We start from the raw sequence: 72,089 nt of genomic DNA on the forward strand, positions 1-72,089 counted from the left end.
TAAATTTAGCTGTTGCGTTTTTTATAAGCTGTAAAATTATAAAAGTTTTGAGCTTTAAAATACGTAACAATTAGGCTCAACACTCGCAGTTTTTAATTTGAATTAAACTTTTACCTGATTTTTATTATTGCAAACTGTTTTGGTTTTCAAAACGGACTTTCTGATTTTTATTAAAGTACGCAATCACATTTAAAGAATAATTTTATTAATTGAATGTTTTTATGTTATTTCATAATTTCTTTTTTTACATAAATACTTGGTTTTTAAAGTTTTATTTCATTTTAGAGTTGGTGACTAACAAATACAAACTTTCGTATAGACCATTTCTAAAGTATAGATTTTTTTTTCATAAAAGTTAGTGTTTGCACTATTAGTTTAACAATCTTTTGATAAAAACCTAGTATTTTCTTAATTAAGACTTTATAAACCAATTTAATATAACCAATGTAAACCAATGTAATTTTTTTTTAATTTGAGTATCAATAGTTATCAAAACTTACCACATTTAAGTAACAATAATGTTTTGAAGTATTAGAAAATAGTTTGAGTTTATTTAAATTTAAGCCTAATTAGCGTATCAAAGCAAGTTTTTTAAGAATATCAATAACAAATATAAAAAGTAACGAGTTTTAATTGGTACATGAGTAATTATTTTTAAAGTTAAGATAAATTTTACAACAGTCTTTACGAATCCAGGTTACTTATAATCAAAGTTTTACAAATTAAGTTATTATAAGTAAGTTTAATGTAGCAATATTTTTTATTCTTTATATCTTAAAGTGATTTTTTTTTATTTTCTTTATGCCAATAGCGTTTCCATCTGCTGAAAAACAACTTTATCGTATGTAAACTTTTAAATTAGCTTTTTCTAAAAAGTTTGGAGATATAAGAAACTAATCACCCATTAAATAGTTGACAAGCGAAGATATATAAACTTACTACGTACAAGTGATTGTTATCAAACTGATAAACTACTGTAATCACAGATTTAATAATGTTTAAAAACGAAAAATAGTCTTTTTTATAGTGTTTTCTTATACGCTTAATTTCAAACACACTAAAAATCGCATAAAAACGTATACACTAAACGGTTTTAAAGCTAATAACTTTATAAAGACTTAGAGTTGTTTATTTTTAGTTAATCTAAGATGTTTTAACAAATACAAATTTAAATTTTGTGAATTTAAGTTAATATTAGCGTTACAAAGAATATATATATATATTAATTGCTTAATATTTCTTTATGTTGAAGTTGCGAAGTATTACCAATAGTGCTTGTTATAAAGTATGAATTTAAATATAATTAAAACTTTAACCATGCAAATCAAATCTTAATATTTTTTACTATTATACTCAGCAATAAATATTTTACTACATATTTTTTTCAACTTGTTATAGCTGAAATAAATCACAAACTCATCGATTTTCGCTGAAAGTTTAACTTAAAACAAACAAGAAAACGACCAGCGTATTAGAAATTAAATTGGCTGCTTTCAACAACAAATATAAAATTTCGGTATAGTTCAATAAAACAATATGTAGCCCCAGTTTGAGTTCTGAGAAATCAGAAAATCCAAGTATTATTAGGTCGCGTGAATGTGCGATATTGCATAAATGCACAAATAGTGAAACAATAGTTTGAAAAAACTACTAACTTTTACAGAGTAAAATAATCGTTGTTGAGTACTTTTTAAGAGAGGTGCTATTCAAAAAGTTAAGAAGCAAATGATGAAACAGCAAATTCGATTTTGTTTTCAAACCTACAATTTCATCATGAATTTTAAGCTTTAAAAGATCAGTAATACCTTATTAATTGCAGCAGAATTAAAGCTGTTCTTATCTAGTGACAAGCTCAAGCTGTCGTAAAAACTGTTTTTAACAAGTTGAAGTCCTAAATTAATATAAATTTACGATAAGATATATTCTTTAAAAGTTATAAAAACAGTGCACAATAATTACCAGCAAGCTCTTGTAAATACACAGTTTCAACTTTATAACGACAAACTCTTAGCATACATGAGGGCTGTTACTGACTGATGTGCAGTGTATAATAAATGTTTTTTTTAGACGCTGATATTTTTTTATTTCAACATCTTGTTTCGGCTCATTCTAATTACATGTTTTGAACCACATCCGTTTGTTATGAAATCTTTAAAAAATAATAGAGAAATATACTTTAAGCTTCATACGTAATTGAATAATAAATCTACAAAACTTATATGCAAATTATGTATTGCTGATATAAAAATAACATTCGAATTAAAAAAGTAAGCTACTTCGTTTATTTAACTTTCTTAGAAGCATTAAGCTATAAATGAAGAATCTTTTTTAATGTAGTGTTTTTATAGTTTTTATTTATAAACTTCATTACTGCTTAAATTTGAAAATTTTAGGCCATTTGACATCTGTATTTAAAAAAACAAAAATTTGTTGTCTTGAAGGAATTGATTTTTTAATTAAAGTATGTTGTTGTTCAATGCTTAACAAACTCTACTAAATGGAACAAAAGACAAAATCAGTTTTACATAAGCTTTTGTTAATTAAACAAAAAATACAAAACTTTTATAGTACAAGGTTAATTGACCATATTATATTTAATATTATTTTGTTTTATGCGAATATCTTAACAACGTTTAATTACACTTTAATTTTTTTGTTTAATACATGTAAGCTTATTTTAATTTGAGTTTGTCTTTTAGTTCCATTACAAAAAAAAATTCGAGCTCTAAAGATACATTGAATGTTTGTTAAACCTAACTATGTTTAGAAATAGAGTTAGATTTTATAAATTTTTAAACTTGATCTTTTGTGCTGTTTTGCGTTTTTTTACTAAGCAAAAAAATGCCAAAAGTGAAAAATTTTATTCTATAAAGTTCAACAATCACAAAAGTTGTTGTTATTAATAGGTTTTACTATTAAAGCGCTGAAAAAGTTTTTAATATTTGGTTTTCGGCTAAATAGTATAATTTTTAAGTAAGAAAGTTTTTTGAGTAATGCTTTAAAGTACAACAAAAATTAAAACTACAGAAAATAATCGCTGTTGAAAAATTATTATTAAGTTTATATAAAGTTGAAAAAAAACCTAAACACTTCAAAAAAAGAAATAAGAAGCTTAAAATATATAGGTTATGATAAAGTTACTATTGTAACATCTTGAAAGCATGTGCGATAAACGATTAAATGATCAAAACAACTGCAATAAAAGGTTTTATCTAAAAACATTTAATTTAACAATCTTAAAACTTGTAAAAACGAAAACTTAAGTTAGAAAACAATTAAAAAATAAAAGTTCAAACAATTATTTTAGTCGTAGTAAAAGTTGAACTTTATCTTTAATAAGCCAAAACAAATAAACAACAAGCTTTCTGAAGAATATTCTGCTTTAACAAGTGTATATGAAGTTCATTTTATTCATTTTATTTCGTACAATTAAAAAGAAACTATTTTTAATGGTAAAATGAGTGGCTACAAAAGATTTAGTAGAAAATTGATTGTTATATTTATATTAAATGACAATTTTATTAAAGTTTCATAAACCTTTTAAGTTTACACTTGGAACAACATTAATTTTATTGTTTAACTTATTTTTTATGATTTAATGCCAACAAGTACTTAAAATAGGTCAAAACAGTTCGTTTTAACTTGTTTTAATCAATAAAATTTAAACTACAAGGCTTTTGTAATTCAACAGATGTTAAACTTTGTCTGTTGGCATCTTAGCTTCATGTGTTTCTAGATAAGAAGTATTATATACTACATTATCTAATTGAATAACATTTCTTACCTAGACACAGCGAAGCACTCTTAACTTGAAAACATTTTCAAATAAAACAAAAGTAATGGTAAAAAACTTGTTTGTTCATTAAAGAAATAGAAACGAAAATGTATTACAACTTTTTGCCTGTTTAAATCTGTAAAGCTTTTTTTTTGTCTCGATAGTTAAGACTCATTAATCCTTGATACAATAAAGTCAAATCAATTTTGTTTATGAAAAAAAATCATACTTATATAACATTTCGATGTTTGAATAAAACAAGGTGTTCAAAAAATGTTTATTTAAACTACTAAAACTTTATAAGAAATGAAAAAAAAATAATTCGTTCATAAGTTTTCAAAAAATGAATTTTTATATCTTAATTTTATTATTTTCTTTAACGCTTCCAAATGTTAATTAAATGTTTTTATTTTACTTTTAGGTCAAAAAAATCTGTTTATTAACAGCAGATATGTCGTTTTTATTAAAAATCTTCTTAAAAAATTTTCTTAAAGCTTTAAGTAAGGACGGGTAAATAGCATAAAAATATATGCTAAAATAACAACTAGAATGGCTTATGTGTGATAATATAGCTTTTTATGACTTACTTTTATCTCAAAACTTGTATTTCATATTACACTGTAGCACTTTATTGCCTTAAAACATCCTACATAGTGCCAATAAAAACAATTTTTAACGAATATGTTAGCTAAAACATCGTGCAAAAATTGCTTTTAGTAGTTTTAAAAATGTCAGATCATTTAAATTTAATCAAACTTACGAAACAATAACTAAAAGATTCGTATATCTTGTGATGTTGTTTTTTTTTCCAGTTAAACTGATTCAATTAATTCTGCAGACGACTTTAATGATTAATAGCAAAGATGATTCACTAATGCAACAAATACAAAGCAAAAATTGTTTATACTTTCACCTAGATACGATCTACGTATGTTGCTAAATTCAAATTGGTTTAGAAAAATGAACTTGTTCAGCTTTTTAAGCTGTTCTTATATTTATTAACTATTTTTAAAATTTTGTTATGATGTGCTTATTTTCTGTAGTTCTCTAGTTCTCTCCATTTATTTTAATTTACGTTAATTTGAAAAAGGTTCTTTTGAAAAATGCCTATAAGTAAAGCTACTTTTACAAAAACATTGACAAATGAATATCTTACATAAAAATTTAGTTTTTTTAAACTTTGTAACATTTTTTTCTAAACTAAAAAGTTATTGATGTGAAAGCTTTGTAAAAGTTCTTTAGCCTTAAATTTACTGGTAAAATTATGTACAAACACTTCAACATTAACATCTGTATTTCAGTCCTATGATAATTTTATTAGCAAGTTTTATTTACTTTGTTAATGAGAGTTTAAAGTAGTATGCATTGTATGTATATGTAAAGCATCAATGATTTTTCATATAAGAAACTAATAGTATATTTAAATACTAGAATTTATTTTGTTCAAATATACTTGTTAAGCAATTTAATTTTTTATATTTGTGAACTTAAACACATAACACAAGTTGTTAATTATCACGCAAATTCATTTATTATAGACTTATAAAATATTTGTACAAAAAAATTAACTAGATTTAAGAAAAACATTTAAAACAACCGTCTGTTTTTATGAGAAAATATCTTTAGTATACACATTTACTCATTAAGAAGTATCTTAAAAAAAGTTCACACTTGACAAAATCAAAAGTAGATATATTTTAAATGGTTATATATAAACAACATCACATTTTCCCACGACAGTAAAAGTTTTTTTTAACGTTTTTTACTTAATACATATTTTACGATTTTTATTAATTTATCATACTGTTTTGTTTGCTAAAGTAGCGGTAAAATAAATTTTTTAATATTATTTTAGTTTATTTTCAATGTTTTAATTAAGACGAGTTTTGTTTCAGATAATAAATTAAAAGTTAAATATAGCTCTACAATAATTAGTTTTTTGATTCTTAGTTGAATTATTTTTTTAAAGTCTGTTTTTTATATAAAAAGAACTTAAGAAAATTTAAGTCTCATTTATTTTGTGATTTGTTTGTTGTATTTTTATTGTACCTTGTATACTTATTTTTTCAACCTTTGTTATATAGTTTATTTTATTACGTTTTAGTTGTTTAAAATTTTAGAGTAATTTTGTATCGAAAAATATTTTCAAATCTTGTGATCGAACAAAAAGCAACGTATACAGATATAAACAATCTTTTATTACAAATCATATTTAAGAAAGTATTTTTGAGTTAATTGAAAAATTTATATGGAAATTTGTGTATTGAATTTATGTGAAATAACACTTAATTAAAATAAATTCACACAATTATGTGCGTAATACAAGAAGGAAGTGTAGTAATATATTTTTTTCATTTAAAGATTAGAAAACTTTTCTTCCTAATATCAAACAACAAAGAAAAAGTGTGAAAAAGTTCTCATTTCTATAAGCTTGAAAAATGATTACTTGCATCAGACTTTTCAGTGAATGTTTTAAAGACAAAAAAAGTTGTGAAAAAGTTCTTGTTTCACTGAGCTTAAAAAATGAATTATTGCATCAGATTTTTTAGTGTTTTTTTTTTACTTTTTGTCGAACAAACAGAAAATGTTTATGTATAAATACTTAAGCTTCAGTATTTTATAGTTAGTGTTTAAATTTTCAATTCAAATATTATTACTGAATAAATTAGTTATTTACTGTAGCTATTTTTTTATCATGGTTTTTTATTGTTTATCAGAGTACTGTTTTAAACAACATTATACTATGTTAAATTTTGCACAGATGTTCTTAATCAAGTTTAAGCAGATTTGTTGTACTTAATTACCCTTTTTTAATTTGTGTAGAAAAAGCTTGTTTAAATTATTCTTTAGTATGTTAATGTGGTTTTATAATACAACCAATGAAAATTGCTAACTAGAAGGAGTTGAACTTACTTTTTTAATAAAGTATTTATCTTTTTAAATTAAAGTAACGAAGTATTTTTTTAAGTAAAAGTAGTAATTTGTTTTCAGAGACCAACTTATTTTATTATTATGGTAGTTTAAGTTTTTGTTTGTATAAATTTGTTTTAAATTTAAACTGTTCAATAAATATAATTCATGACAAAACTGTTTTTTTCAATATATTCTCACTGTAAAATTAAGGTAGTTCTAAGGCTGAGAATATTTGATGACGGAAATACAATATCATTTAAATGTAAACTAGCTTAAGTGGGTCAAGAACTTAATAGTTGTTTTTTTAATTTTCAAACTTTGTAAGTTTCTTAAGTTTTAAACTACTTAAATTTTTTTAAGTTGATTATGTATTTTTTATTTATCATAAAGTGCTAACATTTAGATAAGAAGGTAATCATAAGATGGTGTTAATAGATATTTTGCTACGACCTGCGATCTTCTCAGTTTAGAAAAATTTCAGTTAAATAATTCAAGGCAAAATAGTCTTGGTGGCAGAGCTTACACTGAGGCAAAAGTTCTTTTGATTCCCATAAAAGGATTGTGGTGACGTAGAACGGTGTCAAACTAATTTTTAATGAATAAGTAATGCGAGAGACTTGCCCACTGTGACGCAACGAATCGAATCGCTCACAACAAACAAAATACGCGGCTGCTATTTTGTATGCAAACTTTGCACCGCTATTTATATCATTCACCTACTATCTGTGCTTGTGTGGTACAGCTTTGAAACAGTTTTTTAGATAAGTGACACTTTTTTTAAGTTTATTGTTAAGACTGTAATTACTATGCAAAAATTATTTTCTAGGTGTCTGTCCAATCACCCTTTTAATTTAAACACAAAAGTGGTTAGTTCAACAACTAACAGTTTGATTTTGTTTTACAATTGTAAAATCTAATTAAAAGTAGTGTGATACAAACTTTAAGCTTTTAAGTATTTAAAGTACTCTTCTAAGTATTTTTTACCACTTGTTAAAGACTTTGATTATGTGGATTATAAAAGTTACTAAAATAGTTTTAAAATATTAGTGGGTCATGTTTCTCATTATTTAATTTTAAAAATAAAGAATATTTTACAAGTTTTAAGAGTTATTAGTTAAAAATAAAGTATAGTTTAATCATTTAATCTAATTAAATTCGATTTAGAAAAACTATAAAACAACGTGATTTAGTTTACAACATTCAGTTATAGCAACTTAAGCAACACAATGTTTCTAATTTATATGAACTAAGTTGATTAAACAAGTTTTACAGCATTTTCTAAAGAACTTATATTCTTTCGAAAAAGCAACAATTTCTTCATACATACTAATATCAATATTCAAAGTCCTGTAAGCATTTTTTATAGAAAATATTAAAATAGCTTTTGTTTTTAGTGAAGTTTAGTATTTAACTTTTTTTTGTCAGTGCCTAACTGTACTCACTTTTTATAATAGTTCAAGCTAGTCATATTTTATCAACAAGTTTTTCTATCAAGTATCAAATGTATGAGCTTTTGTTTAAGAAATGTAAATATGAAAAATGTGTCGGTTTTATTTAATAAAAAAATTCAATTTATTTTTGTTTTATTAATCAGTTTTAAACGCAGTTAATAAAGTTTAGATACAACCCTTTTATTTATTTTATTGTTTTCAGCTCCAATTTTTCAAATTTGTTACAAAAAAGTAAAAACTATAGCCTTCCAATTTAGTTACAGATTAAAAACATATTTGAATAACTTTAAACTTGATTAAAGTTGGTATGCTTTTGGTAAGAAAAGTGTTAATGATTACGTATTTTTGTAAAAATAGGTTTACAAAAGGTTAAACCTTCTAAATGTACTTTATACAATTTTTTAATTCAAAAAAAAACCATACTACACTATGAGTAACTGATAATAAAAAATTTATGAGAATTTGAAAAAAAGCTTTGTTTAGATAATTCAATTTTACAATTATTAGTTTATTAAAATTTTATTTTTTACCAAAAAATAATTTAATTTAGTTTTAGTTTTTTTGTCAACAAAAATCAAATTATTTTAATGATATTTCAATTAGCATGAATGCTTTTTTTGTAATTAAAAGCTCCTCATATTAGCAATTAGTTTAAATTTCAGTTAAAATGTTAAGCAAGGTGTTAGCTAATGCATTTTAAGTTGTTAAAATCACTTGAGCTGGCGTAAGGCTTAACTGAAATTTTAACTAATTGCTAATATTAGTTTCATCAGTTTTAGGCAAGTTCTTAGCTAATGCGTTATTTGTTCAAAACAGTTAAGCTGTTTTAAGGTTTAAATATTAACAGCTCATTTAAAGTTATGCTATTGGACTAAAAATTTTTGTTAAGTTTTTAACAGTATTAGTAAAAAATGTATTAAGAAATTAATTTTAGTTTAAACTAAGCTGATCTTATATCTTTAAAATGTTTATTAAACTTATTAGCAAAATAGTTGATTCTTTTTAGATTTAGTTGGTACAAAGGTGTAAATTTTATTTATAACTTTATGTTTCAGAGTTGAGTTATTAAATGCAACTATAAACTTTTCTGTGTGATAACAATGCTTAAATTTATATTTAAAATGTTAAGATTTAACCTGCTATCTTCCTATAAAAAGAGTGTAGTTTACCTAATGCAGTTAAAACATTTCATTGTAATACTAACTATTATAACTAGTTTAAAAAGTTACTAAACAGCTTAAAGCAAAGCTATATTTCACTAAACTAATTAAGCAAGTCTTTACAACATAAACAGATTAAAAGTGCTTTTATTTTCTAATAGAAAGGTGTATAACATTTTGGTTTTAAAATGCCGCTTAAAATGCCTTCGTTCCTGACTGGTCTGACCCGCAAAAAGTTGCTGAACGAGGACAGTGGGGAAGGGACCAAACTGAAAAAGGGCAGCCTCAGTGTCCTCGACCTTACCGTCTTGGGCATTGGAAGCACTTTGGGTATGAGTTTTTTTATTGAACATTTTCATAAACTTGAAGTATAAATTTTATAGCTTACTTTAATTTGTTAAAACGTATATAGCTTTTTTTAATTTGTGAGAGTTTACTATGTACCTATATACTTTTACATCAAGCTACAAAATTAAAGTTTAAGATTGGTTAAACAAGACTTTTTAGCAGTTTTTTTATAAGGTTTTTTAGTTTAATTTTTTTTTTAGTATTTTGCAATTTAAAAAAAAATTTACTTTGTTTTGTAATGAAACACGAGCTATAAACAAAATAAAATGAACATATCAACAAATAAAAAATATTAGAACTTTTAAACCAAAGTATTGTAATAAGCAGTTGTTTTAAACAACATGTATTTCAATACACACTGTCAATAAACTTTTTTTTAGTGTTTAAGTTTAAAAACACAACCTTGGTTTCAATAAAAAGTAAATATAAATGGATTTTCAGGTGCTGGAGTCTACAACCTGGGAGGTCAACAGGCTCTCAATACCGGACCTTCTGTAGTTATATGCTACGTTATTTGCGCCTTCGTCACTCTTCTATCAGGTAGTTACAAATATTTTTGATTGTACTGTTCAGAAGAGAACAATATTATAGACAATAAGATAAAAAAGCTTTTTTTGTCTACTGATTTTTTGTAAAGAGACAAAAAACGCTTTGTAAAAACCAAGTTTAAATTTTTTATGTAGTTAACTTTTAGCTCTGAAGCAAAAATAATACTTATATACTTGTGTATATAAATTGAAGTAGAACGTTAACTGAACATAGCTTTTTTGTCAGTTTATAAAGAAATATGATGGTTGTACAACGTACATTGTTATTTATTACCATTCCAAAATTTCCTGCAGCTTTCTGTTTTGCCGAGTTCGGAGCCCGCGTGCCGAAATCGGGAAGTTCTTACATCTACGCTTACGTCACACTGGGAGAAATATGGGCGTTCACCATCGGGTGGAACCTCATCTGCGAGTACATGACCGGTTAGTTAAAACTTTAATCTATGTTTTTAGTTCTATTTATTTAAAAACTTACATTGTTTCATTTGAACTGTTATTGAGAAAACTTTATTAGTTTATACGCTTATTTTTTTTTGAAAAATAATTCCAACTTTTTTTTCCAATGCAGGATCAGCAGCGTTGGCGAGCAGTTGGAGCAACAACATCAACTCGCTGTCCGACGGAAAACTGCACGACTGGTACAACTCCACCGTCCCGCTGCTGCAAGACTCGGAAATACTGAACAGCCACTTCGACATCGTCGCCGTTGCCGTCATTCTCCTTCTCACTGGTTCGTTTGAAATTAACATGGAACAATCAAAATTTTAACTTTAAATTTCAATTTAAAAAAAAGCAAACTGTTAAGTCTTTCAGGTAGTGAATTAACGTTCTTTATACACTAAGCTTTTTACCCTCTCTTTTAAAAATCATAGCTTGAGCAAAAACTTAATTAATAAACCCAAATAATTTTTGTTATTCCACTTAAACTTTATCAGACAGCACTCAACAAACAACTCAAAAACTAATTATAATTTTTTTTCAGCTGTTACGATAGTGGGATCGAAACAGAGCAGCTTGGTCACTCAGGCGTGCACTTACGTCAACGGCGTCGTCATAATGTTCATGATCGTCTGCGGCTTCGTCTACGCCAACTTCGCCAACTGGTCGACCAAGTCCGATGACGTCATGGCGTACCTGAACGACGCGAACAACACGAAAACGACGTTCTGCCTGGATGAGGGAAAAAGCGATGGTGAGTTTTATTTTTGTGTTGAAATCACTGTTTGAACAGCGCTAAACACGAGGAATTTGCTTTGAAAAGATGTAAAATAAAGTTTAATTATGAAATCTTTGTGTTATATGCTTTGAGAGAACAAAGTAAAACTTATCAGTTTTTCTATAAGTTTTGGGCTGTTATCAGTTTATAATTTTTTGTTTAGTAAAAGTTTTGTTAATGTAAAACACGTTAGAAATTTTGCGTAAACGAACAAAACTGCTTATAATAGATGTGAGAGATAAGTTTTTTTTCTAGATTTTGTCTAGCGCGCTTGAACAACTAAAAATCAATGTGTGCTTTGAATAATTGTCGAAAAAATCAAACATTACTGTAAATAAAATGTAAATTTTTTAGTAACTACGTTTTTATAAAAATATGTCAATTAAAAGATTTAATTAATAGATTTCTAAGTCACATTTTCAATTAAGCTTAATTTGATTTAAAATAAATAAGCAAATGCTACATTTTAATTTTTCTTTTTTATAAATTTGAATTTACAAATTATTATTTCCAGATCATCAAAAACTAATGCATGTTTAAACACGAACAGTTCAAAGTATAATTATGTACAATTTGAATATATTTTTAGCAAAATTAAAAAAAAAACAAAATATTAAAAGTTTTCAACTAAAAAAAAATTAGACTACACGCTAAACAAAACGTAAAACTATTGCACATAATGCACTTATTTATGAAACAAATTAAACAATAACAAAATATTTTTATCAATCATACAAACAAAATAGAGCCGGAGTGTCCTGCAACTGAAGGAGGTTTCGCGCCAAGGGGAATCCTGGGAATCGTGAAGTCTTGCTCGCTCGTTTTCTACGGGTTCGTCGGCTTCGATGTCATTGGAACCACTGGTTAGATAAGTTTACTTACAGTACTATTTCAATTATTTTCTGAGAACAATTTAGTTATAAACTACGTTTTAATAATGTTTTGTTATTTCCTAAAATGATAGTCTATAAACTCAAAGTGTTCTTTAGAAAATCGTTAAAAAACAAGCTAGCTGTGATGCACTTAAATTTAAAAACTAATCACAAAACTCTTTTAAAGTGGCTCATTTTCAAAGATCATTTTTTCAAGCCAAAGACATTAAAAAATACTGTTCTGTTTAACTTTAAATAACATTATTTTAAGTAATTGTGTATTTCAAAGAATCTTTAATGTCTCCTCACATACTACAAACGTATATACTTATAAAATATATTACTAATATATTATCGATATTTTATCAAACTGATAATCAAAACAAAAAAACGTTTCACTCGAGGTGTTAATCTAGGTTGATCGACAGTTGATAATTTAATGTTATTCAAAAGAAAAAGAAAAAAAAAAACATTGTTTTGTTATAAACTCTTGCATTATAATTTATTGAATAGAGTCTTGATAGTTTATCTTCTTACGTGTGTATAAGTTAAGAACACTTTGTTTCTAAATTTAGAAAAAGGACACAATCTTATATTATTATCTTTAAACAAGCAAACAGGGGATGAAGCAAAGAAGCCTTACTGTTATAATATAATTAATTTTTTTTTCTAGTTACTGAACTTATTATTGTAATCTTCATACTCTAGGTACATGATATAAGCAAGTATTTTAACAAAAAGTACAATATGAGTATTACTTAAATAAAATACAAAACAGGGGACGAAGCGAAGAAGCCGCACAAGTCCATCCCCCGTTCCATCTTCCTCTCGTTGTCAGTGGTCACCGTCGCCTACATCCTCCTCAACACCTCCCTGACCCTCATGGTCCCATACTACTCCATCGACCACAGCGCGCCCGCCGTCAGCGCTTTCGGTAAGATAGGGCTCGATTGGGCGAAAATCGTTGTGGGGGTGGGGGCCACCGCCGCCATTACTTCCAGGTTTGTAGAACTTGTTATAGCTAGTGAATACGGTTCACGTAAAATACATTTTGAACGTTTAGTTTTATTTTGCTGACATTATCACTTATACGGTATGTTATTGTGAGTAGGAGTGAAGGTTTTTAGCTGAAGATTTTGAACAAACGTTTTGATTAGCTGAGAATTTGTGCATGGAAATTCACGCTTAACTTTTATGAATTGCAAGTTTTACCTAGTTAAACTTTATAGAACTAACATGAAGTTACAACTATAAGCATAGAGTATTTTTTAGTTGCAATTTTACCTTTCTCGCAAATGTAAATACTTTTTTTTGTACATTGAACAGCTTGATGGGTACCATCTTCCCTGTCCCGAGAGTGATCTACGCCATTGCAGAGGACGGTTTGATATTCAAAAAGCTTGGATTTGTGCTGAAGGCCACTCAAACCCCGGTATTCGCGCCATTAATCACTTCTTCAATTGCATGTTGGTTGAACTTTTAACAAGATAGCAAAGAAAGTTGCAACAAAATAAATAAAAGCTATAAATAAATTTTTAGGTGATTTTTAGACAATTAGTTAAATGCTTTTCTGGGCTATTTAAGTACATATAAGTATTTCTATAAAAGTTAAATTCAGAAGATGCAACAAATTTTTTTTTAGCTTAAATTATAAGAAAATTTTAAATGATTTTTTTAATCCAAGTTTACATAAAAAACAGCCATAGTGAGCTATTAACAAATAAAAATAAACAAAAGACAACAACTAGCAAATATTCAACAGGTTTGATAGCAAGCATGTTCAAGTTGGACGATTTGTTGGAAATGGGCACCATTGGTACCCTGGTGTGTTATGCCCTCACATCCGTATGCGTCCTCATTCTCAGGTTTGTTATATGAAAAAAATTTAGTTGCACGGTTATGAATAATGAATGACTTTTTTAGCATTTTATAAACTTTAGGTTGAAAAATATCAATTGATTTTTTAAAGTTTTTAAACAACTTTTTATATATATTTTTTTTAAACGCAAAGTTAGTTAGAGAATTGTTGTTAAAAAGGTACAAAAGCGAAGATGACGTTGCCGACGAGCGAAACATTTTCAAAAAAATGATCTTCCCCGACGACAAAGCCAGCAGGACATCGGGAAAAATCGTCCTCGTGGCCACACTATCTTTCTGTAAATTTATTCTTAAAATTACTTGCTTAGCTGAAAATTATTTTTGTAGTTTTTAGCTTTAGATTTTACGAACCATAAGCTGAGTTGACATGTTCTTTAACATTTTTCAGCTGTGCTGTCATTGGTATTCGGGGCAGTTATGAATGTTCAGGAGAAAGGAGCTCTCGTGTACTGCTTCATTGGGTTCGTTGCATTCTGTCTGCTGGCCCTGACCTTCGTCATCTACAGGCAGAAGCAGCAACCAACTGACCTTTACTTCAAGGTTGGTAAACTTTAAATCTGAAAATAACTAATTTTAAATACATTTTGCAAAACATGCATGTTTTTTACTTCCACCAGAGTAAACTGTAAATGTAAAATGCTTAAGATAAATGTACATTTTGCAAAAATTGTCCTTGACATAAGCAATATAACCCCAAACGGACAAACGTGTAATAAAGTGTTTAAGGGACGATATCTATTAACAAAGGTATTTTTTTTTTAATTGCTGCAAAGTAGGTGACTGTAAAAATGAGTTTGGGAAACCTAGCTTTAAATAAATGTACTTTACGCAAAATATTTAAACTGTAAGAAACACATGTACTTAACAGGTTCCGTTCTGCCCGTTCTTCCCCCTCTTGTCAATTTTCTTCAACTTGTTTCTGATGTGCCTATTGGGCGCCACTGTTTGGGCGTTCTGGATTGTCTGGATGGTGATTGGTTAGTTTTTAGTTTATATTTTTAAAATCTTGTGTTCAAACGAATACTTCCTATAAAAGTATTCAAATTTGTATTTATAGTTTTATTTTCTTATTCATTGAATTTAAGCTTTTAGATATAAAACTTGTTGGAAATTTTGCTAACAACTTATTTTTTTTTTACTCTTTATGCTGTTCATAGTCGTCAGACGATTAAATAAACAAATAAACTAACATCAACTTAAAAACAAAGGTTACGTGATCTACTTCACCTACGGACACAAAAACAGCGTGGTGGGCAAGAACAACAACTCGATAGAAGTGACGGAAAAGATGGAGATGAACAAAATCGACAGCAAAGGTGACGAAGTTGTCGACGTTTGAAGAACTCTTTATTTTTTTTTGTTACGGCTCAACACTGCTCACCATTCTGCCTTCTGCTGTCTTTTTCTTTTTTTTGTAAAGCTTTTTGAAGTTTTTCCAGTAAACTGCTGATTTACCGTTGTTTCGCGTACTTTTAATAAAGCAATATTGCAAATGTTATCTATTATTTTCGTATGTCTATGTTGAAAGTTATATTGAAAACAAACTTACAAGAAGAGCACGTCAGGAAATGTCTTTGTTTAGAAAAACTTTTACTTAAAGTTTACGTTAATAAAAAACTTATACAAACAAATACGAATCGGTTGCAGTAAAACTGTCTTTGTTATGCAGTTGAGAAAGGTAACAAAACAGAAGTTCAAAATAATGTTTAAACTATTATCCCTAATCCATTTTACTCTAACATACGACATATAAAACTAAAAGAAATATTTTGTTACGGCCGGGTCCTATTTAACTTACAAACTTTTCTCACAATGTCTAGTGCATGGGTAGGCAAAATTTTCAATCGGCGGGCGAGATGTACAAAAATGTAATCCTTTGCGTGCCGAGGTGGTTCAATTACACTTGAGTTACGAAAATTACTCAATTGTCGAATTCATTTTGATATAACACTACTTGTATGTGAACCTGTTTTTTATTATATATTTCTAAGCTTCCAATCTCCCATAAATTGTACCTGAGACCATTTTTATTCAATTTCAGGTTCTAGAATATCTAGTGTAAGTTTTGAAATTTGGTTTATTGGTCCAGGTTTACAGGCTTGCGGGCCGAAACTTAGTCTCTCGTGGGCGGACTCAACTTATATTTGCTCTTATATTCCACTTATATTGGCATGACGGTTCGGGTCCGCGGGTCGTACGTTGCCCACCTTTAGTCTTGTGTAAGTTTTAAAACTTCGAATACGCCTAAGACCCTTTTTCTCTTTATCATAGACTGTATAGTGTAATTTCAAATTTTCTTTTTTTTTTAACTTGTCTAGTGTAATTTTCAAAATTTCTCCTTAGTACCTGGCAAAAGTTTAAAGACTAACCTTAAATCCGCCAAAGACTTTTTTTGCTCTTTATCAAAAATTTTAGAATGCCTAAAGTTATTTCAAATTTTCTAATGATATACAATGCAATTTTCAACGATTTCACTTAATATCTATTGTAAGTTTCAAAACTACTCTTAAAAACGACAAACATCTTTTTTTTTTGTTGTTCATCATATATTTCAGAATGTCTAGTAAAAGTTCGAAACTTATTTAAAATACCTAATGTAATATACAAACCTTTCTCGTAATATCTAGTATAAGTTTTAAGACTCACCTCAAATATCCCTAAAGCCTTTTTTTTTCGAGTACACCGTCAAGTCCAATGCCCAATAAATTTCTAAGCTAAAAAATAATTACTGGAAACAGCTGAAAACACTAAAACTAGTTCAGTGTATTTACCGTAATCATAATATTAGGGTCCGGCAGGATTCAAACATTACTTTTAAGTTAGCATCCAGATCTAAAAAGGTTTTTTCCAACAAGATCCGGTTAATCACTAGTTTTAATTTTACAAAGTATCTACATTTTGTTTATAGTAGATCAGTAAATGCATAACGTTTTTAAGGTAAGCTCCCTACTTTATTGTTTTAAATAAATAATAATTTAAAACTTTTTGTTTCGAACACATATAACAAAGCATAATTTAGACAACTTTTATTGTACTATACTTAGTACAAAATTTGAATCAAATAAAACATTTATAAACAATCAACTACTAAGGGTTTTTTTTTTTTGTTTTTTATTTTACTGAAAAATAGAAAAATAACTTTTTGCACTCTTTATTGTTTAAACTTTAATGGATTTCTTACTTGTTTAAAAATCTTTTTTCAATTCTTTATTCATTTAATGGACATAAAACTCAAACGGTTAAATCAAGTTGTATTCTAATTTGCTTTATACTAGGTTTAGTTAAAAATAGAATTAGAAACCTTAAGAATAGTTTAAGTACAAGAATGCTAAATTAAGAACATTACAAATTAACAGCAGAGTATTGTAGTTATTGTTTTATTTCATCACATACAAATAAATAGCATAGTATTTTCATCGGCTTCTAATTATATTATCGAGGTCATCACGGTATTCGTTTGTGACTTAAATACATAATTTACTTTACATAGAAATCTTTTTTTTTTTTTGTAAAGCTAATTACGCATACATTAGCAGTTTATTAAAGTTTATTCAAACATTAAGGCACTCAAAAAAAAAAACAAGTATACTCTTTATTTTAAATAAAACAAGTTATTTAACTTTTACTATTAAATAGAATTGAACATAAATATATAAACTCTAAAGGAACACTATAGTATTCTTTCTGCATACAAATGGTAGTTTTCTATTTAAAATTCTATTATTCATTTTTATTCTATTATAGCTCCCTTTTTGATCGAGTCAAAAACGTTGAACTTACTTAAAACAAATTGCAACAGTTGTATAGCTTCTCTTTCAATTAAAATTAGTACTTAACTTGTTTGGTATTTATATCTTAGCTTTCACTTATTAATTGAATGTTTTTCTAAACTATTTGAAAGTTGTTTTTATTTTTATTTGCCGGTTTAGTGCAGTTTCTGACTTTGCAACCTAAAATGTCTGACTTTACAACAAATTTACAACAGTTTCTGACTTTACAACCTAAAATTTTTCAACTCTCTATGTCGATCGGACCGACATCAGTTCGTTTTTTACTTTTCACTTTTTGAGTAGCATTTAGCTTTTTCAATTCTTGTGTATAATTAAAATGTTTAAATTTTTTAAATAACACCCTAAGTTTATTAAGTTAATAATTAAAATTTTTATTAAGTGTGTTTTTAGAGTTGCAATATGTAAACATTATGTATTGTACCATAATAAACTTAAAACATTAGGCGAAAACAAGGTTTATCAAAAACAACTATGTACACATAGTATTTTGAATTATACATTAGTAAAATTTTAATAGTTTTATTATTTTAGTTTCTCAAATCTTCTTGGAACTGCCAATTTTCTTTCCAATTTTTTCTTTATTGTTTTGGAAGGTGTTTGATATACAATCAAGTCGGTAAAGGTGGAACGGTCAAAAACCAATTTTATAGAACAAGAAATGAACAGAAAAACGATAAAGTTTAAAAAGACTTAAAATTAAAAAACTTTGGAGTTTATGCAGCAAAGTATAGCTACTATTGAGTGAGTATTGGTGAGTTCTATTGGGAACGGGTCTAAATTGCACGAAGACAAAATTGCACGAGGTTACTAAATTGCACGAGGGGACTAAATTTCACGAGAACAAAATTGCACGAGTGCACAAAATTGCACAAAATCAAATTTATACAAAGCCAAATTTGCACGAGAGCACACATTTGCACGAGGGAACAAAATTGTACGAAGACGATTTTGCACCAAGGGTTAATTTTGCACGAATTACATTTTTGCACAAAAGTAAAAATTACAGAATAAAAATAAAATTAAAAAAACAAAAAAATAATCAAAAAATAATTCAATTAAAAAAAAATTACTGGCCGAGGGTAAGGGTTAGAGGTATCAGTGATAGTAAAACAAAAATATTAAAAATAACTAATAAAAATACTATTATGGGAAGGTTTTTAAACGTATTTATATACCATTTGCAAATTAATATCAATAGATTATTCATTCTGTTTTTTATATTTTTTTGAAATGTATTTAAAATTTATCACTTGAGAATAAAACTTGTATGGTTTTGATAAGCTTTGTAAAATAAAATAAACAAAACAAAATGAATAATCTATTGATATTAAGTTGCAAATGGTATATAAAATACTAATAAAAACTATAATAAAAAAAAATTCAATAAAAATTAAAAAGCTACCGACCGAGGGTAAGAGTTAGAGGTAACAGTAATAGTAAAAATATAATATAAAATAATTAAAAAAATTATGTTAAAAAAAATAACAAATAAAGCAAAAGAAAAAAAGTTACCGACTAGGGTCTAGGGGTAACAGTGATAGTAAAAGAAAAAAAAAACTACTAAATTTAAATATGAAAAACATAACAATAATAAAAAAATTGTCTCCGAGCAAAATTGTCTGCTCATGCAAAAGTATCTTAGTGCAATTTTGTATGCTCGTGCAATTTTGTATGCTCGTGCAAATTAGACAGCTATCCAGTTCTATTGTATCCAGACATGACGTCTTTTTTACAAATAATTAGCGTAAACTTGTATTATATTTTTTAATGACTTTTTCTGAAGTTTTTCTTATAAAATTTAAATAAAAATAATTACGGCTATTAATCAAAATCTTAAAATTTAATTTTTATCTGATTTTTTGTTTTAATTTTAAATTTTTAGACCATTGTCAAAAGTTTTTTTTTCATTGTAAATTTTTAAAGTTTTTAGTTATACATTACAAAATTATTCCATCCATTAAATTTATGAGTTTAAAACTTTATTTTTTGAAGTCTCTTTGAGTTTTTTTAGACTTTCTTGCATCGAAAAGGTTTGTTTGATTACTTATTATTTTACTTGCTTGCTAAGGGCGATTAAAAAGTAATAATTCAAGCAAAATAATGAGTTAAAACACTATTTTTGTACGTTTTTTTAACAAATTTTTTCTAAAGATTAATAATTTTGTATTATTGGACTACTGTGGTTGAATTATATGTTGTGTTTTTGAGCTCTAAAATTCACTGCGTTAATGCTCTATGCTCAAGCTGAATTCAACTTACAACAAAAAATATTCTATAGTTTCAACTTTGGGTTAATTTGTTGTTTATCAAAAAAAAAAATTGAAACTGAGATGACATGTTCAACTTTTGGAAGTGCAAAACAAAAAGTTCAAAACAAAAAGTGCAATATTTCATCATTTTACTCAAAGTGCAGAACAAAAAGTGCAGAATTACATTAGTCCACTCAAAGTGCAGAAGAAAAAGTGCAATATTTTATATGTTGCTAAAATCAAAGGTTAAAGTTAAAAAAATAAAAGAATTTAAAAGACTAATTTTAAAAAATGCTGAATCAGCAAATATCAGAGGAACTACGTTTCACTTAAAATCAGACCCGTTTAATCACAAAGAAAAACAAATTATGCAAAAAATAAAAATTCCTTGACAAGACGTTAAAAGGTATCCGTGATGAGCAACTCGATAACCTAAAAGTTTTTCGTGCACCAGGTCCTAGAATCAAAATTTTTTGTCGTTCAATAAACTATAACTTCAACATTATAGTTTTCAATACTATATAAAATTATTAAAGTACTTAATTATCAAGTTAAAATTTTAAACATATATGAGTATGACGTGAGGATTCTAGTAAATTTAAAACGAATATAATGTATTCATTTATGACGTCTAAATAAAAAAAAACTGTGCTTTCCGTAATGTTAACGCCAAAGTTACTCATTTAATCGAACTCATATTTCGTATACGTAATAAGTATGACGTAACGATTCTAGCAAATTTAAAATAAAAAAAAAATTGTTTATGACGTCACAATAAAAAAAACTGTGCTTTCCGTAATGTTTACGTCAAAGTTACTCGTTCAATCAAACCCAAATTTCGTATACGTAATCAGTATGACAAAACGATTCTAGCAAACTTAAAATTAAAAAAAAAATTCATTTATGACGTCACAATAAAAAAAAACTGTGCTTTCCGTAATGTTTACGTCAAAGTTACTTGTTCAATCGAACCCAAATTTCGTATATGTAATAAGTATGACGTAACGATTCTAGCAAATTTAAAATTAAAAAATTTTTTTGTTTATGACGTCACAATAAAAAAAAACTGTGCTTACCGTAATGTTTACGTCAAAGTTACTCGTTCAATCGAACCCAAATTTCGTATACGTAATCAGTATGACAAAACGATTCTAGCAAATTTAAAATTTAAAAAAAATATTCATTTATGACGTCACAATAAAAAAAAACTGTGCTTTATGTAATGTTTACGTCAAAGTTACTAGTTCAATCGAACCCAAATTTTGTATACGTAATCAGTATGACGTAACGATTCAAGCAAATTTTAATTTTATTTTAAATGTTCATTTATGACTTCACAATAAAATAAACTGTGCTTTCCGTAATGTTTACGTCAAAGTTACTAGTTCAATCGAACTAAAATTTCGTATACGTAATAAGTATTACGTTACGATTCTAGCAAATTTAAACTTTATTTTAAATATTCATTTATGACTTCACTATAAAAAAAAAACTCTGCTTTCCGTAATGTTTACGTCAAAGTTTATTAAAAAGAATTTGTAAACAGTACTGAAAATAAAATTAAACTTTCGAAGTTTTTCCTTTGTTTGGCCTATTTATTAAAGATAGTAAGTGTAAAAACGTTTTATATTTAAAATTTATCTTTTTTCTCCCTGCTTTGTTTATAATACCTATAACAACAATTTTTAATGTTAACGTTTTGTTGCATCAGATTTTTTACAAATTTTAAATGTTGACCTTTGACATATCAAACTGTTTACAAACTGTTTTTATAAACAAAGTATTAATTGAAAAATTTGTTTTGGAAAATTATATTAACATAAATAATTCAAAAAACTTCAAAGAATGCGTCCGAAGATAGATATTACCTTGGAAAACTTTTCAGAAACCTTAAAAGTCATTAATCAAACATCTTTTTTTACTATTTGGCAGTCTAGTCCAAAGGAAGCATCTGAGGTGTTTGTCAAGTTTGTACTTACTGGTTGGAGGAAGTTTAAGAAGGATAAGTTTCTTAAAGAAACTTACAAAGTGAGAAACTTTTTTATTAACAGGAAGATTTCAAACGTAGAAGACTTGAGATTAAGTTATGGTCAAGTCCCGGAATATTCTTCGAGAGTTATGTTGGGATCTGAAAAGATTAAGGAAGTGAAATGCAACTCTAGTGATAGTAAAAACCAAAACCAACCAATTGAAAGTGTATCCGGAGTTGGAACCTTCACTTGAACAAACCCTACATAATGTAAGTAACCTTTTATTTTTATTTTATATTATTTATTACAGAAAGTTTAATAAACATATCTTAGGACAATGTACTAAATAAAGAAACTCAATGCTCGTCAATAAAAAAAGTAACAGCTAAAAAAAAACAAGCATTTGAAACTCTACCAGAAGAAAGTGAAGAAAATATACAGATTGGGAGGTAATATATATTTTTTAATTTTAAGTCATTATATTAAATCAAAATATAAATATTTTTTACTTACAGGACCAGCACATCCAAATACCCCTATGCATCTCCTTTCCCCATTTTGTTTTATATGTTGGGGCGAAGATGAGATGAATGAGGATGAAGAATCAGTAGAAATCGAATGGGTGCGTATATTATTTGATATACCTTACAAAAATTGCATTTTAAATTTATTTTCAACTTTTAAGAGCTATATACAGAGATCTATACTATATACAGATACTATATACTGAGATAACTTCAAAACGAAAACTAAAATAAGTTATTTAAAGTTTTTAACGTATGATATTATAATATTTATTTAAGATACTATATTTCAGACGGATTGTTCTAGTTGTGCAAGATGGTTTCATAAAAGTTTAGCCAAACAAAAAAATAAGGATTTTTTTTGCGATTTATGTACTTGATTTAATTTTTATTCAAATTAAGCATAAATTTAAATTAAGCTTACATTAAAAGTTATTGTTAAAATTGTTATTTTTTTGATTTTCAACTACTTCATTCAATATTGCATCATTTTGACACTTATTTTGTCGTGCAGTTATTTTCAAGTTTTGTTTAAACATTTTTCATTTTCTCAACATTTTTCATATACATAAATACCATTTTTAGTTTAAAAAGTTCATTAATTGTTTGTTCGTAATTCATTATATAATGAAGAGCGGTTAATTGTTATTCTTTTTTAATTCCAAATTGAAAAAACTCGTTCATATATCATTCATTTTGCATTAATATAATATTTCGTTTAATAAAAAAAGCGTTTAGTTATTGTGATATTATTATGTTTACTATTGTGATATTGTTAAGCTGTTTATTTATAGTGACGTCATAAATGAATTTTCTTTTAAATTTTAATTTTGCTAGAATTGTTACGTCATACTGATTACGTATACGAATTTTGGGTTCGATTGAACGAGTAACTTTGACGTAAACATTACGGAAAGCACAGTTTTTTTTATTGTGACGTCATAAATGAATATTTTTTTTTAATTTTAAATTTGATAGAATCGTTACGTCATACTGATTACGTATACGAAATTTGGGTTCGATTGAACTAGTAACTTTGACGTAAACATTACGGAAAGCACAGTTTTTTTTATTGTGACGTCATAAATGAATATTTTTTTTTAATTTTAAATTTGCTAGAATCGTTACGTCATACTGATTACGTATACGAAATTTGGGTTCGATTGAACTAGTAACTTTGACGTAAACATTACGGAAAGCACAGTTTTTTTATTTTGACGTCATAAATGATTTTTTTTTTTAATTTTAAATTTGCTAGAATCGTTACGTCATACTTATTACGTATACGAAATTTGGGTTCGATTGAACTAGTAACTTTGACGTAAACTTTACGGAAAGCACAGCTTTTTTTATTGTGACGTCATAAATGAATATTTTTTTTTAATTTTAAATTTGCTAGAATCGTTACGTCATACTTATTACGTATACGAAATTTGGGTTCGATTGAACTAGTAACTTTGACGTAAACATTACGGAAAGCACAGTTTTTTTTATTGTGACGTCATAAATGAATATTTTTTTTTAATTTTAAATTTGCTAGAATCGTAACGTCATACTGATTACGTATACGAAATTTGGGTTCGATTGAACTAGTAACTTTGACGTAAACATTACGGAAAGCACAGTTTTTCTTATTGTGATGTCATAAATGAATATTTTTTTTTAATTTTGAAATTGCTATAATCGTTACGTCATACTGATTACGTATACGAAATTTAGGTTCGATTGAAGGAGTAACTTTGACGTAAACATTACGGAAAGTAAATTTTGAACTTTTTTGTTTTGCACTGCGAGAAGTTTTACATCTGAGATGACTATACATGCAAAAACTTGTACCAAATATTGTATACAATAACACATATTGTTAGAAGAAAAATGTGACTCACAACTAAGGTCAATGGATTGGTGTGGAGAAAGACCTTTCGGTCATCGAGCTGCACAATATTTACTTGTAACTAATACTTTGAGCTTACTTTAAAACAATAATGAAAAAATAAAAGCTGAAAAAGTAACTATATATACATTAATTTTTTTTTAAGTTTAAAAATAGGAAGCACCCTATTTTAACCCATTACTGCCAATATTGACCATAGAAACCATGGGCTTCCACACCGTCTCCTCCCCTAGATTTCAATTTTTATGATCATGTACATACACATTTTTCTTGTTGCCCTCTCAACAAGAGCAACCACAAAAAATGCAACAAATATCTCAAAATTGAATAAATGGGGAGCGTTAGTAATATTAGTATACATAAAATAATTAGTAATGTCATAAAACTGAAAGAGGGCCATGTATTTTAAAATAGTGTCTTTAAATTTCTAGTATATGTGTTTGCAGGTAAATGAAAATTAGAGCAAAAATAAAACTGTTTTACTGATTTGTAAACAATTCAGTTTTTGTCAATAAAATCTAGCACTAATAATTGATTGAATTTGTTTAAACTACTCAAAATAAAGTCACTCTTAACACTAAACAGCTAAATTTTAAAAATAAATAATAAAAATTAACAGATATTCTGAAAAAAATAAAGTAATAATAAAAGTATTTTAATTTAGTTAAATAAACTATTTTTAAACCTCAAACTAATTTTTAACAAATAAAATAAATAACCTGAATGTCTAAAAAATATCAAGTTTTACACTTAAGTTTAAAATCTTTATATTCTGAAACAAATGAACATTTAATATCTAGTAGACAAAAAATTACAAAATAGAATTAATAAAGAAAAATAACACATCTACTTGTATCAATGAAAGGTTCTATCAATTCTATCAATGAAGACAAAAGAAGACTATTAAATTTTATATACAAGAAACAAATTAAAAAAGTTTATATAATAAATAAAATAATAAAACCATCCTACACCAATCCAGCTCTACTTACATCCAGTTTATGAGACCAATAGCAATCAGCCCAAAACAGTACAAACACCAATACAAAGATATAAGTTTAACTATTGGTAAAGATTAGGCTTGATATTTTTCTAATTGTCTTTAACAACAATCTTAAGGGCATAGAGGGGGGTTGAACACCCTTTTTTGGTTTTTGATCCTATTTTATATAGTTTTTACTAAGCTACAAGATGCTTTTTACAAATTTGAAAGATTCAAAATGATTTTTGAGATATACAGGGTTGCCACACACTCAGGGAACTCAGGGAATCTCAGGGAATTTTCAAACTGTAGAAAATCTCAGGGAACCTCAGGGAAACTCAGGGAATTTTGGCATTTTTCTTTTAACTCAGGGAAACTCAGGGGAAGTTTTGATTTTTTCTCTAAATTTCAGGGAAGTTTTTGAAAATCTCAGGGAAATTTTTTTCTAGATCTAGAATGAGGTTTAATTAATCCAGATTCAATATTTTGTTCAAAATTAGTAATTTTTATTATTTAAGTGGTTATTTAGAATTTTTTAGCCTTGCGGCTAGTTCTTAAATATTCTTAGTATTAAAATTGTAGTTTTTTTAATTTAAAATTTATATTAACTTAAGTAAAATCAAACAGTTTAGAGAAATGAAAGTTGTTGTTAACTATTCATTGAAAAGTTCTAATAAACTTTTTATTTTTAGTTACTTATGTAGTTTAAAAAACACTATGTTGTACTATTAGTTCTTATTTTTTAAATAATAAAGTTATTTGTTATTTGTTTACAACTACTTGTTTTCAGTAAAAAAAATTAAAATGAATACAGATTAGTGTTGTATTACTTTTGTTAAAAAAATAGAGGTTAAATTTTTGTTTATAAATAATAATTTCAAAAGTAGTAGCAGTAATGGTAACTAATTTTTTATTAATGTTTTAATATACTTCACAACTTTTTTGTAGATTTAATTTTAAAGCTTTTTTAAGTATTATGAGTAAAGTACAGTAACCTCTCGCTTATTTACGCACATTGTGTCCACAGAAAAACTGCGTAAAGATACGAGAGATCGTAAAGATGATAGGTATTAAATTTACTTACTATAATGGCTGTTTTTTGATATAGCTTCTAGTTAAAAGCAGACTGGTACTTTACTACTTTTAACAATTTTTTCACTTAATTTATTAATATGAAAACAAAAGATAAAACTATACATCTATCAAAAAAAGGATTTTAATTTATATAAAGTGATAATACTTGTAAAATTATTTAATTAATTTTAATAAGTATATTTTATCTTAATGTTTATTTACATGTGACTTTTTTGATACTTAACATTTATATTCTATTGTACATAGCAAATTCTATTTATAATTAAGCTTTTGTTTACAACTAAGAAATGGTGTGATGTTTATATTAAAATCTGTTTCTATAGTCTTTTACAAAAATATGCATTTGGTGCTGTAATGGATTTCTTCTTCTGAACAAAAATATGTAAAATATAAGAAAAATGTTTATGCTACTATAACTTTGCTAATTTTGCCCACATAAGGATAAACTTAAATTTGATCTCCTATTGTTAACAAAATTTCTAATATACTTATGTATAACTAAATGTTCATTAACGAGTCAAGGACATAAGTTAACAAAATATAAAGATATAGAGAGGTAAGTTAGCATTAAAAAACATACTTTAAATTAAAAATATACAATAAACCTAATTTAAGCAATACTAGAATAAATTAAAATTTTTATTTTTCAAACTTTAAGAATTCTAAAATGCGTAACTAAACGAGATTGCGTAACGTCATGAGTGCGTTAAGATGCGAGAGGTTACTGTACAGATTATAACCTTGTTTAAAAAAAGTTGGCTTAACCATGAAGACTTCAAAGATTGGTTACTTGAGGATGTAGACAAAGAGAAGTTTAAATGTAATTGGTGTGGTGATGATACACCAATGGCCTTATCCAACATGGGTATAAGGGCATTGAAATCGCACAGTATGTTGAAAACATCTTAAATTGAAAGCCTCTAAGAGTAAAAATAATGCAATTACTTCTTATTTTGGTGGGGCTAATAGTTCAACTAGTATATCAGCTGCAACTTCTTCAACAGCTGCTGAAATTTATTGGGCTCTCAAGTGTACCAAAAAAACTGGTCAGGAAACTCTTGCGATAATAATAACACTTTATTCACTACCATGTTTCCTGATAGTGAAATTGCAAAAAAGTTCTGCATGAATAGAACCAAATATTCATATATAACAAACTTTGGTATAGCCCCTTTTTTTAAAGATGTCTTAAAAAAAACAATTTTGTGCTCGTCTTTTTATTCCATTTCATTTGATGAGTGTTTCAATAAAGTCTTGCAAAAAACTCAACTAGATTTGGTGGTGAGATGCATGAAGAAAAAAAAAGTACGCTGTCAATATTTTACATCAGCATTTTTAGGTCACTGTACTGTAGATAATTTAAATAAAGCCCTATTGACCGAAATTCAAGAGTTAAACCTAAAAAATTTGATCCAAATTTCAATGGATGGACCAAATGTGAACGTTGCTCTTGCAAAAAAAGTTGACTTTGATAGAGAGGCGTCAGGTCTACCTCAACTTAATAACACAGGGTCCTGCAGCTTGCACAAAATTCATGGTGCATTCAAGTCCGGTGTTGAAGCTACACCTTGGAAAATAAAAAATGTTTTAAAACATTTCCATTGCTTATTTGATCACATATCGGCCAGAAGAGATGACTATGTAACTGAAACTGGGACAACCACCTTTCCTTTATCATTTTGCGCCACAAGATGGTTAGAGTCAAAGCAGGTAGCTGACAGAGCCATTTTAATTTGGCCTAATGTTGTTAAAAAGGTACAGTACTGGAAAAAACTGCCTGGTTACAAACCTTTTAAGATTGAGTTTTTGAAAACAGTTTTTTTTATAAATTTAATGCATAAGCATACACATATAACCTTCCTTTTATTATTAAAGAAGAAAAATGAGAATGAGGTATTAATAATTTGTGTTAGAAGAGAAATTTTTTTTTTAAGATTTGAAAAATACTCAGGGAAACTCAGGGAAATTTAAGGTTACTCAGGGAAATTTTTGGTCACTCAGGGAAGATTTTTTGGCTCAAAGAGTGGCAACCCTGGATATAGCCGGTCAAAGTCGGAAGCAACAATAGGTTCCTTATGGAAAGCGCAAACTAAAATGGCAGAAATAGACTATTTCACTAAAAATCTATCTCCTCCTACGTTTTTTGAGATAACTACCTCAAATTTTCAGGAAATGTTCCTTGATATTTTTTAAAAATTCTGTCGAAACAGATTTTATATAAAAATTAAACAAAAAAAACAGTTTTTTTTTAGTTTTTTTGTTATAAAATTTTTAGTATTAAGTTTATAAAATTCTGTTCGGACAGAATTTTCTAAATACATCAAGGAACATTTCCTGAAAGTTTGAGAAAGTTATCTCAAAAAACGTAGGAGGAGATAGATTTTTAGTGATTTCTAGTTATTTACCATTTTAGTTTGCGCCTCCCATAAGGATCCTATTGTTGCCTCCGACTTTGACCGGCTATATATCAAAAATTATTTTGAATTTTTATAATCTGTTAAAAGCGTTTTGTAGATTAGTAAAAACTATATAAAATAAGATCAAAACCCAAAAAAGGGTGTTTACCCCCCTATGCCCTTAATTCTAATTGGTAACTTGTTGAACAATACTAATCATAACAGTAAAAGTATACTATCTTAAGGTCATTAAAAATGAATAGTGAATAAAAATTAATGAAGTTTAGCAATATAATGTTTAAGTTTTATTAGTTTATGATAAATAAGTCTCCTTATATTTATGTATTTATGAAATATAAATTTTAGCCTAAAACTTTTGTTAAAAAAGATATCAAATATAGTATAATTTCAGCTTGATATTGGTGTGACATCATCCTAGGTATTTACCATTAGTTTATGACAAATAAAAACAATTAAATTAAATGTTTAATAAAAAAAATGAATTAAAAAATAATAATTGAATTTTCTTTATCTATAGAATTCAATTTTGAGAAAATATTCCTTTATCTGTATTTTAACTCTGTATCTACTTATAAAAAAAAATTATTGACCAAAACTTTCAAAAACCCCTGTTTTTTTTAATGAAGCCTTTTTCTTAAAACTACAATAGTGATTGTATTTTCTAATAAACTAATTATAAAAAATCAAGTTTGAAAACTTCCATAATATAGTTTTAAAATGATGAAAATTTTAATTAATATTGTGCTTTTAGATTACATCTTCCTTATGGAACCTGTTTTGGTCATAAATTTCGATACCTTATACCTCAAAAGCTACCTGTATTTTTGTTAAACTGTTAAGTATCTAGTAGCTAAGACAAAAACTTACAAAATAAGACCAACTTATATAAAATATAACGGATTACCTCTGGTCTTAATGCAAATAAAAAAGTTAAAATATATAATATTTTTGTATATAATGTTTTGAATGAAAAAATATTAAGTTGAACTTAATTTTGTAAAAAAATGTAAACTGCAGTACAGTAAAAAATGGACTTCAGTTTTTATTATTCTTTTTAGTATTGACTGTTTATTGTAGTTACTAGAAAAACTTGATTTACAGCATAAGTTATTACAATTTTTTATCTCATTTATGTTTAAAAGAAAAACTACTATAATACTTAGATCAAGAATTTTATCCCTCATCTCATTATTGACATTACACAAAAAAAAAATATACTATAACATTCAATTTTCATCAGGAATGTTTAAATCAGGGATCCCTGAAGTAGGTCATATGGCCCACTTAGAACCATTACAAAAACTTAGTTGGCCAAAAAAGGCCAGCCAAGGGGGCCATTAGTAGTAAAGGGACCACAGGGGGCCCATGAGGTCATAATTTGAAATTTAGACTAGATATTCTAGACTTAATGGTGAAGAGCAAAAAAAAAAGGTCTTAGGTGTATTTAAGGGTAGTTTTGAAACTTAAACTAGATATTCTGGTGTAGATGGTGAAGAGCAAAAAACAGTCTTAGGCTTATAAAACAGTATTGTTTTGAGAAATCTTGTCCAAGGAGGCTGTAGCTTTTTAATTTCTTTAAATGGGGTATAATGAAAAAAAGGGAAAACTGAGTTAACTCAATACATGTTTATATACCTATTCAAATTTAAATACTAAATAAGTATTACTTGGTGTGAAAGCATTAAACTAACTTTTTGTAGGGTTGCTAAGAAATCAGGCTAACCAGGATAACTCTAGTTAGTTATAATTCTTTTGAAAAACTCAGGCTGACCTAAACTAGTTTTATAACTTTTATCTAAGTTTTGTTTCAATCAAGTTGTTTTTTTATTATTTTGGAATTTGTAAGTAATTTAACACAGTAAGTAGTTTTTTTTCAAAACTTTGCTTATTTTTTTTCAATTTTGTATCAAATCAGGGTGGCTTTTTTGTCTTAAAGAGTTGCAATCCTGTCTATTTTTCAGTCTTTTTGATTTGTCAACACCATAAAAAACTAACTTAACTTTCAATTAAGTTTTTTTTTTGTTTTAAACTTGTTGTTTCTACTATATTTTTTTTCTGCACTGAATATTACTAGAATTGAAATAATTTATTGGATCTTTATTCGTAGACCCACTGATATATCAGTGCAAAAGGTAGTTTTAGGCAGTAAAAAAACTTGGAGCTGAAGTTTAATTTCTGTCCACTTTAACTAGTACTAGTAATTGTTTAACAAAGTTTTTTATCAAAGTAAAAATATATGTTTAGTAATACTACACTGCCTTAGTTTTACATGCAAATAAAGCAAATAATAAATATTTTAAACTGATTTTGAATAGTTGTTTATTTAAAAACTTTCTACAAAAGGATAAATAAAAAATGCTTGGGTTAAGTAAGTTTATGAAAAATAAAATTTTCTGACAATTAAAATCTGAAAGACATCTATCATTGTATAGTTATTACTGTTGAATTAACATGATATTTGTTATGCAACTATAAAATTAAAATATTATCTGACTCTTTCAAAAGTAGTATATAAGTATATATATTAGTATATATATAAAATAAGTATTCAAGTTTAGTTAAGTATGCTCAATAATTTGAATTAGTTGTTTTCAAATAAGATAATAATCAGGAGCAAAATATTTTTCATTAAACTTTTTATTGTTTTAAACTATGTATATAAGTTTAATATGTACTATTCTTAACTTAAACTAAGTATATTTAAAAAGTTAGACTATATTTTTGTAAAACATAAAATATTAATTTGATCTCAAGTATTGTAGTTATAATATACTTTTTATCAACACAGATGAAAAGTTAAGTTTATGTTAACAAAACTGCTACCACAATGCTCCAATCACCTCTTCAAATTTTCTTCCTGCTTTTTTTAGCTTCCAACTTCAAGCACATTTTAGCAAGTCAAAACAAAAAACCTAAAGTTTTGCTGATTTCATTCGACGGATTCAGGTGGAACTACTTGCAAAGGACCAGCACCCCAAACTTTGACGAGCTCATTGAAACAGGCGTCAAAGCCAAATGGATTGAGGATGTTTACGTCAGTCAGACTTTCCCCAATCACTACACGATTGCAACCGGAATGTACGAGGAGTCGCATGGAATTGTTGCAAATCAGTTTTTTGATCCTGTTCTGAACAAGTCGTTTTCCTATGTCAAGCCTAGTGCAAATGATCCTGAGTTTTATGGAGGCGAGCCGATTTGGATCACTAACCAAAAGCAAGGTTAGTCTTTTCTGGATTTTTAAGCTTTTGTGCAACTATGATAATTTTAAAAATAAATTGATTTTGATAGTTTCTACACAAAAGTTTTGGAACTATAAAGTTGCCAAAAAATATATTAGTTCAATGTGAATTTTTAAATGAACTTTTTAAGTGAACAAGTCTTTTAAAAATTTGGTAAATAAGCATTACCATATAAAAAAATCATCTTAGTATCAATATTAAATGCAAGATTCATTTGCAGAAATATTTAAGAAAGTTCAAGCATAAATATATTTTTTCAAACAGTTTATAAATCAAACTTTTTTTTGTAAGTTTTTAAGACCACAAACATTTTTATAAGTTTGTATTTTTATTTAATTTTTTTTAAACTTAGTACTTGTAGTATTAGTTTAAAAAAAAATTAATAATAAGACATCAAACAATCCAATTTATTTGTTCTTTTTTTTTCTCTTTATTTAGAGTTTGGTTGGTATTATGACAAAAATAAGCACATAAATTCTATATATAATTTGTGATAAAATAAAAAAAAAGTCTTTATATTAAAGTTGACTCATATTTACAAACACTATTTTTTTTTATTACATACTTTTCTCTTATGAAATTTAATAAAAAAATTGACCTACTTTTCTTACCATCTTTAAATCTTTTAAGTTACTAATAGTTCTATTTAAAAGGTTTCATTAGTTTTCTTACACCAATTACCTAATAGTACATTTTTTGAAATACTAACAAAAATATCATAGTTATTATGCTTAACTTATTTTGTTTAATCTGTGAACTAAATGCATACAAATTTGTTATAATGTACTGTAGTGGTATAAAACTAACTAAACGTTGATCAACTATTTAAGTAGAACATGGTTTTTTTAACAAATTTGTAAGTTTAAAATTTAAATGGTTATTGATTGCAATAACTCCCTAACTTCTGAACAACTAATAAATGTTATTGTTTCGAATTATATCTTCAATATCTTTACATTTATTATTGTAACTAATTTAAATGAGTGTTTTATTTATTTTTAAAGTAATAACTTATATCTGGTAAAATGACAAGTATATTTGAAATATTTTTTTTTGTAAATTACTACATTTATAAACTTGTTTTATCCATATCCCAAAAAATATTTTTTATTTTTCAAAGTTGTTTGTAGATATTAATAACATACCTCTTTTTTTTATTTGTACATTACTTTTTGAGTTATGGCTCTTTAAATTTTGTTAAAGATTTCTTTAGTCATGCACCCATAATATTTTTAATACAAAAAAGTTTTTAAATACATTTGCTTTAGACAATATAACGAAATTTAAAATTACAAACATTAAATGTTATTATCAGGACGTAATTTAATAAAAGGGAGTAAAAAATAAAATTAAATTGCAAATTGTTACTGATACAAAATAATCTACTACTACTGCATTGGTACTAAAAATGTCTAAAATTATATGCTTGCTCAAATTTGTTACAAAAATTTTATTGTAAAATTTTTTATTTGCCTGTCATTTGGTGAAAATACTTATAGTATTGCAGATAAATTTTTCAAACTTTCAAATTAGACTTAAAAAAATCTTGTTTTATTAGATTAATTCATTCAACTTTTTTTTTACAAAAAATCCAATTTGTTGAACATCATAAAGTAAGAGTAATAAATTTTGTTTTTAATAGCAACCAAGTAAAGTTTTAAACGCTTTATAAAATATAAATAGCAAATAAATACTAAAAATTAAAAACTATTTTAAAGGTTACCACACGGGGGTGTACTTTTGGGTGGGCAGCCAGGTGAAAATAAAAGGGGAATACCCAACAGTGTACCACCACTTCAACAAATCCGTGCCGTGGAACAGCAGAGTGGACGAGGTGGTCGATTGGCTGTCCGACGAACCAATCAACGGGCAGCGTTTGGACATCAACCTGGCCCTGCTGTACTTTTCCCAGCCGGACCACTTCGGCCACCAGTACGGGCCGGAGTCGGCTGAAGTGACCGAACAGATAAAAAGATGCGATGACACCGTGGGTCTGTTTGTTTTCATTAAACATTCCTTTTTGTAACTGTTTCAATAGAAGATTGTATAATTAAATGGAGAAGTTTACAAGTTATTATTTTAGAAGTTATATGTTTTTGAGCTAAATTTTTTCGCTTTAATTAAGTTACTTTTGTACCCTTGTTATTTTTTAAATTGCATTTTTAACTCTTGAATATGTTTATTATATCAAACTTTATTTAAGCATAAAAGTTGAAAAAAAAAGTTAGGTCTTAGCTATGCCTCTTCAACTATTAGTTTGTAATGTTTCCTTTTTCTAATTGTTTTCAACCAACTCGTCATCGCATCTAATTAAAACTCTCGTGTGATTTTTAATAAAACTCATACAAACAGGCTACCTTATCGGCAAGTTGAAGGAGGCTGATATATACGACAACGTGGACATCATAATAACGAGCGACCACGGCATGACCAGCCTGAGCGAGGACAGGAAGGTGGTCATGTACTCGCAACTTGACAGGAGCAAGGTTGAAAGGGTCATCAATCTCGGCGTTGCCACCCAAATATGGCCGAAAGAAGGTTTGATTTTTATTTTAAGTATATAATATCTTAGATACATATTATTTATCTTTGCAATAACTTTGCCAAGCTTTAAAACACAAAACCATGTAGTGTTTGTTTGTTGTATAAGATGTTTAGGAAAAGTTTCTTGGTTTTGCCACACAAATATGGCCGAAAGAAGGTTTGATTTTTATTTTGAATATATAAAACCTCAAGCATCGTAATTTGTTCTTAAATTTTTTCATAGTTTATTGCAGTTGTTTTGCTAAGTTATAACTCACAAAACTTTGCCACTCAAATATGGCCAAAAAAAGGTTGAATAATTTTCATTTTGTTGTGTATAAAGTATAAGTTTTTTTTCTTGATATTTTTATGCTTCTTAGCATAAGTTTTTAAAGTAATAAACCATATAATCATTGAGAATTATAAATGTTGTTAAGTAGATATTAAAAAAAGACATCCTTGAACAATCTTCAATTTCAAAACAGTTACAATTTTACTGGTTGTGTATTAAATTAAATTTTTGTCTAATATTATTAGTGTACATTTTTAAAGGTTTTCAAGCTCTGAAAAATAACTTGATTAAAAAGTGAAGTTTTTACAAATGTTATTTAAAGTGTTATTGCCTCAAAATTGTATGATTAACATACAATCTAGTTTAAACAATAATTAAAAATTTATACACATTTGAGCTTAATTTAATTGTAGTTTAACTTTCTTTTAAGAAACAGTATAACTAGAGAAAAAACAACAAAATATCGCTTTTTGTTATTATAATATACTTTTTCAATAATGAACAACATAATTTTAAATCAAAGTAACACCAACCTCTTTTTAAGTATTTTGTCAAACTAATTTAAGTATTTGTATTTAAATACAAAAAATATATAATTTTATAGCACAAAAATGTTACAACCTTTCGATATCATTTCTACAGGTTGCATTTTTCCAAATATATTTTTTTTGGTTTAAAATTAAACTGTTTAAGCTGTAAATATAAATATACTTTATTTTATTTTTTTATATTTAATCAAATATACTTACAATTCTTATTACCAACTGTGCCAAGTTACACTGCTGGAAAAAAACTAGACTAACTAAAGTTTTTTACTTAAAGGAAAGTTAAAATTTGTTTCTTTATTATCTTATAAGTAACTTAACAGTTTTTTATAACAATAAGTTTGTTATTTTAAATTAACTTATGCCGCAAACTTTGCTCATAATTGAACAATCAGTTTTTTTTTCAAGCATGATGTATTATTTAGGTGAAAAAGAGTCAGTTTACGAGGAGCTTAAAAAGCTCGGCAGTCACGTGAGTGTTTACAAGAAAGAGGAAATTCCGAATTCGCTCCATTACTCCCACAACGCGAGAATATCACCCATTTTTGTCAAGCTTGAAAACGGCTATTGGATGGTGGAAAACGAAAACGACACCGTTCCTTTGAGTGAGTTCATAAAAAAGTTACAACTTTTTTGGTTTTTATTTATTTTCGTTACGTAGTTTTTTAAACTTCACTTAATTTTATTTTATCTTAACAATTTTTCACCTAGTGAGTATGTGTGATGTCTCACCCTGTCTCGTTATAAAATCGAACATTTGAAAATCAAAATTTCATTATTTGAGAAAAAATTGAACGCCGAGACTAAACAGCATTTCCAAGTAATGTTTTAGCAGTTTTGTGTTGCGATCAACTACTATAAATACTTTTACAAGTCATCAAAGGTTTCTATGCACAATTTAGTAACTTATTTACATTACTACACACTTACTGTTCATAGGTTGACATATTGAAATTTTAAACATGCAGTCTGTACAACTTATGCTACTAAAAACAACCTGAAGGAATAATTCCGATCATAAGCTTAAAAGGTTCTTACATGTAAATCAAAATAAAACATTAACAAAAAGAAGGATCTAACGGGCTCGATAATCATGTGATGTATTTAAAATCAATATATTTTTACAAATTGATTAAATAGTTTACATAAAAAAAAATGACAGAAGGGTTCGATAATCACAATATAAAATCAATATATTTATATACAATTTAAATATATAGTTACATTAAACATTATTCATTTACAGAAGGGTCGCACGGGTTCGACAATCACGTGATGGACATGCACCCCTTCTTCATATCACGTGGTCCCAGCTTCAGAAACAATTATATTTCAGAACCGTTCAGCAACATTCACATATATTCCCTCATATGCCACATACTTGGTGTTGGTTTTTGTTTTGATTTGTTTTCTTTCTTTAATGCAGCTTTAAATGTTGTTATTATTAATCTTTTTATAGATGACATGCTTTGTTTATCTGCTTTTAAAGGTTTTTTTATGCTTCATAGATTTTAAAATATTAATTATATTAGTATTGAGCTACAGTTTGTAAAATTTTTTATTAACGATTTAAACTATTAGTTCGTTTTTGAACTTTTTTACTGTAAATATATGATACAAGTTACTTATTTAGTAATCAATTGTATGACATTTTATTTTGTAATGATATGTTTGTAGCAACAAAGTTTTTTTAAATATATCTACGTTGCATTAGTTATGGTGACGTTGCATTATGACCGTGGAAATATCGAGAAAATTGTGTTGCAAAGTAAAAAGGAAACTTACCTTATAATTATTTTATTTTGCGCAATATTAAACTTATTTTACTTTCAGATTGAACCTTCTAATAACGATGGATCTTTGGAAAAAATTCAGCATATTCTCAAGTCTGAAGACCGATACTTTTACCAGTATGCCTTTCTCTGTTAGTTTGACTTAAATTCTTAAGAACATAAGTAAATGACCATTTTTCATTACAGTTTTGAATACATATAGTCAGTAAAATGAAATTCAAGCTGTAATAAAAAAAAAAGAATACTACAATACTTCTTTTAGAAATATTTGCAGATACTGTTGTTTTTTAGGCTTTAAAAGTTTCATTGGGCATTACAAGAATTTAGAAATGTGTTTTTATAATTATTTTTACTAGAGTAAATGTTTTTCTATAAATAAATTTTTAAGGTTAAAATGTATAACTTAAAAAATATATAACTACTACAGGTTGTATTACTTAAGTAGCTTCTTGTTAGTGTTCATTATTGTTAGGTTTTTCACCTGAAGTATTTTGTGGGGGCGTAAGTGTTTAAGAATTTTTTACCACTGAAACAGTAAACAATATTTCTATAGTATTTTCCCTTATATTAAACTTTTCATTCTACAGTTTACACAATTCTAGCTAAAAACAAAGTGAAAAAAAAAGAAAAATTTGATATTTTAAATTAAGCATTGTTTCGATGAATACTAAATGTATCTATATATTCATATTAAAAGCTCTTTAATTTATATATAATGTATAATCACTAGAATACTTTATCAAGTTATTAAAGTGTACTTAATTTATTTTTAAAACAAGTGTGTTATTAGTATCAGTAAAGTAAAATATGTCGTTATTTTAACACGATTTTAGTGGTTTTTATTCAATAACTAATAGTTTACTAATGCAATTTTATACAGTCATGTGTTTATTGATAATTAAGTGCTAGTGATAGTATGAAAATATTGTAGGAGAAAACAAAATTGTATTAGCAATTAATTTATTAGCCATTACTAGATAATGTTATTTAAATAAATGTTATTTGAACAAATCTTTTGTTTTATTTATTGTAATATTATATTACATTGTACAATTTATTTTCCTTGCTTTCTCGATTAGTGTGTCTAAATTTTTTGTTGGATTTAAGTTTGAAGTTTGCCATTGTTAAACTTCCTAATAAAATTAATATATAGAAAATAGTTTTTAAACTTTAAACGAATAATTTTGAAATTTCATTTGTGGTTAAAAAGTTTAAATAGGTTAATTAAAACGTTTTGGTCAAATGTTATTTTGATTTAAGCTTAGAATATGTCTACAGTAACTTTAAAATGTAAACGAAATCAAAAATATACATAAAACTTTGTACTAGTGTAGTTTTTTTTTTGTAAATAGTATGTTTAAGTATAAATTTATACTAAACTATACTACTAAGTAAAGTTCCAAACATACTTTGACCAAAGAACCGTTTTAAGTTTTTAAATAATTAAATAAGTTACAAGTGATACTGTAAGTTAAATTTTCTACATGAAATTAACCTAAAAGAAGCATTTAGCGAGATATAGAACGCTTTACGAAAATAATGTATTAATAAAAAATTCATTAATAAGGTAAAACAAGTTAAAATTACAAGTAAGTTAAAAGATATAGATTTATGTATTTTTTTTATGTTTAAAAATATAAATCGAAACAAGTTGATCTTACTTTATACAACAATAATTATTAAAGAGAATTAAAACTTACAATACTAAAGGAAAACAATATACAATTGAAACCATTTTTTCAATAATCAATTACTTTCGTATTCTATTTGTTTTCTCTTTCTTTGATTAGAAAATAGAGAATAGTAGTTTTTTTTCAATCTTCCATTAAACTTTCATAGTTTGAAGATAGAAAAACATTTAAGATACATTTTTTATCATAATCAGCAAAATTAAATAAAACTTGTCTTAAATTCCAAGTATCTATGTGTGCATTTTTGTACTTTAAACAAACAACAAAAAAATCAGACTACATTTTGAATGCAATTATTTCAATCAGGTGTTTTGTTCGGAGTAGCCTTTCTAATGATGGTCGCCTTGATGTTCATATGGAAGTTACTGAGCGATTCTGAAAAAACTTCGGAAAATAAAAACTACAAAATACTTGCCAATTCCAGAGAAGATGTTGCTTAGTTGAGTTTTTGTGCCTTTCATATTTCAAACATGTATTTTGATGAAAATTTCTTCAATTTTATCTTAAGCACTGTATGTTACTTTGTTATGCTGTTTTGAAATGTTTTAAAGATTAGCGACTGAGTTAGAGATTGGCAATATCTATATAAGCTTATGTTAGATGCAATAGTCGTTTGTAGATGTTTTAAGAATATTTTTTTTTAAAGAAACGTTGTAAAGTGTACTCAAATCATTCTTTTTTTATTCACTCATGTATATTTTTACTTTACAGTCAAAATTAATATATTTTCCTTATTCAAAAATATTGTAAAGCTTTTAAATTTACCCGTATGTGACATTACATTACAACAAAAAATGCTCACAGTTTCAACTAAGAAATAGCATTCTTAAAATTTAAAATCAGAAATCCAAACTTGAAACGTTTAGTATTACCGTTGCAAAAAATTTGAAAAGTACTTTTAATTTGTATTGATCTACATTACTTTTAATTTGTATTAGTCTGCACTGTTTTTGTTTGAAATTATTTAAAAAGTGTCTTAGGCGGCTGCTACTTCCAATACTGTTCGTGGATATTTTTCATTTTAAACATGTTTTTTATTTTACAAAATTAATCTTTTTATATTTTCTTTGATATTATTGATTAGTAAGACAAAACTAACACTTAAACGTACTTTGAAATAAAATTTATTTTTCTCCTTTCATTTTTTATTTTAAGTGTTATCGATTATATTATGTAATGTGTTATTACTTAAATAACACATTGTATAACATGTTAAATTGTTTATCTAACTTTATCATATCATATTTTAAGTCATGTGTTTTTACAAAAATAAAACTTATCATTATTTTTTATGTGTGGTTGTTACAAAATGTTTACGTAATAGTATTGACAAGTATAGTTATTAATTTACGGTTGCTTAAACTTGTTGTTTAAAACGTTCTTGTTAGTTTATTTTAAGTTAAACTGTTTAAGTAAGCAACATAGTAACTTTTATACTCCTTAAAGTATCAAAATATAAAAGCATGAATTTTCCTTAAAAGAAAATAAGTATTTCAAACAAAAATTAATTAAATGTTTACCGTAAAATATTGATAAAAATGCTCTGATAATTTACATATAATAGTATATAAATAAGATAATTGTTATTATTTAGATGTATAAATACTTTTTCAGGTAGTTTATAGCTTATCATAAGTAGAGTTATAGTACGATCTTGAAACATAATAAAAAGTCCTTCTATGTTGCTTCATTTTATTAATACTAAAAGTATGATTTTTTTATGAATATGTAGTGGAATAAGTGTATGATTAACTGAAGTATGAAATTATCTAAAAGTTTTTTATTTTTCAACTAAAACTGTTTACACTTTGAGTGGCGTTTACAATAACTTGTAAGTATTTAAATTTGTTGTACCTTTTTAAACTAACTTTACTTTTTTTCTTCTTAATCAAACAACTGATCAAACTTCTTCTGTTTGCTTTTCGGGCGTGAGCACAAAAGTTGGAATTTTTACTTAAAGTTCGGCGGTAAAATTGCATCACTTACAATTTAGCAAGTTGTGTAGTAGTTAACATTGCTAATACATGTTCTTTAGATAGATTGTTAAAGAAAATATCAAATAGCTTTTTTTTTTGTAAAATTAGTTTAGATGCTTATTTTGGTAGATAAGAAGTTACATCAATGGTTGTAATCAGTTATGGAATTATTTTAATAAACTAGGAATAAAAGTGATTTATATTTTAAAGTTTGTAACAAAAAGAAAAAAATTGTATAGTTTTGTTTAAAAAAAAGTACATTGCTTTGCGTTTTTATTTTTTAAGGTTTATATCATTTAAGTTTTGTTTCTTTCAGACCACAATGAAATTGAAATGTAGCATTCTAACTTTAGTTTTAGTAGTGATAGTTGTTTTCGAAGCAATAAACTTCAAGCTGTTTGGCGTTGAAAATGTCATTAACGTGGTTTATAAAAATGTCAATTCAAATAATGTTCGGATTGACACAAAATATGTCATGCTCAAAAGAAGACAACATTTGAAAGAAGCTTGTGAAAAAATCGGTTGGTGTTTTGTTTATCATGTTAACTCTTCCGAAAGAGTTCGAAATAAACATGTACGTTAAAAATGTAGTTTACAAATTGTTTTGTTATTTTTTTTTTATAACAAAAAAATAATCATAATGCTTTATCTGGTTTAAGTCACAAAATGTTTTAGGTGGTTAGTTTTGTTTTAGACAAGTAATAAACTGTTATGTTCTTTAAATATTTACGTTAAAATGGTTATAGATAGTTAACTGCATTTGATATTCTTTTAAGATGCTATTAACAAAACAAAAATTAGTACTAGTTTGTTGTTTTTATTTTGTAAAACTAAAAGTTTAATATTTTAAATATGTTATTTTAAGTCTTTACTGTAGAAGTCTAAAACAAAACCTTGCAGGAGTAAAAAATTATTTATAAAAGAATACTCACCAGCATCACTGTATAAAATATGAAATTTTGACTAATCAAGACACATGCTGTTTTATGTAAACAAACATTTAATAACTGTCTGCACTTCTACATAGGTATACAAAATAAAAAAGAAGGTAGAACAAAGATGTTTTACGCAAAAGATTACAACTTTGCTTACTGCAGCATCCCCAAAACCGGTTGCTCCAACTTCAAAAAGATCCTGTGGCTCTTAAACGGGAAAGTCAGCAATGTGTCGGAAATTAGTAAGTTTGTAAGTAATTTAATAGCTTTTTTAGTTAAAACTTTACTAACGTTTTTAAATAGAATAAGAAGAAAATTCTAAAAGTACCTTAAGCAATAATAACATATTTAAAATAAGGGTTTTGTTGAATTTTTTGAATTATAGTCTTTTACATATTTAATAAGTTATTATGACAATATAATCACAAAGAACGGTTGACATACTAGGACAGTTTGAGAAACTTGAGTAACATAATACTATTACTGTGATCAGGATAAAATTTATCATATTAATAAGGCTAATGTGTCTACGTTCCACGAGAAAACCAGGAAATTTTTCCAACACCAAGACTGGTACGGCCTGCCGGAGTTCGCTCGAACTTACAAGAAGTTCATCATTGTCAGGCATCCATTCGAGAGACTTCTGTCGGCTTACCACAACAAGCTGGTGCCCATCAAAGCCGGTCGCAAGCCGCAATACGCCCGTCTCGCCGAGTTCATCAGGTCGAAGTATGCCGTCACAGAAAAAAGAAAAAGTTTGTTTTCTTTTTTTTTTCTATTTTAGGTTATTAAGATTTTATTAATATTAAGTATAACTTTTTTTTTATATGATAAGATTGTAGCATACTTTTTACTTAGCTGTAAAACTAACTTTATTATCTTTTCAATAATTAACAAAGCTATTGTTACAAAACATTAAACTATATCCATGGTGTATGACTCAATAACCGGTAGGTTTTTTCGTACACCAGGTCCTTAGATTAAACTTTTTTATCGTTCAATAAACAGTGTTACAAACATTTATGCAGAAAAAACTGGAGCTCATCCGACTTTTGAAGAGTTTGTTGATTACGTCATAGAGGAGAAAAATTCGGGAAGAAAAGTTGACGACCATTTCTCCGACTACAACTGGCTTTGTTGGCCTTGCTCGATAGATTACAACGTCATAGCCCACACTGAAACGTTACAAGAAGACGTAAAGTTTGTATATAAAGCTTCTACAGTTATATCTTAAGTCATTTTACTTCTTTCTATTAAAGAACTTTTAAGACTTTTTAAATTTTTTAATTATTAACAGTTGGATTTACTTCTTTATTTTTTTAAGATTAAACCTTTCCGTATACTTACATAGTGTTGTTTTTATTTTAGTGTTCAGTGTTATTGAGTATATCAAATTTTGTTAGTACGTCTTGTATTGCCGATTTAGGCTGAAAACATAATACTTATGTTATTCAAATTAAAACAAATGATTAACCTATTTTTAGTTACTCGATACAATTCAAAAAACTCAACTAAAAATATCTAACGAGTGTGTATAAAACAAATATTTTTATTTTACAAAGTATTTTCTATTTTAATAGTACTTTTTTTATGAAACTTTTTTAATTAACCATACTTGTGTTTAATAAACCAAAAATTATTTTTTTAGATTTTTACTGAAAGAGTTGTCGGCTCCAAATGATTTTTTGCAACTTGATACCGGCTATAGTGAAGAAGGAAAACCGCAAACTACTAAGCAGCAGTCTTTGAAAGAATTCTCAGAAATACCTCGCAGCAAGCTTCTCAGCCTTTACAAAATATACAGAAAAAGCTTTCTGATGTTCGGCTATGAAGCTTCTGACTACTTCCGCTGAACTTTTAATTATTTTCATCTGATATTTGTTTTGGTTTAAAGAGATGGGCTAAGAATATTTCTTATGTGGTTTTTTTTTCACTTTTTTTGTTGTATAGATTTATTAGTTGAAGTATAAATAAGTTCCTATATTTATTCTTTGTAGCTTGCTATCCTATGTTACTTCATAAAAATCTAATAAATTTATTAATTTTAGAATTAAACTAAGCACAATATAGAAGCTCATTGATGTTTTTAGTTGTTGTTTTATTTTACAACCAAATCGTTCACAAAACTCACAAAATTCTAATTTATTTTTTGTAGCCAAATGTGTATGATAATTTTTTGTCGATTAGTCACTTGAACTTCTTTGCTATTTAAAAAAAAATTAACCATTATTAGCTAACACTAAACAAATTAAATTAGTACAACTTCTCTACTAGCTTTTACTAATAAAAAAAAAATTAAAGATATTGCATTTTATTCTTATTACGTCACATCTCGAATATACTGAGTTATTTTTGAATTTAAACATTAATCGAAAATTAATAAACTTTAGGTGTTTGCTTAGTACTAGTTCAAAACATACTGTCTTACAGAAAACAGTTTAAGAAGTGTTTTGCAAATTAATTTGAAAAGTGGTAGTGTCTATTTTTTTTAATTTAAAACAATAAGACCACACTTATTTATATTAGTTTTCACATTTTATTGTAACAAGTTAAATCAAACTTTTTTTTTGAAAATACCAACTATAAAATAAATTTAAAAAGTTATTTTCAAGATATAGTTGAAGTTTTAAAAGTTTATTTTGAAAGGTCTCACTATTATATTAAAAAAGAAAAAAAACGTAAAGCAATGCAAAGTTAAGGCACTTATAAAAAAATTTAACATTTTAATTAAAAAAAAACAATTAATAAAATGGTGAAGTTCTGAAGATGGTCGAGTAGTGAAGCTTCCCCTCGCCAGCAACCGACATGGCGCTCAGCAGCATCCGGAACGCCACGTGCAACTGCGGCACGCCGATCATTTGCTCTATGACGTCATACTCCCCATGCTCACATAACATGTCTTGGGCGGTATGCTCGGTTTCACCGACTTCTGGCCTGCTGAGTTGCTTGCACGCTTCCGTGTGATCGTACTTGCTGTAGTCGAGCAACTCGGTCCTTTCCTCTTCCTCTCCCCTGGTTTAAAAGTAGCTTTAGAAAGTCATTGCAGAAAATAGTGTTGGAAAATTTTCCTTAACAGTGGCTAAAAGAGGCATAAAGTTTAGTAAAGTTTCAAGTAGCCATCAAGAAACTTACGAGGCTGCATGTTATATATTTTAAAGTTTTTTTTTTTAGTCTTAATTGCTTTAAGTGTAACAAAAGTTTCAAGACGTTTTATAGAACTGCACTAAAAGATATCAAACTGAATTATTTACATCTTAAAAAGTCAGTTGAACTTACTTACAACGATAATTTTCTCAAAACTATGTACAAGGCTTTTTTGTTTCAAAAAGTAATTTTTTAATTATAAATGCAATTGTAAAAGTGTTTTTGCTTCCCACACACAAAAAGTTTAGAGGAAATCTTACTTGATTGTACTTGCGAGGCACTCATTAATATGCCTACTATTTTAGTTTCCTACTTTAAACTGCTTTTCAGCTCATTACGAAAACTTTACTTATGTTAGTATTGTAAACTTTATACCAAAGCTTTTTAATTTAAAATTAGATTAAATTAGGTAACTAATCTAAAGTAACAAATATACATTAAAACTTATTCTAAATACAAATACTAAAGTAAACTTATGTAGAGGTTTTTTTCAACAATGGTCAACATAGATTAGTTGATTAAATTAGTTGTTTGACTTAAAACTTTTTTACTGACTAAAAACTTTATGTTAAACTTTGTTATAGCTTTACACATTTCTTTACTTATTTTAATAATCACGTACAACACAAATGTTGTTTCAGAAGATAAAAAGAAAGTTTTCTAGGAAAATGCTACCATATTTCAAACACATAAATCCTACACACCTAGAAATTTTTAAAGCAAAATAAATTACTGAGGTTAAAAAATAATAATTAACCATTGAATGACTCGTTAGAAACAGTGTTTAAGTATTTATATTAACTAAACATCTTAAAACTAATACAGACATAAGTAAATTGCTCTTATGAATTCGGAAACAATAACATGTTATTTTTTACAAAGCTTTTTACCAATAAAACCAACTAACCAGCTGGCGACGGTGGCGGCCGTTGCGGTCACCTGGTTCTGATTGGTCGCTTCCATCCTCGCCATCATCTTCCCCCTCATCGGCTTCACCTTCTCCTTCCTCGCCCGGCTCTGCGCGCACGGCATGCACTCGATCTTCTCCTCGTACTTCTTCGCTTTCACCCCTTTGGCGAACGCGGCAAAGTGGCTCCGGTCCCACGTCCTCCCAATCTCCTCGTAGTCGACCCACATTGCGCCGGACGTCTCTTCCAGCACTTTCGGCTTGGCGGCGCCCTTGAACTCGAACACGGGCTGCCACACGACAACCGAGTTGTTGTTGGCGGGAAAAATTTTGTAGTTGACGATTTCGTTGCAGTAGAGCTGCTTGAGCATGCCGTGCAGCTTGGCGCTCATCCTGACCACCCCTTCTTTCGCCGCCTCGCACTTCCCCTTGCCCCCTCCAACCGCCCTCCTGCGCTTCCCCCTCCCCTCCTTCGTGATGTAGAAGAAGTCCTTGCAGCACGGGCACCTGTGGCAGTGGCACAGCAGTTCCCTCAGCTGCTCCTGGTGGACGCCCTGCTTTATTTTTGCGACTATCTCCAGGTCTGTGGGTTTGTTAGAGGGACCAGAGAAAGATTTGGCTTCATTGGGAATGGACGGAGGGCACATGTTGTCCATCAGGCTGACGATTGTCTTCGGGCGAACGATGTGGTCTTCTATCCCCGTTTTGGTCTGCAGCGAAGCGACCAGCTTTTCCAAGTTCGTGTCCCCGCTTTCCAACGCCTTTTTAACTTCCATTTCCAGCTGGCTTTCGGTCATTCCGACCTGTTTGTTTTTGGCCAGCACGCCCAAGACCTCCTTGTACTGCTTCAAAGTTTCCGAAACCTGACTCGCGTTTTGATCGGACTTGTTTTTGTCAGCAATCTGTTTGCAGTTTGAGTTGTTATTTGGTGAATGGCTGACTGGTTTTTTTGTTGGGCCTTGTTTTTCAACTTTGTTGTCACTGCTAAGTTTTGCTTTTTGTTGGTCAATGTTAGAAAGTTGGCTCGAGACTGTAACATTTTGAGCTTTTACCTGAGTGATGAATTTGTTTTCTGTAGGTTTGGTCTGGTCTTTGGTTTGGTTTGTACTAGTTTTAGCCTGAAGTTCGTTAACTTCTTTTTTAAAAGGTATCGTTTCTTTTTGCTCAACAGGGTCAGAACTGCTGCTTCTTATATTTGCTGCTTCCTCTACTATTGAAAGACAATTGCATTCATTTTCCGTGTTTTTCTTTGAGTCTGTAGCTTCAACTTCTTTGTTAGAGCTTTGCGAACCAGCTTGTTTTGACTTCCCACGTTTCTTTTTATTTTTGCGTTTTTTGCGCGACGGACTTTTGATAGAAACCTCTTCTTCATTTTTGTCTTCTTTTTTAACCACCTGCTCTTTTGGTTTGTCATTAGTTGAGATGTTATTGCTTGTCGGTTTCTCGATTGAAATAACTTCTTGGGTGTTTGTATCCTCCTTGTATTGCTTCAGAGTTTCCGAAACCTGACTCGTGTTTTGGTTTTGTACATTTAGGTTGGAACTGTTTTTGTTGGCAATTTGTTTGAAGTTTGAACTTTTTGTCGGTGAATGGTTGACTTGTTTTTTAGTTGGTTCTTGTTTTTCAATTTTTTTGTCACTGCCTAGTTTTGCTTCTTGCTGGTCAATGCTAGAAGGTGGGCTTGAACATGTTACACTTTTAGTTTTTATCGGCGCTTTGGATTTGCACTCTGTAGGTTTGGTTTGGTCTTTGGTTTGTTCTGTGATAGTTTTACACTGAAGTTTGTTTAATTCTTTTTTTGAGGATATTGTTTCTTTTTGCGTAGAAGGGTTTGAATAGTTATTTGTAATTTTTGCTGCTTCCTCTAGTATTGAAAGACAATTGCATTTATTTTCCGTGTTTTTCTTTGAGTCTGTAGCTTCAACTTCTTTGTTAGAGCTTTTCGAACCAGCTTGTTTTGACTTCCCACGTTTCTTTTTGTTTTTGCGTTTTTTGCGCGACGGACTTTGGATAGAAACCTTTTTTTCATTTACTTCTTCTTTTTTGACCACACGCTGTTTTGGTTTATCATTATTTGAGCTGTTATTGCTTTCTAGTGTCTCTTTTAAAATTATTTCCTTGTCAGTTGTTTTAAGTAAAGTTTTTTGTAGCTCTTTTATGCATTCATCCCTAATTTCTTTTTTACTGAGACTTTCAGCATTCAGCCGTTTAATCTCTTTTCTACACTGCTGCCTAAATTCATCCAAAACTTGTTTTATGTTGCTTGACTCTTTAATTTCAACAGAATTGTTAGTTTTTACAATGTCTTTGTTTTGCTTCATTTCAAGTTGACGTAACGCTTTTGGAACAGAAATGTTTAGATCTACTTTAAAGTCATTTGGTTTTGGTTTTTCTGTAAGCTTTTGAATTGCTTTAGTTACTGTGTTATCGAGTTTTTCAACAGCTAATTTGTTTTCGTTTTTAATGCTAGTATGTTGTCTTTCTTTGACAAGTGTTTGTTCATTACCTTTTTTTGTGATAGTTGTTAGTTTAAACTCATCTTTTTTAATTATATTTTTGTTAAACACTTTTAGTTTTTGAACCGAATTTATTTGATTTTTGACAAAAGTGTTATCTTTTTTTATGTTTAACTTGTCTGCTTCTTGCAATTTTTCAGAGGTTGAACTAGTAGGTATTTTAGGTGTTTTTGTTTTTAAATTATTTTCTCTATTTTCAGATTTAGTTTCAGCGTGGTTTTTATGATTTATAGTTGTAGATGTTAGAGTGTTTTGGTTATCTTTAGTTTTAATCGAATTAAAGTTGTCTTTTTTACTGTTATTAAAACTATTTTTAGATGAGTAGCTTGTACTGCTTTCATTCGAAACAATTGGCAAGTTTAAATTAGCTTGGTCAGTTTTACAATTTGTAGTTCCGTTTTCTTTGTCGATCAAATCAAGACTATTGAAACCTGTAGTTACTAAAGGGGTCATTTGTTTCTTAACATTAATAGCTTTTTTATCTTTTATACTAGTTTCAATTTTTTTAGGAGAGTGCTCACTCTGTATTTTAGGTAAAACGGCATAAGTTTTAGTTTTTACTTTTGAAGTAGTAACATTTTTTGTATCATTTAGTATTGGTAGTGGTTCTTGACTTCGTTTCTGTATCTTAAAAGGTTTTGGTTTAAAAAAAGTTTTAAGTTTGTTGCCTTTTTGTTTCTTAACATTTGCGGCTGTTTTTTCTTGAAGTGTATGTGTATTGCTATAGTTTTTATCATTTATTTTATTAAAGTTTGATGAACACGAGTTTTTATTACTTTTAATTACTGATGCAAAGGAAGGTAGATGGGTGTTTTCAACATAGCTACAACTTATTTCTGATGGAAAGTGTCTACAATTAGAACTATCAAGACCAGCTATTTTAGTTTTTGGTTTAACTGTATGTATATTACTATTTGAATTGTTATTTATAGAAGAAGATTGACTAACTTTTTTATTTTGCTGGTCATTAGAAAATTTTTTACATTTTTTAGGCGTTTTTGTTATGTTGCTTATTCTTTGTTTCATTTTCTTAAACAATCCAACTTTTTTTTCTACTTGTTTTTCTTCTTTTAATTTGGTTTTTTCAATAGAAGTATTCATGAATATTAGTTGTTAGATTGTCAAAAGCATTTTGCAAATAAATATTATCAACGGTTTTATCTCTAAATTTTTTAAACTTAATGTGATGTCATTATTAAAAACTCCGCGCTGCTTTAAAATTTGTTTCAAAACTTAAGTACATACTACTTTTAAAACTTGTGCTTGTAATTTGTTTTAATTATAAATTATGTCAAAAAGAGACTAATGCAATATATATACAATAAGACATAAAAAATCTATAGAATTTTAACCGCAACATTTTGTTATAGCGTACTGCTGAAACCTAAACTAGTATTTTTAAGTTTTTATTTTAAACTCTTATATGCGACAAAATTTTTACCTTTGTAACTTTTAAACAATATACTCTTAAACTAGAAACTTTTTACTTGCCTTTAAAATTCGGTTAAGTGTTGTTATGATATTTACAGCTAAAACAATATAACTAATAAACCGAGTATATTATAACCTATTAGTATGATGGTTATTTTGTTAATGCTTTTTACCAAACTCTGAAGTTTTCAAAACTGTAGTATAGTTTATTATTCTGTTTAAGATACACACCTTTGATAATAATTTAACATGTTAAAAAAAGTTAATTTAGTCTAAAAGTTACAGAACACTTTTAATGAATGTTTTACCTTTGCTTAAACAAATTAAGCTTGAAATATATAACTTTTTTTTTTTTCAGAAATCATGTTTTTATCAAAACAATTTTTGTTTTTTAGTAAACACTGTTATAACTTTGCCCTTAATAATTCGATGTAAATAAGATAATTATAAAAACGTGCTTTATAAAAAGTAGCTCTGTGTAATAATTTTATAGCCTTACAAGAAAAATATTTCAAACAAAGGAAAGGAATTATCACAGGTGATAACAACTCTATTGTTATAGCAAACATCTCATTGCACTACATAATGATGAAAACGACAAAACTAAATAAAGCACTCATGGTAAAACATTTTATTGATGACATAATAGTGACTTCAGAGAATAATAGTGAATCAATAAAAATAATTGAAAATCCCAAAAATTATTTTAAAGAAGACGATCTAAATTTAACATCGACAATAATGTCAACAGAGAATGGAATAAATACATTACCTTTCCTAGATATTGAACAAATATTTACTAAAGCAAATGGAAAAAGTTTTTTCTACACCAGTAATTTTACGAAAGCTACATAAATAAATTCTACACAGTAAATCATTTCATCCACCGAATACTTTTAAAGAAGTTATTACAGGGGAAGAGAAAATAATAAATAAAAGAAAAGAAGATTTTTTGAGAATTTGAAAAAACGCAAAACCAAATGTATAACATCCAATTTTAACCTAAAATCAACAGAAGACCAATTTGAGAAAATTCATAAGCAAAAAGAAAATGAGAACACACCAAACAAAGAAAAAAATTATAATAAAAATATATGTGGTCTTCTCAGTTTAAGAAGATCTTAAAATTCACTAAAGAGGAATCTAAACTTTTTCCACTAGGTAAAATATCATTTACAAAACCAGCACATCTAAGAAAAACTTCTGAGCAATTATAGTCAAATTGCCAAACAAAAACAAAGACTATTTCTAGCAAAAAGTGTAAAAAATGCGCACCTTGTGAAAATCATGGCAAAAGTAAAAATATGGTGTTAGATAAAGAATTTTTAACCATTCAAGGTAAAACAGTAAAACTAAGACCAAATCTGAACTGTAAGAGTTTTGGTATTTACGTAGCAGTATGCACAAGATATGATAGTAATTACGTAGGACAAACAAAAAATAGCTTTAGTAAGACAGCCCATAGAATTAATAAATCAAAATTTAATCCAGAAGCTATATCAGATGAATGTGCATTATACAGACACTATTATTTTAATCACAAGAACAATCTGGATTCTGGAGAGCTTTAATATTAATGACGCTTACGAAGTTGCGTTTTTGGAACAACCAAGTTTTAAAATTCTAGACTATAGAGAACATTTTAGGATAAATAAAATAAGTTATCTAAAACACCATACAGTGGTTTATAGAGGGGTGTAATAGTAAAATTACATTTTAGTAAGATCATGCATTTTTTGTAACTTTTCATATAGTCCTGGACATGGCGTTAAACTGTTTTAGTGTATGACTCGATAACCAAAGGTTTTATCGTGAACCAGGTCCTTGAACCAAACTTTTTGAGTAAACAATATACATATATATACAGATTTTATTGTATGTACATTTGTAGTTTTATTAATGTTTATAAGCTTATTTTTTTATTTTCTTAAAGTAATACTTAAATCTATTATAAGTATTAAGTGAAATGTTTTGTTGTTTAGTATAGAAAAAATGTTTGTGTAAATAAGTAAAGCCGTAAGTGTAAAAAAGTAATAAGTTATTTTTTTTAATTTTTAGTAGTTTTGCCTATGTTTTTAAACTTTATTTTTTGTTCTTAACAGCCGTTTATTACATTGATAATGCCAAATAAATGATGAAAGTTTTGTGAATAAATAAGTTTGTTTCATTTGATAGTTATTTCTGTGCTATATAGTCTTTTTGATTTAATTTGAAAGTATTTAACTGTCTGAAATAGTAGATAATTGGCATTTGTACTTACCACGTTAAAACAGCTTGTTTTCCAATTTAGTTTATCTAAAGAATTCAAGAAATTTTACAAGTAAACCAGTAGTTATCAAGTGTTTACTTTAGTAATAAGCTAGTTATTTCAGTAGTAGTAGTAACTAAAATTTTTAGTAGTTAAGTCCTGGAAATTTATAAATAAACAGTAGAACATAATTTGTTAAAACGTAAACAGTATTTAGGAGAATATTTACTAAATTACTTAAACTAAACCTAGTCTTAGGCTTATAAATTGTTAGAATTAGCTGAATAAAACTAGAATGTTCTAGTCTGGGTTTACATAAGGTTTTAAAGAGCGTAAAACATCAGTTATAGTAGTAATTATTTCATAGTTTAAACTGTGACTAAGTACATAAGGTGTCAAGTAGATATGTCAATATTTAAGATATTTGAAACTCGTAAACAAAATAAAAAACTATAACAGTTTAAGAGCAATATACTTTGTCCAAAGCCTTTATTTCCATATTTTACAGGCAAACTTTTATATGAAGCACAAAATAGCCGTAATTAATGCTTAATAGTTTGAAATCAAGTAATAGCTTAAAAGTAGTGAATAGTCGCTGCTAAAGGTGAGCTTATATAATACAAATATAACGAAATAATTTATTAATTATAAAAATTGCACAATTCAAGTTAGCTTTAAAAACAGATTGACTTATGAAGTGTTTTTTTTAAAGTTAACTTATGGATAAAAATTTAAATAAATAATTATCATGTTTCCAAACAAACTTTCAGTGTGGCTTAAAATGTAAAAAAGCTTATTTCGTACTCTAGTTTAACATGTTGAGTTTAGCATGTTAAATTCATTAAACCAAGATAAGTTTTAGTACCAAAAAATTTAAAATAAATTGAGGGTAAGCAACTTTTCACGGGCAAAATTTACTAGAAAATTTTTTCGCAGGCATGAATTAATAAAATAAATTACTACAAAGTATAAAAATATATAATCAAAAAAGTTTAACATTAACTTCTAAAATTACAACGAAATAGTCATTAATTAGTAATAATGAATAAATTTAAATAAAGATATTTTTTATTAGGAATACCAAATTGATTAACACAAGTTTATTTTAAATGAAAAAGTATGTCATCGGCTTGAGATTTATTAAGGCGGGCCCCGCACGTGTTATAATGAGTCTTGATAAGATTAGTATACTTCTATCTGACAAACATTTAAAATTATACTAATATTGTTAATAAACGTTCAAAATTCAAACTTAACTTGATCTAAACTACTCTTTGAGATTAATAATCAGTTCAGTGTTGTTACTAGCTGCGATAATGTCTACCTAACGCTAGATGAAGTTTTTAAAAAATTATGTCAACTTTTTTTCTAACAGACACTTAAACTAAAGATAAGTTGCGAAACAAAAACAACGATAAAGTAGTAAGATGAAACTGTTCAAACATTGAAAAATATGATTTTTATTCAAGTTGTTAAGAAACCTTAACTTTTTAAAAACTAACCCTTTTGTTCTAGAAAATTAAAAACTTTTTTAGTCTAAAAAAATCAGTGTTTATGGTAAACTAGCATGCACATGTTACTATCTGTTTAATTCTTTATAAAAGATTATTAATTGTTTTTAATGCCATGGCTATATGCAATTCAACCTGTAGTTATCAAAATGGTATTTTATCAAATCTTTACATTTTTATAAAGAATACAAATAATTAGTTTGATCTTACTTAACTCACAATTCCTTTTTGGTCATTCCTCAACTAAATCTGAGTTCAATCTGAGTTCATGTAAGGTTTTGAAATTAAAACAATTATTTAAATGTTTTGTAAAAGGAGAAAAAATGACCCTTAATAAAAGATTAAATATAATAATAGTCACTTTAAGAAAAAAAATCTTTTTAAATGATAAACATTTTCCACAATTATTTTTTTTTACGAATATATAAAAACTTAATCACAATCATAGAGCTTAATAGAACAAAATAAAAATTGGAAAAAGAAGGGTAATATTACTCTAAGGCTCTAAGTAATCTTTAAACAAATAAATATAAACTGAAGAAGAAAAAATCTTGTGTAATTCAAAAATAACTTTTGAAGAATTTTAAAATATAAAATTTTCTCTAAAATCAGGTTGAAAAGTAAAGACAAAAAACATCTTTTCAGTAAATCAGTATTTAAAACTATAAAACTGCATAAGTTTTACGTACGACTTTTAAATAAAGATTTGTTCTAGATAAATATTGGCAAAATAAATAAAAAAAAGACAAGTTACTGATTTCAATTTCCTAATATTAGTATTGAAAAAATATTCAAGTTTTAAAAAAACAAAGAACATCTTTATCAAAAAAAAGTTTATTTAAAAAATTTCCAGGGTTTCAAAACAACTTTAAACAACTGGAAACTTTTTTCTTGATTTGTTAAGTCTAATTGTTATTCTTGCATCAGTCGATGTCGCAGTACGGCATTATGACGAGCAAGTTATCGTTTATTGGTTCCCCCACCGACGAGTTGTACTTGTGCTTCAGCAGTATCGTGTCCTTCCATTCGTAGAACTTGCCGTTGTCGCCGTAGCAACCGTTCCACCCGTGCCGCTCCTCCTCTGGGGCGTTGCTGCTCCCCGACGGAGGACCCGTTGCTATGGTGCTGCAGAAGTACGGGTCGGTTTTCACGTCGAAAAACACCTCAGGGTTCTGGGGTTTTATTTGTTCTGCTTTGATTGGCTGGTTCGAAGTAGAAGCGCTCTGATTGGCCCAGCTGTCACGCGACGCGGGGGATACCCTGCTTTCCACGGAGGCGCCGTTGCACGGGGTCCGGTCGCTGTCGAGGGAGTCGAAGTCGGGCGGGGAGGGGGCGACGTGTTGTTGCTGGCAACCGTTCGTCTGGTTGCCATGGGTTTCCGGCTTGGCTCCGTTCTCTTGCACCTTGTAGTTGGCTTTCGAGTCCTAAAAATTTGTTTGATGATAAAATTTAAAATATTTTATTTGGATAAAGTTTAAAACTTAGTTTATTTTTATTAGCCGTCATTTTTTTAAGTGATTTAATCTTTAAACATTAAGACAAAAAATATACAATAGAGTTGATTCAATGATGAAAATTAAAAATATGAAAAAAAAATTAAAAATTTTAATAACGAAATGATAGACCCTAATTTATTAGAATGTTTCAAAATAAATTAAAAAACAGATACATAATTGTCAAACTATTACAGTTTATTAGATTTATTGCAACATGTTTACTAAAAAACTTGCAAAACTACAAAAAAATAAACTCAAATGATACCTTAGTTGTTTTTGAACCTACCACTCTGAAGAAATTTACTAATGTAAAAGTTTATATGAAAAAAAATCATACACTTAATAAAAAGATGGTTTTAAATTTTGGAAAGTATTTTGGAAAGTGAATAAAATAAACTCTACAATTATATAAATCTAGCAAAAAACTTGACTTTAGTGTTTTTAAGAAACGAGATTTAACAAAAACTCATAGGAAATTAATCTTGCACCAATTGGTCTTCAGTCAATATTAGAATGATCGATTAGTAAAATTATTAGTAACATTCAAAATGAAAAATATATAAGCAAAAACGGTAGAAGAATTTGCTTTTTATACTAGAAAAAAGTAGGTTTTTGTAGACAAAATTTGCATATTTTGTGTAGTAATGACATCATAATACATCAAAAGCTGTTAAAATGTCTTGAATTCATGCCTACAATTATAAGCTTTCATTTAAGGTATAAATTATAAGTCTAGGACACGTTTATGTGATTTTATTACTGTTTCAGTTGAAAAATATATGATTTTTGGGGTTGAAATTAGTTTTTTGGGCAGCAGCTTTTTATTTTATTATTTTTTTGAATTATTTTTTAGTAATGAAACAAAACACATCTAAATCATATACACTTATATTACTTTTACAATATGACCAAAAAAATGTTCTGTACTCCCAACCCCTAGTAATAAATGCAAATCAAATCATGTAACTATACTATTTTACATTTTTTTTTTTACTTTAAATAGTTTCATAACAGTCAAAAGTACAAAGCAAAACATCTGAAATTTCTATTATTTAAAGTTTTTGATAACTTTAAACTTGATTAAGATTTAATAATCAAATTTAAATCATTTCCTAAAATAAAACAACAAACTGATATGGAATATTTGAATGAACATGTATTACAGGAATTTTGAAAGTTTTTTTTCTTATATTTACTTCATAGTTTAATTTGACCCGCCAATTTTTTCTGTTTGCATAAACATAGGTATTTGCAAAAACATTTAACAGAGCTAATTTAAGAAAAATAACAGATGCTATCAACCTAGTTTAACAAAGTGTGTATGCAAATGTTACTCCTACACTATAAAAGATTAAAAAGTACTATTCAAGTTAAGAAAACTATCAATAAAAAAAACTAAAATAAATAAAAACACAGTAAATGTTAAATAAAATTAGAGTTAGTGAATTCAGTTTTCATTGATTTGCTTAATACAGGGTTGCCACTTGTATTTAAAAAAAAAATTCCAGATTTGCCTAATTTCTTCCAGGTTTTTAAAAGTGCACATTTTTGGGTCTATTCATAGTTTATAGTTAAGTTAAAGGTAAGAAACTGTGTTAAATAGTACAAAAATATTGGAAAGATACTGTATAGCTACTTTAAATATGTTTTTTAATAAAAAACTTTTGATGATGACAATTTATATGATAGATTTTTTGAGTCAAATCAATATTTTACTACTGAACATGTGAAAATTGTTAAAATTCCAGGTTTTTTTAGTGATTTTTGTTTGAAATTGCAGGTTTTTCCAGGTTTTTTTTACCTAAATTGTAAAATTCCAGGTTTTTCAAAGTTTTTCCAGGTAAAGTGGCAACCCTGATAATAGTTCCACCAATTTCCTAAATTGTTTTAATAAACAAAAATACGTTTATGCTTACATACTCAAAGTTGCCAAATGCTTTTGGCAAGTTTTTTCCAGGTTTTCCAAATTTTTTCCAGGTTTTTGAAAGTTCACATTTTTGGGTCTATTTGTGGTTTACAGTCAATTTTAAGGTAAGAAACTGTGTTAAGTAGTATAAAAACATAAAAAAGATACTGTAAAGCTACTGTAAATGTGTTTTTTAATAGAAAACATTTTTGATGATAACAAAAAAAGTTATCTATATAATAGATTTCTTGTGTCAAATCAAAATTTTACTAATGTTCATGTTAAAATTGCTAGAAATCCAGGTTTTTTTAGTGATTTTTGTTCAAAAATTTTCTAATTCTAGGTTTTTTTTTGGCAACCCTGCATACTACTCTTTAGAAAAAATCCCATACCTTTGTGAATTTGAACTTCAATTTCAATGGTGGAAGAGACCTTTTAGGTTCTTCTTGAGGTAAAGTTTTTTGCTGTGGAGAGGACGGCTTCAACCTCTTGGAACTGGTGGCAGTTGGGGTGAAGTTGCTTGGGGCGGTCCTCTTCCTGCCCGCCTTCCTCCCTGACGACTGGATTTCGCTCGGCTGCTGATTGGAACCTTTCAATTGAACGTGATTTTGTGAAGGCTTCTTCCTGGCTGGTAGCTGTGATTTCATTGGCAGATTTACGTTGACCGGCGTCTTCTGGGTCAACCTGCTCAGGCAGGGCGACGCGCCGTTGTTGGGAGTCTGGGCCACCCTCTTGTGGTTGAAAGGAGTTTTGTTCCTGACGGAAGCCGGCGTGCAGGGTTGGGACGACTGCGATGTTTGGGCCAGCTTCTGGAAGTTGCTGACGATCTGCTTGGCCAGCTTGCTCACTTGCACCAGGTCCCTGTTGTTGCGGCGGATGTCGTTCACATTTTTGCCGATCCTCGACACCTGAAAGTTTGCTATTCAGTTTTTTAACAACGTGATTTTATAGAAGTAAGGTTACAAGAGGTGCAAGGCAACACAATCTTGTTTTGAAGATTTTTAATTTAGCTACAAGTTACTTTTAGTCTTAATTAAATTTTTAAAGAGTTTTTGCGTATAAAGGTACAAATGCTAGAGGGTTTAATTAACTTCTTTTCAGAGCATTTTTAAACTGGTTAAAAAAATATTCCATAAAAACTTATACATTTTTCTACAGCTTTAAAGCAATCTTTTAGTCTAAGACTTATCAAAACAAAATGTTATCTAGGATCATTTTAATTGTTAGTAATAAATTATATTATTTATGATTAAAGTAATTATTTCACTTAAGTCATAAAATGCTAATTACTTGAAAAATAATCATGCGAGAAAAAATTCCTGAAATTTTCAGCTTCTTAGCTCGAACTTAAGTGTGAATACAGAATTTAAAAATAAAAACAATATAAAAAAAATGGCTAAGTCTAAAAGTTTACCTTCTTTTACTTAATAAAAAGTTTCTAAAGTTCATAGTTTAAGTTGTCATTGAGGGATTTCTTTTAATCTAGTTTTAGAATTCACACCTATTAAACAAAGCTAAATAATTATTGTAGTGTAAAATGTGTACCTTAAAAATTAAGCACATATGTGTTTTAGTTTCAATTTTCGACAACTTAATTGTTTAACAACTTACTGCTCATTTATTTTCTAGATCAATGTTTTTATACAACTTGAACTAAACTTATTTTTACAAAATATTTTTGTTTAATTGGCTAGTAACTTACAAGATAAAACTTAATAACATACTAGTTGTACAAAAAAAATCATTAAGCAGTTTTATAGTTTCTAAAACATGTTTGTTAAATCAAATAATAAATAATAAAATAATCTTGCTATATCAACAAAAAAAACTAGTTAAGTGTGAAAAAGTTCTAGGAATTTTGATTCAAATAACAAAAAAAAAATTCATTTACACAGAATAAATAAAAACAACATGTAATAATTAATCAAACATGTTTTAATCTAAAACTGAAGCTTTAGGCATTTTTTGTATAAACAAACAATATACGTTAGATTACTTTCAAAAACAAACAAAAAATTACCTGATTAACAGCATTAGCAAATTAGGTAGAAGCTTTTAGTCTTAACTAACATACAGAACTATATTATTGAGCACAAGTGAAAGTTTATAAATTCATTTGCAATAAAATAAATCTCACTCTAATGTCATTGCTGCTAATAGTTCTGCTGTTCTGATGAATTTTCTCCAACAGCTTCAGCACCGCCTTCTGGTTTTGAACCTGAAATTTATAGCTTTTTGTCAAAACTGCCTTTATAATTAAAATTAGGACTAAATTGAATTGCTTGTTTGTTGATCAACCAACAAAATATTACTACTAGTATGAAATATGTGGAAATTTGTACAAACTTTTTTTTCTAAAAGCGAAATCAACTTTTAAATTGAATAACTTTGTTTAATTTTTTGTAATTTATTTAATAATGGTTTTAAATGAAATTGTTTAAAACAAACGATTCAAGCATTTTAAACTTGAATTAAAACAACTTAAGTTTTTATGTAACAAAATAGAATAAGTAGGACTAATTAATACTAATTATTTGTAACTTCTTATCTTTAAGTGGTGATTATAAAATTACAAAACTAATTATTTGTTATGCTACTTAACAAAGGTTTAATTAGACTTAAATACTAATGAAAATTAATATACAATGGTTTAATGCAAAAGTGTATATTGAGTTGATGAAAAAAATACATTTTATATACTCTTATTTTTATGTTGAAAAATGTTTTCTTAATATTAAATATTCTTTAAAAAGATGTATTTTTTTCATTAACTCAATATACTTTTATCTAAGTTTTGTATGTAAATAAAAATTTTATAATGTTCATCAATATTTAAGTAAGAAATAGATTATAAAAAATAAATAAACTTTATATACATTAGATATGAAGTTATACAAAGGGCATAGGAGATCCAAAATTTACAAAAACTAGTATTAAATTTTATTGGAAAGTCAAAACTTTATGTTATTAAAACTTTTTGTAGGACACATTTACTTAAATCAACTTTTTAAATTCAGTCAGTTTAACAAAAGGTTTCAGATACTAACATATGTATTTATTTTTTTCTAAATTCAGAAATGATTACTAGAAGTAAACTTGTTTTATATCATTTATTAAGCAAATACTATCCGAATTTTGAGAAATGTTCCACGCATTTTAGAATTTAAATAAAATTGTAACATTATAAAAAGTTTTAAAAATAAGCTTTTTATAAGCAACTATAAAAGTTTACTGTTTTTTTAAATATCTTACCCCTATGGCCTAAAAACCATGTTTGTCAGATTTTGTTAAGATAGTTTTATTTTTATAATTTTCAACTTTACCCTTTTTTCAATATTCAAGCTTTTAAAATATTAGGTATCAAAGTTTACAAAATCACCTAAAATTTTAAAATATATAATTATAATAAACATATACATTTTCTCCAAAACTTTAACCAAGTTTCTTAATTTTTGTATTTAAACATTACTTATTTTAAAGTATTTGTTTCCAAAACTAGAGATTTTTATTTATTTTAGACTTGTAGTGTTAGTATTAGAAAATGTTTTTAAATATTTCTTTATACCTCACAAAAAAAAAAAAAAGGGAAAAATATTTTAAATCCTTTATTTTCCAAAAAAAAACAAAAAGATGCTATTTATAGGTTTGTGAACAAAACTTTTTACAAAAATATTATTTCCCAATGTTACATGAAATGTTTAAATTTTGTAAAAAGTGATTTATGACGATTTACTATGATACATACTTTACTGTATTTTCAAATTTCTTTATTATAAAACACAATGTAAATATTTGTTAAAAATGCCTTGATAACTCCCTACGGCCTTGATAAACATAATACTGCTATTATAAATACATAGTCAAGCAATATGGTTTTAGGAATTTTTAATATAAGCTTGGTTTATTTTAAATACAAAGTTCCTCTGAATTTATAGTTTCAAATGAGGGCCATTGAGATACTTTTTAGTTTGTAAAAGAAACCTGGTAATGAATCAATGATGCACCAAAAAAGGGGCAATACTGCACCGGAAAACCTCCTCTAAACACTAATAAAAGTAAAAGCAAAAAATTTAAAATCGTTTTACTTTTCAATTTAAATATTTTTTGTATAGCTAAGACCATAGGGTCCTGACTTACTTTTAAATGTTTTTCAATTATACTTCATAAACCAAATGATCTTAGTACCTTAACACTACATGTATGTATTAGTAACTTTAGTTGAAAAGTTATACTAAATGAAAAATACCTTGGAATTTTTTTTCAAACATAAAATATATATCATTAAAATAATCTTCTTATGAGTAAAAGACCACACCCTCATTGAATAAAGAATATGAATAATTAATTATGTCCAGAAAAGGTTAAAAAGAATTAGTTGATAACTGCAAGGCAAATGGTTGAAGACAGCATGTGAGCTTGACTTCAATGACATAAATCACTAAAAACTATTCAAACTGCTTCAATGTAAAGCATAAAATAAATAATATGTCATGTCTGTTCAAAAGATAAAGTTTTTGACAGACTTAAGATTCTCCTTAAAAAATTAAAGACTGACACCACAGAGCTTAGATTGTTCACAATTAGAGGCTTTGCTAACAATTAGAATTACAGAATGTACTCAAAGTGTACAGCAGTCATTGATAAATTCATCAGAAGAGCGTATTGCCAACAGATTTCACACATAGTGTGGATTGCAATTTTGTTATTTTGGAAGTCAAGTCTGACTTTTGATCAACACAAGGCTCCAACGCAGATCTCTAAATTAATAATATTTAGATAGAGTATTTGGAGTGATTTTAAACTAGCATTTTATTGTTGAATAAGACAAAGACCATTCAAAAACTCAACAAAAACTCAAGAGGTAAAAATATAATTTTTAATCCATGTGATGCACTGGATTTTTGGTCTACGTTAAATAAAAAGGTCCCTTCTGTTATTCAAATAAGTGGTAATATAAGACATCTCTTTTGAAATAGTCATGGTTGCCACTGATCAAGCTGAGAAATATTTCCTGACTTTTTACCTAAATTTTCCTGACTTTTCTAAATCAAACTCTTAAATTAAACTTATTCTAAAATACATAATCTAACACTTGAAACTATAAAAAGCTTTCAATCTAATTTTAATACAGGTTAAAAACAACAGTTTTTTGCTGAATTCTATCAAAGTTCCAGTACATCACTTAAACTATTTGTGTATGATTCATGTTTGTAATAAATAGCTCTATTAGCAAAATACTTGTATTATCACCTTATAAACACAGCTTGTCTGAAAAAAGACACAATTTTTTAGCATTTCCTAGCATAAATGTATCTAGATAAACAAATGACATTTAAGAAACTTTTACAATTTTTGTGTATATATCACAGTTTCACTATGGAAGTGTCCTTGCTACAGATCATCAATACTAAAAAGCTTACAAAATCTGCTTGTTCAAGTAGGGTACTTGTCCAATATGTTAATAGAAAATTTTTGCAGTTTTATAAAGGATATTTCACTAATTTATACCAGGTGAAGGCATTGGAAATAAAATTAAATATTTTTGTAAATTTCCAGGAAAATTTTGGATTTTTTTTCTGACTTTAAAGGACTTTTAATCAATTTTTACTATTTGAAGGCTTTGGAAAACAAGGAATTTTGTAAATTTAAACTGACAAAATCTGAATCTTTTTTAAATTTTATAAAATTTCCTGACTTTTTTTCAAAACCCCCATTTTTACCTGACTTTTGTCATTTTTTTTAAATTTTCCTGACTTTTCCTGACCGAGTGGCAACCCTGAATAGTAGGCTACCTCCCAAAAATGATGTGTGGCTATGCTTGCTAATTTTTGTGAAAATACTATTCTCTTTATAAAAGATGTAAATCACACGTTAATTAAATATTTCAATTTCTAATATCATAAATTTTATAACTAATCAGTTTTGGTATGTATTTTTTTGCTATTAAACTATTTTTCAGTTACTCCAAGATCTTATGCCCTACCCTCTGTAAGTTAGTAGTAAAATAAGCAAAAATTTAAAATTAAAAATTCTATGTCATTATGAATCTATTGTCTCTTTAACAGTTTTTGAACAATTCAAACTTACTCAGTCTTTATTAAATAATGCTAAAAAAAAATTTCAGAATCTTTTATGTTTAGTGAAATTAATTTGCGTTTGAAATAAGTAAAAGAAATCTTTTTTTAATATTGTGACAAATTTATAATTCTAATGTTAAAATAGAGTTATTATAGTCATGCTAGGAATATTTTCTGAATATCAAGTTTTTTAGCATGTGCAAAAAAACTGTGTATGATAAACCCTTTTAACCCTGAGAAAATTGGCTATAAAAATTTATGCTAAACAGTTTGCATTTGAAACTTTTTACAAAACTGGCTATAACTTTTTTTTCTATAAAATTTATATTGAAGTTTTCATTTTAACCTTTAAAATAGAAGTCATAATAAATTATTTGAATCCATGGCCTTAACTCTAATTTACAATTACTGTACTTAAATTCTAAATAATATACTGTAATTATTAATTATGCAAACAAATTTAATACTCTTACTTTCACCCTTACCATTGGTGCAAGGTTTCCCAGACTTTTTTTCACTTTAAAGAATTATAAACAGCAATTGCCCTATCAAAAAAGATTCCCAAAAAAAACTATACTATAACCTTGTTTTTTTTTTGCTTTTCATAATTAACTCCAGAATATCTAATGTAAGTTTCAAATTATGGCCTTATGTTCCCTTTACTAGTCAAGGCTCCCCTTTGATCCCCTAAATTACTGATACAGCCCCCAGGGAAGCAATCTGACCTTTTTTGTGAAAGCCTAACCAGGTAGTCAAATTATAAGTAATGTCAGTTAGCAATATGGAATTTAAAAATAGTAGCTAAAACAGTTTTATATTATAAAAGGCAAAACTTTAAATATGTAGAATACAAGTTTTTTAAAACAAAAATGGTCAAAATACTTATCCTGAACAAATTTATCTAAAGTAATACTTTGAATTTTAATAAAAGAAAATTTATTGTATTTAAATTTTGAAAGGTTTACTTTTATGAACATAGTAGATAAAATACAAAGTATATTTAATAGAATTTTAAATATCATAAACATGTGCAAAACCTAAAACTCAAAGTAATAAAACCTTAAATTGTCTCAATTAAAATATTGAAAGGTGTATATTCTTATAGTGCAGTAATGAAATTTAAAAGCAGTTGTAACAAAATGTGCACTTGAAAACAAAAATAAATATTTGCTTATATAAATAACACTTATTTATCAGTTAGTTTACTTACATTTGTTGTTAATAATCATTACTTAAAGCTTTTAAATTTAGAAAACCAAAGTGTTAAAAAAAACAAATAGTTATGTACAAATTATATCACATCCTAAATAACTTGTGAATAGATCTACATGTACAATAACTATAAAAAACTTCATTATCACTTATATGAAATCAAACACAAATAAATTACCTTTCCATTGGAGGTGAAACTTAGAAGTCTTTCACTAAGTTTTGTCCAATTTACCTCTTTTGTTATACCCTTTGGCATTCTTAATTGTTTTATTATATATTGCACTTATATAAATCTATGTGCGTTTTATAATCAATTCATACACATTAGTGAAATTGAACCTTTTTATTTCAAAACAGCTTTTGTGCTATGGCAAGAATTGTAAGATTACTAATTTTAGGAATGTAATTAATGTTCCATATATTGGTTAGAATTGTAGATATTTAAATAAATTTAAACAAATATTAAGAAGTATTTTTTATAACTTTAAAGTTTAAAATTAATAAAAAACAGTGTAAAATAAGTATAAAACAAGAAGTGTTATGAAGCATTGTTGTAAATTGAAAGAGTAATTTTAAATTTGTTCTGAGGAAATAAATGAATGTATTATGTTATTTTTGACTCCCTGGAAACTGTTAGATCAAGACATCAACCTGACAACAGCCAAGTTGGTCTTCTGTTTAGAACCTATCCGTGGTGAGCCACAGAAGGCCTAAATCCAACTGAATTCAAAATTCTGCTGGAGTTGAACTTTTTTCTTAGCCCACTGAACTGTTTTGCAATATCATTTCTCCTGGTTTATATTCACAAAGGTTTATGTATTTTTTGAGATAAAAAAGCCATTAAAGTCAAGGCGTGAATCAAACTATTTAGCTAATGCTATTTTTCTTACAAACTAAACAAAGTTAGATATTTTAAAGCTAATATATAACAAATATTCTCATTTTGTTTTATCTTTTAGTTATTTTATTTATCAACCCCAAATTTGTTTAACATTTACTTTCTTGATAAAGAAAAAACAATATGTTGTGTTTGTTTTTAAATGTTACGATAAAAAGAATATTGTGCAGTGTGCACCAAGAAATTAAAAATATATTTGTCCTGGACAAGACGTTAAAAGGTATCCGTGGTGTGGGATTCGATAACCGAAAGGTTTTTTCGTGCACCAGCTTCTAGGACCATATGTTTTGAGCGTAGTTTTTGTCGTTCAACAAACTATATATAAATGCAAACAAAATATACTTTTTCAAAATGTAGTAGTGTATTTTATCAAAAAATGCAGTTTTTTAATAATATATCATTTATTTAATTTTGGTAAAAAAGGTTCTAATGACATAAAAGTGTTTTAAATGTTTTATATTATACAAATAGTTTTGAGTTGTTATTAAATGAAGTTCGTAACCATAACCAAGTTTCAAAGTTTTTTGATTTTTTGTTAATTAACTCAACCTAATATTATAGAAACTCGACAGCAGGCTCGTCAAAGATAAATAGTTCCGAGTATTTATTAAACATTCGTTTGGTTTTAATTAAAAACAACATGCTCGAGTAATTTTTTATTTAATGAAATTAAAAAATGTAATTTGGCATTAGGTAGCTATTTATAAAAAGTTATTTATTTTATCAAATAAAAAAGTTTTTCTCGGAACAAATTTAAATAAATCTTTTGCGAACTGATATATTTTTGTAAAATAAGACTGAAAATAAAAAACGTTATAAAAACTTATATAAAGAAAACAATATTGTTATTCTAATATTAACTAAAAATAAACAAACTACATATTTGTCAGTTTAAGCTATATAAACTTATATTTTAAGTTTTTTTTTTCAAATAAAAATAAGATTAGAGTCAAAAACGTTGAATATTAGAACAGATAAGAATGTTAACCGTATTTACCTTCCTTAGATTCATAACTTCAATATACCAATAGCTAAAGTAAATTCATGGCTTTTTTTTAATATAAAAGTATATATAAAAATATAAAAACTTATACTAGATTAAGATTTGATAAACTTTTTAAACAAACCGCTAAGTTTTGAAGTTTAAAACTCTTTTCTTAATAAAATGTAATTTTAGTTAAATACAACAAATACATAACTATCTCTAGTGTTTTAAAACACTTTTCAAGACAGTTATTAACAATATATTAAAAAAAAAAATTATTGATAGTGTAATATGAAACGGTTAAACTACTTCAAACATCTATTGTGTGAATATTAAAATAAAATATAAATCAATTTAAAAAACAAAACATATTTCCTTTTCTTAATAACTTTATTCTTAAGACAGAAAAATAACTTTTAGTCCTTTTTAAGTTTAAAGTTGTACTAATTAGAATAATAAAAACAGCCAAAACTTTAGTTAGAGTAATTGTTATAGTAAATAGAAACGTTTTATAATTTTGTGACAAGTTTAGATAGTAGGAAAAGGAATTAGTCTAAAATCACACAGAAAATAATTTTTAAACTATATTATAAACTTTTTGTGTTTAGAATTTGATCTGTCAAAAAGCAAATATTACATAAAATAAAACTTTTCTGTGTTTTTTAAATTTTAAAAATGCTTTCTATATATATACTGTTTATATAACGATAAAAAAAAGGGCTTAAAAAGTTTGGTCTAAGGACCTGGTGTATAAGTTCTATAGAGTTCTAAGTGTATAAGTTCTATAAAAGTAAGTGCTTTTAGTTATTCCAAATGTAGTAACTACCCTTTAATGGTTATTTTCAATTTAAAGATTTTTTTAAACTTTTGCTTCAGAAAAGCAATTAAGGATATAGTGGTGAATTTTTATATTTCCTAGTATTAATTAAAATTTTATCATACCTTACTCAATAATTGTACTTTTTATAACTAACAGTTTTTTTTTAGTATAATCAATATTATCTAAGTAAACAACTAAAATATCTAATTACCTAAAAAAACACAATTAAAAGTTAGGACTGCATTTCACCAAATAATTTACAGTATTGAAAAAAACTAGTTTCATATTTAAAGTGTAAGGTTCTATTTATAACTATTTACATACATTAAATATACAAAGCGTTAAGAAGTAGTGTGTTACTAAGAATACTTATGCTAAGGCTTACATGAAATTCACACACCTAAAACATTAAACTCTAAAAATAAGCTTCTAAATAATACCTAACTTTTAATTACCCTGAAGCTAAGGCTTACAATACCGAGTAATTTTTTATTTAATGAAATTAAAAAATGTAATTTGGCATTAGGTAGCTATTTATAAAAAGTTATTTATTTTATCAAATAAAAAAGTTTTTCTCGGAACAAATTTAAATAAATCTTTTGCGAACTGATATATTTTTGTAAAATAAGACTGAAAATAAAAAACGTTATAAAAACTTATATAAAGAAAACAATATTGTTATTCTAATATTAACTAAAAATAAACAAACTACATATTTGTCAGTTTAAGCTATATAAACTTATATTTTAAGTTTTTTTTTTCAAATAAAAATAAGATTAGAGTCAAAAACGTTGAATATTAGAACAGATAAGAATGTTAACCGTATTTACCTTCCTTAGATTCATAACTTCAATATACCAATAGCTAAAGTAAATTCATGGCTTTTTTTTAATATAAAAGTATATATAAAAATATAAAAACTTATACTAGATTAAGATTTGATAAACTTTTTAAACAAACCGCTAAGTTTTGAAGTTTAAAACTCTTTTCTTAATAAAATGTAATTTTAGTTAAATACAACAAATACATAACTATCTCAGTGTTTTAAAACACTTTTCAAGACAGTTATTAACAATATATTAAAAAAAAAAATTATTGATAGTGTAATATGAAACGGTTAAACTACTTCAAACATCTATTGTGTGAATATTAAAATAAAATATAAATCAATTTAAAAAACAAAACATATTTCCTTTTCTTAATAACTTTATTCTTAAGACAGAAAAATAACTTTTAGTCCTTTTTAAGTTTAAAGTTGTACTAATTAGAATAATAAAAACAGCCAAAACTTTAGTTAGAGTAATTGTTAAAGTAAATAGAAACGTTTTATAATTTTGTGACAAGTTTAGATAGTAGGAAAAGGAATTAGTCTAAAATCACACAGAAAATAATTTTTAAACTATATTATAAACTTTTTGTGTTTAGAATTTGATCTGTCAAAAAGCAAATATTACATAAAATAAAAAACAGGTGGGGATACTGGAGTTTTTAAATACCAATTCAGTAAGAAACACATTCTACGTTTAAAATTTATTCGCATGACGACGTTTCGACTTTCAATAAGTCATTATCAACAAATTACTGTGCAAAAATAAATAAAATTAGTGATAAACAACTAAGTATACAAAAAAAAATTTCTAAGTGATACATTATATAAAAATTTTATAAATTAAGATTATAAACTCTAATACAAAAAAAAACATTTTACATAAGTACTAACAAATTGTTACACTAATATATATCAAACTAATCAAAAATTCTTAATGTATGGGTAATACCCGGTTTAATTAATTGTTTATTTAAAATTGGATTATAGCGTTTAATTAGTAGAGCTTCACTTATTAGGGTCTCAAATTTATTTCTACATTCTTTCAAAATTCCAAAATTATTAATATAAATAATAGTATAGTTATTTAAAAATAACTGCTAATAATTTTGGAATTTTGAAAGAATGTAGAAATAAATTTGAGACCCTAATAAGTGAAGCAATGTAGTAACCCAAATGTAGTAACTACCCTTTAATGGTTATTTTCAATTTAAAGATTTTTTTAAACTTTTGCTTCAGAAAAGCAATTAAGGATATAGTGGTGAATTTTTATATTTCCTAGTATTAATTAAAATTTTATCATACCTTACTCAATAATTGTACTTTTTATAACTAACAGTTTTTTTTTTTAGTATAATCAATATTATCTAAGTAAACAACTAAAATATCTAATTACCTAAAAAAACACAATTAAAAGTTAGGACTGCATTTCACCAAATAATTTACAGTATTGAAAAAAACTAGTTTCATATTTAAAGTGTAAGGTTCTATTTATAACTATTTACATACATTAAATATACAAAGCGTTAAGAAGTAGTGTGTTACTAAGAATACTTATGCTAAGGCTTACATGAAATTCACACACCTAAAACATTAAACTCTAAAAATAAGCTTCTAAATAATACCTAACTTTTAATTACCCTGAAGCTTTTAAGATTTTTACTAGTCCTTTTATCTAAACCCTTCACATTACTTACTGACTGTTATTAACCAAATTTATTTTATAAACATTTTACTAAAAATATTTCTGATGCAGCATTGCTAATTAGTTCCTTTTTGCTATTTCTAATTAGGTTTAAAGTATTTTAAAATACTTTTTAAGCAGTTTCATAGTTATAAAAAGTACCAGAAATACAGTTAGAAACCAGACATGCTTGAAAAAAATAATCAAGGTAAGTTTTTTTGTTGATCAGAACGCTTATGTTAATTGGTATTACAGCGTTGATAGTTGTTTAACATTCAAAACATTTTATCAAAACTAAATCAAAATTTTATGAGAAACAATAGTTCCAAAAATAAATACGAGTATAAATGACTTAGCTTATAAAATATTAAAATTGGTCTACATTTTACTAGTCAACAATTTTTTATGTAGGTTAAGAACATTCAATACCTTATGTAGTTTTGTAATAGACTAAACTTAAACCTTTTTGAATATTTTAAAAGGGATTTTGTAGCAGTGTATTACTATTATTGAACAAAAAATCACCATTTATTTTACTGAGAAAGACAAGAAACCAATGCTCAAAAATACTTACAAAGGATTTGAGGTATAAAAAGACCATTCTGTTTCAAAATTAAATAAATTGTGTTTAACTTCAAAAAACAAATTTAGTTTTTGCTTTTATTTGTATGCTTAAAAAACTTATTAAATATGTTTACATGAATATGTAAACTATACAATTTAAATTTCAGTAGACAAATACTATTGTTGCATGGAGATGCAATGTTAAAAAAAAACAGTACTGACTTTCAATTTTGTAAATACTTTTTAATTTTATACAATTCTTCCGTTTCGAAATTCAGAGTACTAACACTTATAAAACTGATGACTGTAAGGTTTAAAATGTCTATGAAAAGTAAATTTCATTTTTATTTAATTATACAGTTATCTCAACAAAGATTTATAGATTAAGAAACAAGATAAACGACTCTCTTGTGGTTTTTAAAATAATTTAAAAGCTATATATACAAAGTGATTGGAAGATAATTAAGTCTAGTTGGTTAACAATAAGAGTTTAATTCGAATTGAATCCAGTAAATATATAAGTTAAAATGTCTTTTGACTTGTATCGATTTTATCTTAATTATAGTTAATCTGGTATTAAACAAAAGATTTATATTCACAAAAAATTATTTATATTAAAAATCAACTCAGTACTTTTTATAAATCACTTTTTGTAAGCTCAGTTTATATTCTATAAACATTTTAAATTAAAAAATGGTTTTACTGATATATTTGTCAAAAATGTTTTCTTTTTAGTTTTCTTGAAAAAGTCTACAAATGATTTTGTTGCTATACTTCTCTTTTTAACACAATTATAAACAACAAAAATAACTAAATCTAAATAAAATACCTTTTGAAAACTTATATAAAACTGTTTGCATTTGTTTTGTAGGAAATTAATTTATAGAATTTATTGACTACTTGTATTTAAAGTTGAGTTATAAAGTTTAATTTAGGTATAAATAAAACGAATGAAAACGCTGTTATTTATTTGTGGTCTTAAAACTTTCTTGACTTGTTAGATGTTCTTTAGTCTGTAAGATCACCATTGAAATAAAACGTAGACTTGTAACTTATTAATTAAAAATTAGGCACATTGTATAAACCAGATTAATGTTAAGTCCATACTAAAACTAATTCTATTTGTTTCTATTAAATTCTAGAATCTTAAAGGTTACATAAAAATTAAATAAATTACATTTGTCATATTTTCAATTATTGTTTTTCAATTCGGAAATCAAAATTTATTAAAGTTTACTTGGTACAGCATAAACATATTAAGAACAAGTTTTGAACTTCATATTCTAAATTACTTTACTTTTTACAAAATTACATTTTAACTTAAAAAAGACAATATACTTTAGTAGTTATGCAGATCATTAATGTTAGTATTTTTCAAATATTTTACAATAATCATTTCAACTATTTAGTAATTATATTTGTACCTTATTTTTAATTGTTAAATTGCTAAGAAATTATTTTACATGAAGTTGTAATTTTAACAGCATTTTCAACTTTTTTTTAGAGTAAAACAAGGTACAATACTTTATTTAATGAAAAAAACAATATAGTTTAATTGCTTTTTGTGCAAAATGATTTGAAAGAAAAAAAAAACAGCTTTTTTTATTTTTTGGTCGAGTTTTTTCTTAATTACATTATTTTAACTCAGTTAATCAAAATTAAAATTGGTTGTTTTATAAATTTTATACTGGAACTATGACTGAATAGAATTGAGTTGTACTGAATTTGAATTGTTCAGTAAAACTCAATTCTATTTTTCAAACTTTTTCTAAACAGACTTTTATACT

At 26.8% G+C, this 72,089-nt stretch overlaps 4 protein-coding genes across 4 annotated transcripts; 3 read left to right on the plus strand and 1 right to left on the minus strand.

Moving 5' to 3' along the window:
* The first annotated feature begins 9,499 nt into the window (after positions 1-9,499).
* On the plus strand, positions 9,500-22,424 carry LOC145832446 (cationic amino acid transporter 3-like). The gene is made up of 14 exons (XM_082939760.1): positions 9,500-9,629; positions 10,089-10,187; positions 10,490-10,618; positions 10,764-10,925; positions 11,178-11,387; positions 12,158-12,274; positions 13,062-13,284; positions 13,610-13,749; positions 14,046-14,148; positions 14,321-14,439; positions 14,550-14,701; positions 15,030-15,138; positions 15,370-15,494; positions 22,134-22,424. Exons 1-14 carry the CDS (start codon positions 9,500-9,502, stop codon positions 22,422-22,424), a joined length of 2,109 nt encoding a protein of 702 aa, XP_082795886.1.
* A 9,451-nt stretch (positions 22,425-31,875) lies between these two features.
* On the plus strand, positions 31,876-40,316 carry LOC145831263 (ectonucleotide pyrophosphatase/phosphodiesterase family member 5-like). Its single transcript, XM_082938442.1, has 7 exons — positions 31,876-32,301; positions 34,041-34,313; positions 34,675-34,860; positions 36,108-36,287; positions 36,929-37,068; positions 37,516-37,606; positions 39,473-40,316. The coding sequence occupies exons 1-7, from the start codon at positions 31,911-31,913 to the stop codon at positions 39,604-39,606; spliced, it is 1,395 nt and encodes a 464-aa protein (XP_082794568.1). The 5' UTR covers positions 31,876-31,910; the 3' UTR covers positions 39,607-40,316.
* Positions 40,317-42,201: 1,885 nt separating this feature from the next.
* Positions 42,202-43,993, plus strand: LOC145832447 (carbohydrate sulfotransferase 11-like). Its single transcript, XM_082939761.1, has 4 exons — positions 42,202-42,327; positions 42,595-42,832; positions 43,106-43,277; positions 43,726-43,993. Exons 1-4 carry the CDS (start codon positions 42,202-42,204, stop codon positions 43,928-43,930), a joined length of 741 nt encoding a protein of 246 aa, XP_082795887.1. The 3' UTR covers positions 43,931-43,993.
* A 10,455-nt stretch (positions 43,994-54,448) lies between these two features.
* LOC145831818 (uncharacterized) lies at positions 54,449-64,818 on the minus strand. The gene is made up of 4 exons (XM_082939159.1): positions 64,704-64,818; positions 59,374-59,454; positions 57,629-58,144; positions 54,449-55,258 (listed from the first exon to the last, which is right to left on the minus strand). The coding sequence occupies exons 1-4, from the start codon at positions 64,779-64,781 to the stop codon at positions 54,758-54,760; spliced, it is 1,176 nt and encodes a 391-aa protein (XP_082795285.1). The 5' UTR covers positions 64,782-64,818; the 3' UTR covers positions 54,449-54,757.
* Positions 64,819-72,089: the final 7,271 nt, after the last annotated feature.

This window comes from Thalia democratica, chromosome 3, assembly GCF_965202585.1.
Source record: "Thalia democratica chromosome 3, ktThaDemo2.hap1.1, whole genome shotgun sequence".
In the NCBI taxonomy this organism is placed as follows: domain Eukaryota; kingdom Metazoa; phylum Chordata; class Thaliacea; order Salpida; family Salpidae; genus Thalia; species Thalia democratica.

Excerpts from the sequence above, each read along its gene's own strand:
- LOC145832446 (XM_082939760.1), top strand. The coding sequence starts at position 9,500 with ATGCCTTCGTTCCTGACTGGTCTGACCCGCAAAAAGTTGCTGAACGAG. Across the intron at positions 10,619-10,763 it reads CATCTGCGAGTACATGACCG|GATCAGCAGCGTTGGCGAGC; the intron begins GTTAGTTAAAAC and ends TTTCCAATGCAG. Across the intron at positions 15,495-22,133 it reads AAGGTGACGAAGTTGTCGAC|TCTAGTCCAAAGGAAGCATC; the intron begins GTTTGAAGAACT and ends ACTATTTGGCAG.
- LOC145831263 (XM_082938442.1), top strand. The coding sequence starts at position 31,911 with ATGCTCCAATCACCTCTTCAAATTTTCTTCCTGCTTTTTTTAGCTTCC. Across the intron at positions 34,314-34,674 it reads AAGATGCGATGACACCGTGG|GCTACCTTATCGGCAAGTTG; the intron begins GTCTGTTTGTTT and ends TCATACAAACAG. Across the intron at positions 34,861-36,107 it reads CCAAATATGGCCGAAAGAAG|GTGAAAAAGAGTCAGTTTAC; the intron begins GTTTGATTTTTA and ends TGTATTATTTAG.
- LOC145831818 (XM_082939159.1), bottom strand. The coding sequence starts at position 64,781 with ATGCCAAAGGGTATAACAAAAGAGGTAAATTGGACAAAACTTAGTGAA. Across the intron at positions 58,145-59,373 it reads TTAGCAGCAATGACATTAGA|GTGTCGAGGATCGGCAAAAA; the intron begins GTGAGATTTATT and ends GCAAACTTTCAG. Across the intron at positions 55,259-57,628 it reads TGAAGTTCAAATTCACAAAG|GACTCGAAAGCCAACTACAA; the intron begins GTATGGGATTTT and ends ACAAATTTTTAG.
- LOC145832447 (XM_082939761.1), top strand. The coding sequence starts at position 42,202 with ATGTTTTACGCAAAAGATTACAACTTTGCTTACTGCAGCATCCCCAAA. Across the intron at positions 42,328-42,594 it reads TGTCGGAAATTAGTAAGTTT|GCTAATGTGTCTACGTTCCA; the intron begins GTAAGTAATTTA and ends CATATTAATAAG. Across the intron at positions 42,833-43,105 it reads CGTCACAGAAAAAAGAAAAA|AAAAAACTGGAGCTCATCCG; the intron begins GTTTGTTTTCTT and ends ACATTTATGCAG.